Raw genomic sequence first — 72089 nt, 5'->3', positions numbered from 1 at the left:
GAGGGTCCATATCACTGGGGAGGGAGGCACAAATGTAATCCTTAACCAGCCTCTCAAAACATTTCATGACCACAGAGGTGAGTGCCACCGGTCTGTAGTCATTAAGACCTGTTGGGGAGGATTTATTTGGTACCGGTATTATAGTGGACACCTTGAAGCAGGCAGGGACCACGGACTCAGCCAGGGGTAGATAAATACATACATAAATATAGGCAATTCAATTAGATCTGAATATAGAAATATGAGAAAAATAAACAGTGTACACAAAGGTGCAGATGAAGGTCTATATTGGTTATATGTTACATTAAATATAGGCAATAAAGAATTTGAATCTGAATATATACTATGAGTACTAGTACACATAGTACACAAGGAGCAGTATTATAATTTTTTTGTATCTACTTTTTTCTCCCATTTTAAATTTTTCTCCCATCCCAATTTCATATCGTCCAATTCTACCCTCCCCTGTCTCGAACGCTGTTAGGCCATGCCTCCCACAAGCCGGCTGCAATGTGGACGAAGCTTTACATCACGTGTCCCCTCCGGTACTCGAGGAAGCAGCCGTCGCATCTTTTCACCTGCACAGCGCAATCTCTCAGCGTCGGGGGTCTGCGTGGGAGGGACACGCCACCCCCGTCGCTTCCTGATTCTGCTGTGCAGGCGCACCTACCGACCTGTAGGAGTCGCTGTCCACAACGTCCGATCCCCACCCATCAGCTTTCCCACCCCTAACACTGCCAATTGTGTTAGTATGAACGACCAGCCAAGCTGATAGCAATGCGGAGAGCTGGGCTCGAACCCAGCGTCTCCTGCATTGGTGGCGAGCGCCTTGCCCACTACACCACCTAGCCGCCCCGAGCAGTATTATAATTGATCCGTTAATGTCTCCCTCCCAGACTGAAGGGGGCAGTATTATAATTGATCTGTTATTAATGTCTCCCTCCCAGACTGAAGGAGCAGTATTATAATTGATCTGTTAATGTCTCCCTCCCAGACTGAAGGAGCAGTATTATAATTGATCCGTTAATGTCTCCCTCCCAGACTGAAGGAGCAGTATTATAATTGATCTGTTATTAATGTCTCCCTCCCAGACTGAAGGAGCAGTATTATAATTGATCCGTTAATGTCTCCCTCCCAGACTGAAGGAGCAGTATTATAATTGATCTGTTATTAATGTCTCCCTCCCAGACTGTAGGGGGCAGTATTATAATTGATCCGTTAATGTCTCCCTCCCAGACTGAAGGAGCAGTATTATAATTGATCCGTTAATGTCTCCCTCCCAGACTGAAGGAGCAGTATTATAATTGATCCGTTAATGTCTCCCTCCCAGACTGAAGGAGCAGTATTATAATTGATCTGTTATTAATGTCTCCCTCCCAGACTGAAGGGGGCAGTATTATAATTGATCTGTTATTAATGTCTCCCTCCCAGACTGAAGGAGCAGAAGAATCTCAACTCCTTCTTCGCCGTGATGTTCGGACTGAGCAACAGTGCGGTGCAGAGGCTGTACAAGACCTGGGAGGTGAGAGCTGCGGGAACATGAGGGTTTCACAGAGGGAGCCTAGCCCCTTTCGTGACTGTGATGCACGCCAACAAGGTTTGGCCGAGTGAATACACAGTCACTTGCTCCTCAATGGGAAACCAACCTAGATTTACCCTGAAGGACTGGTTCTAACCGAACCGTTCGTTATACAAGTATCACAGATACATTTCAAAGGTACTCTCAGTTGCACGAGGGTTTCGAACAGAGAAATGCTAGGATTTGAAAGCTCTGCGTTGCTAATGAACATTTTAAATAATCTTTATAAACTGGTCAACACTGCTCAAAACGGCGTTATTTCCGTATTTGGCTGCCTGGTGCGCCTGCGCTGTGATCACATGCGCATCAGGCACCCATTGCCGGAAATAAAGCTGTGTTGACCAGTTTCCTGTATGAGCCCCTGGGAGTGTGCTAGATAAAAAGTATAAAATAGAAAGTCAAAAGTATGTAAACAAAAAGTGTTCAGTAAATAATTAAATATACATACAATATACAATATAGAGTAAAAAAAACATTAACAGTTAGTTACAGTACAATTAGTGATGCACGATATATCGGCCGCCGATATAATATCGGCGATATGGCCGTTTTTTTACACATCGGTATCGGTCCGATATCAAGATAGGGCCAATATAAAAAATATATATATATATATTTTTTTTTATATATATATTTTTTTTATATATTTTTTTTTCTTTTTACATGTTTTGGCCTTAAATAGTTTCAAAATATCAGTCATTTCTGAAAATAAGTTACAAAAGTTAAAAAAGTATGCGTTTTGGAAAACAGCTCTTTATTTGATTATCATAAAAAAGTGTTTTCTATACAGAGATATCGACATCGGTAAATATCGGTATTGGCCAGAACACCAATATTAATATCGGTTATCGGTATCGGCCACAATTTTCACATCGGTGCATCACTAAGTACAATACAGTATACAGTACAATGCAGAAATTGGATGAGGTACAACTTAGGGTACGGTGCAATGAGGTATGAATTGTAGTGCAAATCAGTCTTTACCAATAAATATAAAGTGTGTTAAAGTGACTAAAGTGAGTAGAGTGGGTGTTACGGTGCGTGTTTATTTAAAGTGAGTGTGTGCGTGTGGATGTGTGTGCTGTGAGTGTAGTTGATGTTTTGTTGTCGCATAGTGGCACGTTGAGCATCCTGATGGCCTGTGGATAGAAGCTGTCGTCGTTACTGTGTATGATAGCATGTACAATAGTGCTGTATATACTGTATATATATACATTTATATTTACTGCATATATACAGTATACAAGTATATCTATATATACCTGCATATAAATCCTTCTATATATGTACTTATTCTACTTGTGCTGAATAATGACAATACATTTTTATCTAATCTTTACAGAGAATACCCAGCAAGACGAAAAGGATGTACTGCACGTACGAGAGGCTGATGGTAAGAGTGGCCGTCCAAATATCTAATCATTCACACTCTTTTATGTGATGATTAAATCGCTCCTTTGGAAGGGTGCAGGCGATCAACCGTTTTTCCGGACTTAAGGAAACAATTCCGACCTTAACTTTTATGTATTTATTTGAATTTAGCATCCACACACACACTTAACTCATTCAGTGCCAGTGTGTATCCCCATCCCTGCTGTCAATGGGCCACGCTTTAAAGGAAGAGTATGTGACATATGATCGTTGCGATCGATGTGAAATCATTGTGGGATCAAAGTAGGATTGATGTCATATAGTCCTTACCTTTGCTAGGAGGTATTTCAAAATGAATATTCCAATTGTCTGATCGCGATTTCCAGTATTGATGTCCATCGGGTCCCTGACATGAAATGGGACAAACTATGCATCAAGTGTGCTGGACGCGTTCTAAGTGGCTCGAATGAAGCCCGGGTACCATTTATCCACCCGGACCATATAAAATGTAACACACAGTGTAAAATAAGGTTTCAAAGGGTAGGCAATACTGCCACCTAGCAGGATTCGGCCGGCATTGCAATCTCGAGGTCTCAGAATGAGTCCCAATAATACACAGAGGTGCGTGAGACTGTATAGAATATTAAAATCGAATAAAAGAAAAAACGATAAACGATTGAAAACCCGACTTTTCTCTGGTTTTGGCGCTCAACGCATGGTGAGATAACCCGACTTTATTCGTGATTGGCGCTGAATGAGTTAAGCACTCTACAGGTCACACAGACAGTAGTCAGTAGTCAATAGTTGATTGATTGATTGATTGATTGATTGATTGATTGATTGAATACTTTATTTTGACACAATCGTAGTCAATCATAATTTTTTTGCTTCCTGATTCTGCTGTACAGGCGCACCAACCGACCTGTAGGAGTCGCTGTCCACAACGTCCGATCCCCACCCACCGGCTTTCCAACCCCCTAATACTGCCAATTGTATTAGTATGAACGACCAGCCAAGCCGGAAGCAACGGCGAGAGCTGGGCTCGAACCCAGCATCTCCTGCATTAGTGGCGAGCGCCTTGCCCACTGCGCCACTTAGCCGCCCTACTCAATCATATTATTTACCTGGAATACAAATAGAAATAAACTGCAATAATTAGCGACATGTAATCAGCATATACAAATGACAAACCTGAGGAATTAAATACATTTATTTATAAAAACATACCGTTAGCCAGTTGGATCGCCCACGGGGATGTTATCGTCACAGCTTTTTTCTGTGAGGTTTTCGACTTGGCTCTAACTCTGACGCACGCACGAATGGAAGTGATTCGCTCGCTGGTCTTATATTACAAACACTCAATATCCCTCGGAAAATTAAACAGTAAACATATAAATCATTCAGTTGCATAGGTTACAATTTCCACACGCAGATTAAGATGCCAAACCACTTAAATCTTAAACTTGATAGCTTAACACATCACGCCGACCCGGAAGTAGTTCAACTGTCTTACAGTCTTAGATACACGTTCCAGCTCTTGCCACGAATGCCCACTAGATGGAACCAGACGGTAAAATATAAAAAACGTCTCTGTAGGAATACCGTCGATCGATACCCTCTTCTGTTTCACGCCCATCAGTCCCAGGCCTCGCGTACCGTCATATGTATCATGTATGAAGTAGTGTGAGAGCTGACGACCGCTGCTTGTGTTCTGTGTCTGTTAGGATCCGTCACGCAACCACAGGGCCTACAGGCTGGCAGTGGCCAAGCTCAGCCCCCCGTACATCCCTCTCATGCCCCTGCTGCTCAAAGGTCAAAGGTTACCTTATTACACCAGCATGTAACGCATATCAGTATTATTTACATTACAACATTTAACACCCAACATTTATCTATTTACGGTATCTTCATTATTACGCAAACAAGTAAAACTTGTAGAAGGTCAAGGTCATAGCACATTTAAAATCAACCGAAGTTGTACCAAAGTGCTGTACAATATAAAAACAGAAATACTAAAAGAAATACAAAATACAGTATACACACATAAAGTCATAAAAACTAGTAGTCTGACCAGTAATGATTCACATGAACTCACTGACAACATCACTGACTTGTTCCTGTTTCCTGTGTGTGTGTGTGTGTGTGTGTGTGTGCGTGTGCGTGTGTGTGTGTGTGTGTGTGTGTGTGTGTGTGTGTGCGCGCGCGTGTGTCTCTGTGTGTGCGTGTGCATGTGTATATGTGTGTGTGCGTGTGTGCGTTTTCTGTAGACATGACTTTCATCCACGAGGGAAACAAGAGCTACTCAGATAAACTGGTGAACTTTGAGAAGATGGTGAGTCACCGAGACGTTGCTGTAATAACCTGTTTTGCTCTCGTTTGATGTGAGATGTTGAAATGTCCCCAGTTTTGACGACACATAACACATGTATTATTCTCGCATTGGCGTTTAGAGTGCAGCCGACCCAACGTTTCTTGTGTTTTAGAGCAGTGGTTCTCAAACTACGGGTCGCGACCCAAATTGGGGTCGTGGGTAGGTGACATTGGAAAGTAAGAATTATATATTTTTTTAAAGATTTTTATTTTTTTTTTAATGTTCTGGCAACATATTTTGGCTAAATATGCCTTGTTTTATAAATGTGTATTGATAACATAGTGCTGTAATTACATTTTCTAATAAATATGTATGATCAAGTTCAACAACGTGTGCTTTCGTTCTAAAATGGGGTCTCGGTATGAGAACCCCTGTGTTAGAGATATCCCCAATGTCACTGACCCTTAGCTGCCAGAGTTGTACCCTTCCTGTTTACTTGTTGTACAGAACTTGTTTCGTTGCTTTGGATAAAAGCGTTCAGCTAAATGACTAAATGTAAATTAAATGTAAATGTTTCAGTCAAATTCTTACAAAATGTTAAAAACATTCATCTTTGGCTTAAAGGAACACGGCAACATTTTGGGAAATTAGCTTATAGTCTTCTCCAGAGAGAGACGAGGAGATAGATGGCGGCACGTAACACCTCTCTCCCGAAGGCCAACCGGCGCACTGTCCGCTTCCATTCATTGTGCTAAGCTAAGGCTAACGTGCAGCCAGATGGCTTTCTACTGAACGCACAGAGAGGAAACTGGTATCTATCTTATTGTCTCTCTCTCCGGAGAAGACGGTAAGCTAATTTCCCCCAATTTTGGCGTGTTCCTTTTTAAAAATGCGTCCTTTTCGTCTCATTATTGCAGCGCATGATTGCCAGGACGGTCAAGATTGTGCGAGGATGCAGAAGCCAGCCTTACGGTAAGGTCAGCAGCCGAACCCTAGCCCAGAGCTAGCACCGCCCAGAGCTCCGACGCAGCCTTAAGGCCTCTACATGCTACAGCAACTTCAAAGCAACTTCAACACAACATCAGCACGATTTCAACGCGATTGTTTTAGAGGGTCTTGTAGACTGTGTTGCGAGGACGTTGCGTACATGTCCCCCAAATCTAATCTAAACAACCGTTGCGTTGATATTGCGTAGCAGTGATTGGTTGGTAGTGAATGGGGGCGGGGCTGTCATATAATAATATTGGTCCGAGGAATACCATCCGCCATTGTTGTAGCCAGCCAGCTAGCGTTGAACTTGATGCTATTCAATGCTCTTATCATACCCAACTAACGTTAATGCCATTCAGAATTTATTAACATAGCTACAACAACACACAGTAACGTTAATATAATTACATGCATCATTGTTTACAATGAACGGACGGAGGGCAGTTCGAAAGGACTGGACACGGACAAGTTGTTAAACAGCAATCAATTAATTTAATATAACAGGTAGTTCGAGCTGCATTTTCGTGCCTACAACCACAGCCACAGGGATATATCCAGCTTTGACGAGCTCTCTCTCCTCCTGCCGATTAAATTCAGCAGCTCTTCCTCGACCTCGAGTGCCTGTAGGCTGTAGCTGCCAGCTAACGTTAAAACTAACCTAAAGTTACACAAGCAGAATACATCACAAATACTTCCGGTCGGGGGATTTCAAAATAAAAGAGCGATGTCTAAAAGCACCGGAAATACGTTTATTTTGTACATTATCTAACGTTAACACGAACCTAAACTAACTTTAGTTAAACTAACTTTGCGCGTCGATTTTGCAGAAGCATAAATGCAGAATGTCTGCAACACCGTTGCTTTGTCGATGTTGTGTTGCAGTTGCTTTGAAGTTTCTGTAGCATGCAGAGGCCTTTAAGCCGCGAGACGCATGAATCACTTACATTCAGCCTGGCTGTTCTTACTCTCACCTGGTTGAGCGGGACTCTGTGGACTTTGTGTTGATTACATTTGCCGAATGTATTCAGGAGAGGTTAGAGATTGTAGATATATATTTAAAGTGCCTACATGACGTGTACTGTATAATCTTTAGGCTCCTTTGTAAAGAGAAAGAATGTCCTTGTTAATAAAGTGCAATCTGTAATCCAAATGTAAACAGTTAGCCCCCACCACAAAATCAAACCATGGAATTGGAAAGACTTTTTTCATTCTCAAAGTCTAAGTCAAAGTCAAATTTATTGTGATTTTCCTTCATGTGCAAAAAAATGAAATTTCGTTCCCCCTTCCCACGGTGTATATAAAAAGATCTAATATAAACATAAAGTAACATATAGGACACTATAAACATAAAGTAACAAAGGACACAATGTACACACAATATACAGGACTACAATATAAACAGTAGCTGAAATGAATGAGTGAATAAATAAAGAGGTAAAAGATAACTTAGTGCAAATGTTCTAGCAGCAGTGGTACATAGTAAATATAAATATGGCAGTACACTAAAATAATGTAAACTAAAATAAAAGAATGGCAGTGAGTTAGTAAAGTGTGTGTGTGTGTGTGTGTGTGTGTGTGTGTGTGTGTGTGTGTGTGTGTGTGTGTGTGTGTGTGTGTGTGTGTGTGTGTGTGTGTGTGTGTGTGTGTGTGTGTGTGTGTGTGTGTGTGTGTGTGTGTGTGTGTGTGTGTGTGTGTGTGTGTGTGTGTGTGTGTGTGTGTGTGTGTGTGTGTGTGTGTGTGTGTGTGTGTGTGTGTGTGTGTGTGTGTGTGTGTGTGTGTGTCAGTGGGGCGGTGTTCTTAGTCCAGAGACTGTGGGGGCAGAGTAAGAGAGAGGGGGGAGAGCTGTGTGTGTGTCAGTGGGCAGGGGGGCGGTGTTCTTAGTCCAGAGTCTGTGGTGGCAGAGAGCTGGGAGAGAGTTCAGCTTGGTGGATGAAGCTGTCTTTCAGTCAGCTGGTCCTGGCTCGGAGGCTCCTCAGGAGAGGGGTGGGTGATGTCGCCCGCGATGCGTAGCGCTTTGCGGGCCAGGCGTGTATTGTAAATGTCCGGGGGGGGGGGGGGGGGGCACCAACGATCCTCTCAGCTGTTCTGACCGTGCGCTGCAGGGTCTTGCGGCAGGATGCTGTGCTGCAGCCACTTTTACCATCGATGCATTTACTGATGTAAGCAGTGGCTGTCTCTGTGTATTCATGGATGTTGGTGTGATGATTGTAGGTGGCTGCCTGCTTTAAACATATCCCAGTCTGTGGTGTCAAAGCAGTCTTGAAGTGTTGAAGAGGCCTCCTCTGGCCACACCCCCCGTACTTACTTCTGAACTGGTCTGGTCACTCTGGTGACTTTAGCCCCCATGGCCTATATGCTGGCATTACATCATATTATTGACTGAGTGAGCCATTGATAGAAATACTATATGCCAAATAAAGAGTATTCGATGTATTTTGATTTGATGTATTTTTAAACATTTGAAACATTTAATTTACATTTGTAATGTTTGTAAATATTGGCTGAGAATGTATCAGTATTTTGAGTTATTAAAAGTGCTGCCGATAACGTCCACTAGATGTCGCACTAGAGCACCAGCAGGGGTGCATTCCAGTGGGGGAATGGGAAGTAGGGAGGGGATACATGCAACATGTAAACAACAACATTCATTTTGGATTGGACAAGAATGATAAATAATTTGTCTCCCTCTCTCCCTCGTCCGTCCGTCCCTCTCTCTCTCTCTCTCTCTAGTGCCATCATCCCCACAGAAAGGCCTGGACAGGATGTTTCTTGATGCACCTGCTGTCCGCTTATCTACATGTAGGTCACATGTTACATCCAAAACCCTTTTAGAGAGACGATGCAACTCACTTTTAATTATATTCCTATGTAACTGGCCTCAAAATGATGTTCTCTTTCTCCATCTCTCTCTCTCTCCTGTGTCTCTCTCTTTCTCCTGTGTCTTTCTCTCCTGTGTTTCTCTTTCTCCTGTGTCTCTCTCCGTCCTGTGTCTCTCTCTTTCTCCTGTGTCTCTCTCTCCTGTCTCTCTCCTGTGTCTCTCTCTCTTTCTCCTGTGTCTCTCTCTCTCTCTCCTGTCTCTCTCTCTCTCTCTCTCTCTCATGTGTGTCTCTCTTTATCCATCTCTCTCTTTCTGCTCTCATGTGTCTCTCTCGCTCTCTCCTGTCTCTCTCTCTCTCTCTCTCATGTGTCTCTCTTTATCCATCTCTCTCCATCTCTCTCCTCTCTCTCTCTCAGACTCGGAACAGTCTCTCCCCCTGCGCAGTCCAGGCAACATCCGCCATTACATCCAGAACATCCAGGTCATCGACAACCAGCGCAGACTAACGCAACTGTCGAGGACAATAGAACGCTGAAGGCCTCAAACCGCCCCCGTACTGTACAGACAGTGACTGCTCTCTAATGTACAGAGACTGTATGTAATTCAACTATAGAACGTCTCTGAATCAGAGCGTGGACATAATGGACGGAGGAACGCAGCTTCCACACTCGTCTACGTTAAGATGGGACTCTTTGAGGTAGTTTTTTTTCGGAATACGTCTGGAGTCGTCATTGGAAGTCTGGAGGATTCCTGGTCTGGATGTTCGGTCTCCGCAACACGGAGCCGATGGTTATGGACGGAGTAGCTCCTTTAAGAGCGATACATGTGAAGGCCGCCCACATCTCTCTCTCCCACAGACATGAATATTTATTGGACTAACGTTATGTTACTGTATCACCAAGATGTCTTCTGCCTTTGCCTTTGTCCGCGTACGGAGCCGCTCCTATCAACAGGCAGTGACCGTGTTTAACTACCAGTGAGGTTAAAGGAACACGGCGACATTTTGCCGGTTAGCCTAGGCATTGTCCAACTAACACCTCTCCCGAAGGCTAACCGGCACTGTCCGCTTCCATTCATTGTGCTAAGCTAGGCTAACGTGCAGCCAGATAGCTTTCTACTGAACGCACAGAGAGGAAACTGGTATCTATCTTCTTGTCTCTCTCTGGAGAAGACTGTAAGCTAATTTCCCAAAATATTGGCGTGTTCCTTTCAGGACAGCTTGCAGTGGGGACGATAGTGACCTCTAGTGGCTTCTGACTGTAAACAGCCCGTAGGACTGGGTTGAAATAAGTGGACCCAGGCCGCATTGGCATTTGCTACTAATTGGGAGCGTTTGTTTTAGCCTGCTTGGTGCACCAGAGGCACAGGGCTTACAGGACAGCTCGGATGGGGTTAGGCAAGTTGTCAATCACGGAAATGTAAACAGAAATAGATTTCTAACCAGTCTGAAGTTTTCTAGCGATTTCCTGTATTGTCCTATATGGCAGAAGTCCACCTCGGGGGCTAGTTTAAAATAAAAGCTAGGAATTACTTGCAAATGCTATTTGGCCCACAGGTCTGGAGATAAGCTTACAAAACTGTACACTTATAAGGAATATGCATATATTTGGCATTAATGTTTAATTGATGTGATGAATTGTATAGTACAGCACACTCTGGGGAGGGATTTGGTGGTTTCACAGAAGTGCCGTAGCCATTTTGTTTTTAGATTCACTGTATGCCATTTGACCCTATTCACACACAGTGTGAATATGGTCCATATAGGTAATTTAGTCCATTACAGGTTTGTCATGTTGTTCACATTAAAGTGGATGCAAGTCCGCAGAACCAGAACAATATAGAGGGCAAAACGATCAACTAAAACATGCATAATATTTCATACCTTGTGTAAGTATAATATATATTTTTTTCTAAATAAATTATTTTCCGACTTGTGTATCATAGTTCTAGGGTGTCTTGGCTGCATTATCTGGGGGGGGGGGGGGGGGGGGGGGGGGGGGGGGGCGACAGTGGCTCGGGCGATAGAACAGTCGTCTGGTAATTCGGAGGTTACGCGGTTTGATTCCCGCTCCTCCCGGGCAGCGTGTCGAAATGTCCTTGAGCAAGACACTTAACCCCTTAACTGCTCCACAGTGAGGTTAGCTCTTTGCATGGTCGCCTCCGCCGTCGGTGTGTGAATGAATGGGTGAAATGTGAGGAACAAATTGCAAAGTGCTTTGGATAAAAGCTGTTATATAAATGCAGCCATTTACCGTTATTATGCAGTAGACTAGAGAGAATCATCATAATTTATTTATTCGTACATAGAATTACCACAGTCCAACAGTACATATTCATATAATTCACCTAATCCCATGGCCGAAAGGAACAGGAAGAAGAAAAATTCTTATATATACCTGCCCCTACACACACACAACACACCGATAGACTTATTGTGTAAAACCAAACAGAATGTACATACCCATTTTGCAAAAATGGAAACATCAACACAACCAAATTAAATCAACATAAATAAACCCATTTTGTGTATCTATCAGTCAAACTACATATTTAGGTTCATTCATTTACACACACACACACACGTAGCTATACATTTATATAATGTATTATTCTGTATTATACTTCTATATACTATTTAATTTCTATTTTATTATAATATAACTAAATCATACTATTTATTCTACACCATATTGGTACAGAATGGTTTCGACTTGTATGGGGGGGGTGCTAAAGGTGAGCGATAAAGTGGCAGTCAGGAGAATGAGGCTGGCAGGTCACTGCCAGAGACACCATGAGCTGCCAACCAGCAACCTTGTGCTGTGGGAACCAACACACGGGCATCGATCACGAGGACGTCCCAGATTAACCTACGTGGACGTACTCAGGAGAGATGCGGGAACAGAATGCACCGGCGAGCTAGCCAGATGCATGGAGGATCGGGATGACTGGAAGCACCGATGGACGACCTAGATGATGAGTGACTGAATACGGTACTTATTTTGTTCACGATCAGTGAATGAGACTAAATGTTTCCCAGCCTCTGGCCTTCATCAGTCTGTCCGTGATGATGAACTCTGTCGACGCGTCGTCAACCAGACACACCGGAGGAGACGAGGAAACCTTTAGAGGCCACGTTCACACTGCAGGCGAAAGTGGCCCAAATCTGATTTATTTACCGATATGTGGCTCAGATCTGTTTTTTTCGAAGGCTGTCAAATGTAGCAGGGTGGATTATCCCTGCTTCGTGGGAACTGTGGTGCACGTCACTAGGTAGCGAGACACAGTAGCACTCTGGCCAGCTGCACCTCCGTCTTTGGGGTCCGGAGCGTCAACTGGAGCCTGGCAGTGGGAGTGTATGAGGCCCAGGATTTACAAACCTGGTCCGGTACTCTGGTCTTCCTCCCTCTCTCTTGGGCAGTCAGCAGTACTCCCCAACACACCCTGACCCTCCACAATTGTCTCCTTAGCCCCCCCACACCTAATTTCAAGTTTCAAGTTTCAAGTTTCTTTAATAGTTGTCATACAGAAGTACAGAATACTTTCATACAAAATGCTTCTTACTGTTACGCTCCAGAGACTGTGCTAGACAAGATAGTATCAAATAACATAGTATAGCATGTAATTTAGAAGTAGAAAATGAGGTCACAGTGTTCAGTATAGACATATGTACAATGTTCGATGCAGAATAGACGTAACTGAGTTACCATATAATATACAATACTATGCAGTGTACTAATGTACAGTACTATATAGTGCAAAGCAGAAATGGGATGAGGTACAATTTTGGTACAATTTACAGTAAGGTGGACGAGTTGTAGTGCAATCCTTCATCAATAAATATAAAGTGTGGGGAGTGGGTGCTACAGTGTGTTTGTTTAAAGTGGGTGTGTGCTATAAAGTGTGTGGAGTGGGTGCTACAGTGTGTTTGTTTAAAGTGAGTGTGTGCGTGTGGATGTGTGTGCTATGTGCGTTTGATGGTTGTTGTTGTGTAGTGTTCATTGTTCGTTTAGCAGCCTGATGGCCTGGGGATAGAAGCTTCTTCTGAGTCTTTCTGTGCTCGCCTTGAGACTCCGGTATCGCTTGCCTGACCGCAGCAGATCAAAGGAAAAAAGATTATAGACTTTACTAGACTTCACTCGGGTGTATTATTGATACTCATTGATACTATGTTTGTTTCTGACTCAAAGTGTGAGAGAGTTGGCCACATTTATTTAAAAAAAAAAGTATAACAACAATAATAATAATGTCAAGAGCCAAAGAAAATAAATCAGATCTGAGAAATAAATCAGAATTGAGCGCTAAAGCTTTCAGCGTGAACGCAGCCTCGACATCAAAAGACTTGGGGCGCAGAAATGTGTAAAAAGGGAAATCTTTTATTTAAAATAACAAGAGGTACAAACGATCAAAAAGGACAGTAAAACATCCCCCTGAAAAGAAAAGAAAATCAAGAACCCCCCCCCCCCTCCAAATATGGGGAGAAAGGAATTCACAACAAATCAAGATTCATCATTTCAATAAAAAAATACTCTCCTAGTCAGAAATATATGTACAACTTCTTTTAGAAAGTTCTGGGGAGGAGGGATACTGGGCCGGGACAAAGTGAAATACGGACGGACCCGGTGCCCACTCCCGATGGAACTCTGGAGGAAGTGGTACGAGAATCCTCTCTCATCATATAAATAATAGCTTGGCTTGTTGAGTCTATAACTTACCGGTAAACCATCACCGTATACAGGCACTCCTTTTTTAAATGATCGGTAATTACCAGGAGGCTTTTTGCACCTTTGGGATCGAGGCGCTTCCCGTGATAAAATGGTAAATCACCGTCCAAAAATAAGGGGGGCATTAGAAGCACGTGAGGAGGCAAAACTAATGGAACACATGTGGTTAATATCGTGGCGGTGTTTGGACAGGCGATTCCACTGCACTGCACATAAATTATCACACTATAGAACATGCACAAGCTCAGCTCAGATACATTCTGAGGGTCATCGGATTCTGTGCTTATAGTCTATCTAGGGTGTAAATCTGTGGTATATTAACACAACTAAATCAGAAAAACATCGTAACGTATAGAATGCGAGTGGTCGGTACATATGCAGTAGGGAAATCGTGAAGAGACCAGCAACACCGAGCTTCAGAAATCCTTTAGAGAAAAGATTCAGAAATCCAAGCCAGGAAGTGGGTATTAAAGGTTACCCTGAAGAGAAAAGCTTCAGACACGAAGTCGGTATTAAAGGTTACCCTGAAGAGAAAGGCTTCATACAGGAAGTCGGTGTTAAAGGTTACCCTGAAGAGAAAAGCTTCAGACAGGAAGTCGGTGTTAAAGGTTACCCTGAAGAGAAAAGCTTCAGACAGGAAGTCGGTGTTAATGGCTACCCTGAAGATAATGTACAGTTTCTACGTCAAATGTATATACTCCCTTTTCTTGACTCCTTCTGTATCACAAACAGTACTGTATTTGCAAATCTGGTATGTCATAAATGTATAGATGTAGCAGTACTGACTATCTGTATGTCATGTATGTCATATATGTCTATATGAATTGAAAATGGGGGACCCTGATGGAAACAAGACAAACGTCTTTCTCAGGTCTGCATCCCCTTAACAATTGTATGTATTGAGCCGTACTGTATTGTACCCATTCTGCAATCTGTTAAATAAAGTTTTCATTCATTCATTCATTCAAGAGAAAAGCTTCACACAGGAAGTCGGTGTTAAAGGTTACCCTGAAGAGAAAAGCTTCAGACAGGAAGTCGGTGTTAATGGCTACCCTGAAGAGAAAAGCTTCACACAGGAAGTCGGTGTTAAAGGTTACCCTGAAGAGAAAAGCTTCAGACAGGAAGTCGGTGTTAAAGGTTACGCTGAAGAGAAAAGCTTCAGACAGGAAGTCGGTGTTAATGGCTACCCTGAAGAGAAAAGCTTCACACAGGAAGTCGGTGTTAAAGGTTACCCTGAAGAGAAAAGCTTCAGACAGGAAGTCGGTGTTAAAGGTTACGCTGAAGAGAAAAGCTTCAGACAGGAAGTCGGTGTTAAAGGTTACCCTGAAGAGAAAAGCTTCAGACAGGAAGTCTGTGTTAAAGGTTACCCTGAAGAGAAAAGCTTCAGACAGGAAGTCGGTGTTAAAGGTTACCCTGAAGAGAAAAGCTTCAGACAGGAAGTCTGTGTTAAAGGTTACCCTGAAGAGAAAAGCTTCAGACAGGAAGTCGGTGTTAAAGGTTACCCTGAAGAGAAAAGCTTCAGACAGGAAGTCGGTGTTAATGGCTACCCTGAAGAGAAAAGCTTCAGACAGGAAGTGGCTATTAAAGGTTACCCTTAAGAGAAAAGCTTCAGACAGGAAGTCTGTGTTAAAGGTTACCCTGAAGAGAAAAGCTTCAGACAGGAAGTCGGTGTTAAAGGTTACCCTGAAGAGAAAAGCTTCAGACAGGAAGTCGGTGTTAATGGCTACCCTGAAGAGAAAAGCTTCAGACAGGAAGTGGCTATTAAAGGTTACCCTTAAGAGAAAAGCTTCAGACAGGAAGTCGGTGTTAAAGGTTACCCTGAAGAGAAAAGCTTCAGACAGGAAGTCGGTGTTAATGGCTACCCTGAAGAGAAAAGCTTCAGACAGGAAGTCGGTATTAAAGGCTACCCTGAAGAGAAAAGCTTCAGACAGGAAGTCGGTGTTAATGGCTACCCTGAAGAGAAAAGCTTCAGACAGGAAGTCAGTATTAAAGGCTACCCTGAAGAGAAAAGCTTCAGACAGGAAGTCGGTATTAATGGCTACCCTGAAGAGAAAAGCTTCAGACAGGAAGTCTGTATTAATGGCTACCCTGAAGAGAAAAGCTTCAGACAGGAAGTCGGTATTAAAGGCTACCCTGAAGAGAAAAGCTTCAGACAGGAAGTCGGTATTAAAGGCTACCCTGAAGAGAAAAGCTTCAGACAGGAAGTCGGTGTTAAAGGTTACCCTGAAGAGAAAAGCTTCAGACAGGAAGTCGGTGTTAAAGGTTACCCTGAAGAGAAAAGCTTCAGACAGGAAGTCGGTGTTAGTATGACTGTCCCAGCTTGGTGTCATCATTTCAAGTCTTATTCACCTTCTATTTTAGGCAACAAGGACACTGCTAGGCTGTTGGTTTTGTATTTCTATCTCTGATGAGATATGAATCTAGAAGAGGGATATACAGATATTCAGGGTCAGTCAATTTTGAATGAAAAAGGCAGAGCCCCAGCTGTCTTTGTTAGACGAATGAGCTTGCAAAGAGGAGGTATATCGCTGCATTCTTCATTTGGTATGTGAATGACCTAACCCTAATGATGTATTTTAATATTATACAACAGGTAACAGAAGTCTGTGTGCCACAAAGTCCACAAATAAAGATAACTGAACGTCGGGAGAATAAGGTGGATATCGGAACCCATTTTCACCTTTACGTCATTTTGATTCTCATCAAACCAATATTTAAATGGTGATTAAAAAAGATGTGTTAAACATCCAACTACCTTCCATTGTTTAGTACAGTTGAAGATGATCTACGTAGATGGATGAGTTTGCTTATCACTCTAATTGGGAGAGTTAATGGTGTGAAAATTAACATATTACGGGACAGTTATGGTACCCATCATTGTATCCTGTGGATGGTCCTCTCTGGCAGAGACGTCACTTGCATTGGCATCCTGTCTGTATAAGACCATTATTGGCGATCTCCCACCCTCCATCAACTCACTGCTGGATTGGAGCTCTGGACCTTATACTCTCTCTGGTGATTGGCTTATACACTTAGAGTTCCTAGAGTTTGCACTGAATTAGGAAAATCTGCTTTTAGCTTCTGTGCCCCAGAAACATGGAATATTTTGCAATGCAGTTACAATCTTTAATAGCAAACCATTTCACCAGTCTATAAGCAGTTTATAATTATTTTAAATGTTTTAATTGATTGACTTCCAGTTTCTATATTTGCTTTTTTTGTATTTATCATGTCGTATTTCTCCACGTCATTGTAAATGAGCTCGCTCTCAATGATCCTTAAAGATGAAAATGATTTAATGAACATATTACAGAGGTTACAATAGTTTCCAGTCCCATTTCACTACCTCAAACTTTCTTTAAAACCCTCAACAAGCATGTAAGACAATTTATATGGAATTTTAAAGTGCCCAGGGTATATTAATAACATGAGGTTAAATAAACTAAAACTCAAATTAAGATTTATTTCATTTCTATTTGAGAACCGATGGTGCCCCCTCCTGGATACAAATAGGATTACATGCCGTGAAAGAAAAGGTATCCAGTGATTTTGGTATGACTTCTGTGAGACCATGAGCAAGATCACAGGAGTCAAATCAAATGTACCTTTTGTCATTTAGCTAAACGCTTTAATCCAAAGTTTTGTACAAGTCATCAGGAAGGGCACAACTCTATCAGCTCAGTAACAATGTTCATCAAAGTGTTGAGTGCTACAGTGCAGGTTAGTAGTATAATAGGACAAATTAGCTAGGGTTAATAATATATATATTTTTTTCAGATATTGATGAAATTGGCCAGGGACCCCCATCTGATAAGACATTTGCTTTTATATACAATTTAGTCAAGAACTCCATGTACATTGTACATGTAAAGTGAACCACTACACTAAGCAACTCATTGCCATCCATACGTTAAGATGCGGATGCATAAAACATGCTCGCCTCTCATCAGGCCTGTGATTTTAAATAATGTACATTAGGCTAATGAGTTAATATACTCTACTACAGCAAAGACCTCGATGGTTTATCCTAATCTAATTCAATTAACCAGATATTCATCAAAAATAAAATGTGTCAACATGAAGTGAATGTGCATGTCTGCACCGGTGTCCCTTGTATTAATGTGATATACGTTTTCTGCATTTCATCACCTTAAAACAATGGCTTAAGTCATAATTTCAAGTTGAGAAAAACCGAATGAATGTATTAATCATTTCACAACTGGGTAGGAAGAGCATCTTTTCAATTAAGGATGTAGGCAATTTTACCAGAGGCCAGCATCATGAAGAAATGACTTCACACAAAAGACACAATGTGATGTAAACCATTATTTTAAGGTGGTGACTATTTGGAGAATAGTGTATCTGAATGAATAAATAAAACCGGTCACTTGTGTACTTTGCCATGTCTGCTATACGGCTATACTACTACGCCAATATGTCTATACTATCATGTACTCAAAAGTGTAGCACTCGTTACAAACAATACCACTTACCCTTAGCTGCCAGACTTGTACACAATTTCTAAGTCACTTTGGATAAACGGATAATTTGCTCAAGTTCAACCATTACAGCAGAGGAAATCAGGGCTTCACATCCAGCTTAGTTAGAGATGGACCAAGTGACCATGTAACAAGGACAGGGCTCACACACACGAGCCAGGGCGGCATTTGTTGAAAGTGTTGTTTACCAGGTTATTTGAAATACAACTTCCATGTGCTGTTCATGTCGAGACTGCTTGTATGACTTTGAAGACATCCATTAATGACTAAAATAATCCTATTTCAGTTACTTGGTCGAGCAATCCTGCTTCAAGGAATACCCAATAAGATCAGGCCAATACTGCTGGGATTAAATGCCTTGATTATGCAATGACACAGCGGCAACTGGGGCTTCCAACACGAGATGAAACCAACGTGGACAAAAGAGTACCATGATAATATACAGCTGGTCCTAATGTTACATCATTTTAATATACATGCATTCTCCCATGCATCAGGGCCAAACAAGAGGGACAACATTTGAGTTACGAATACTCAAAATCCATTCACATTGTACAGCTGATTATTATACAATTAAAGGCATATACATGGGATGTTTTTAGGTGAGTTTACATAAATTACGCTACTCAAAAATAATTTGTCATTTGTGTTTATTTTACAAAGTTTCCAACTCCACACTTAGAAGTTCCTGCAAAAAAGAAATAAAAAGCTTGTTAGTGATGAAAAAAACATCCAGTCTCAATTCTTGACAAAGTGAAAAAAATGCAATGGTATATTCATATTGACATTACTGAATAAATACTGTTCTCGAGGGAAGATTGGTTCAATTGGTACACTAATGATAATAATAAAACCTAAAACTAAACCTAGAAAGCTACCCAGACGTTTACAGTTCCACTATTCTGTTTACAACCATATGTACAGTTCAAAGTAGTATATTCTGGGATTATGATTGTTCTACAGTAAAGATCAAACTACACAACATCATTGCCTTTCATGATGGTCACCATAGCATCATGAAATCTGGCAGAAACCAACTGCAAGTTGTGCAAAAGTAGACTAATGTCTCAATCTCAAGTTAAATGCCAGTAGCCTAGTAACATTTAGTCAAGAGTTTACAAAAGTCCAACAAGACAGAAGCACTAAGTAGTTAAACACTTAAATCTACAAGAACAGCATTAACTTGTTCGAGTCTAAACAAAATCCAAATGACTCCACAACGTTTTAAAGAAACACCTCCATCTACTGTGTTGCTGAATGTTGCATTACAAGGTAGGTAAACACTGGGTAAGATTAGTCATCAAAAACACAAGAACCCACCAAATCAGTTTAGGGACTAGAAATTGGTTTGATAATGTAACCCTGAGGAAATAAAACTACCATATTAGATTAAAGTAAAAAAGAAAATATAAAAAAAAAAAACGTGCTTACTTTGAGACAAGGGAGTCAGTCTTTGCCAGCCTCAGGAGGGAGTCATCAGCCTCACCCTGTCAGCGGAAAAAATATAATATATTATAATTTAACCTTCAACCAAGGAGGCTATACATCATTCCACCAGGCACAACACTCCATCAGACCACCAGCTCCCACTCTATGACTTAACCTCGTAAATTCTAAAAAGGTGGCGATACATTGAGATACTTATAAAGATTGCCAATATTAATTTCAGATTGAATCTTAACTGGGGATTGACATAAGTTAAAATTGTTTTATTTTTCACATATAAAGGTAGTGGTACATGTATATTATAGTGAAATACTTGTGTGAAAGCCTCCCAAGATTGTGCTTCATACAGTAAAAAAACAAACGCTACAATATAGAAAACTAAAATGTACAAAAATAAGAATAGATCAAATATTATATAATACTAAATAGATATAATACCCATTTACGCTGGCTCCAAATAATTTACAATGGCCATGCAGGACAAACCAGAGACGGGAATGAAAACAAAAACACATGGGCACAGAAGACAACTGGACAGACAGTAGACTCACTCGTGTGGTCAAGATAACAGGCCATGGCTGGATCCCATTCAAGGTTTTTGTCCCCTTGCCCCCCTTGGGAATCCCCCCCCAATGTCCCTCCCAAATTCTGTTTATTGCAGCACACCCTACTCTGCCTCACCCAAAGTGACCCTCGAAATAACCAAGGCGTAAACATCACCAAAGGATCGTTTGATCTGAGGGGCGAGGGTTTGAATGAAAAGCAAATGGGATCCAGTCCACGTTATGTCATACATAAATGTAGTCCATTGCAGAGAGGGAAAGCAGAGAAACACAAAAACACATAGGGGAAAGGTTGGGAGCGAGTGGAGAGAACATGCAGGTGATACACAACAAAGACACTCTCAGGTCCGAGACAGGTACAGAGACAGAAAGGTTTAAAATTATGGATTTAAAATGTTCAAGAGTTGCCAAGCTCTTGATTTTTAATTTAACCCATGGTAAATAACAGCTCTTCCTGCGATTATAAAAGAGCAGTAGACTGGCACGTGTCCTTCTACACACACAAACAGGGTAGAGGTTCTATCAGCTCTACATGTGACAGCAGAGCAGACTGGTATTGTGGGGAACTCAGCCAGGCGTACTGTACTGCTTGCCCAAGACATTTAATTTGTAGTGCTTTGCAGCTATTTGGCCCTGGTCTGTTCCCAGCATAACAGTGTTTGTCATTTTAAACAGAAGCATCACTACTAGTACTACATACCATTCTACGGATAGCGCCGCAAATAGCGTAGGTCTTGAACTGGCCGTTGAAGCGACCAGTTACCTTGTCAACCTGCAAAAGAGAAAAATAGGATAAGCCAGGGATATGACATCAACACAAAAGCATAATTTAGGAAAAAGCAGGAAAACAGGAATCTACAATAGAAATGAATAATAAAACAGAAAAAAATATATCCTGGTCCTTCATACCAACAGCTATCCGAGTGTACCTCACAGTAAATCCCTGTACATTTGACTATAGGTATATACCTTCCTGGACATTTACATTTGACTGTATATTTTAGAATGTATATATTACACCGGTACATATTTTAGAATGTAAATCTGACTATTTTTATTCTTATTTTTGACTAACTGAATGTTCATTGTGAGCGATCTGTGGTGCTGAATTTCCATCGGATCAATAAAGTACCTCTATTCTATGCAAATCTGAAACAGGCAACAGGAATATAGCCATAATGAGAACCGCTTATTAGGACACTGTTCCGCTCGCTCACCTCTGCAATGTTGATCTGGATAGAGGCATGGTCCTTGGCACCAATGATTCTGTTGCTAGCAGAGCTACAAGACAACACACATAAATAAGGTTCTGGGTTATTGGCACAGATTCAATATCAATTCAATTAGACTTGATGGCGCTGCTGCCATTATTGCCAAACGATGTAATTGGTTAACAGAGTATCCATAGAAGTTCAGCAGACTTAGTACAAGGCTAACTAGACACCTCTGCAGGACAAGAGGTGCGCTCCAAATAAATATTCACACATCCACTGAAAGACATGCATTAAAAGATTGATCTTGGGGATTTTGAGAATAATTTATGTATTTAATACATTTGTTTTTCGGTCTACACTAGTGGCATAATGCATCCATGTTTGTGCCACTAGCCATCAGTCAGACAACCCATGTAACCATAAGTACTCCTGCCAGGACCCAGGATGTTTCTGAGCAGTACCTGGGCTGGGCTGCCATCACTTCTTTGAAACTCGATGTCTTGATTTCAATAGAACGTTAGCTGGCTGCAGGATGTAACATGACAGAGCCGTCTCTAGCCTAGTAGCCTGTACATCGCAGCCTGCAAATCAGTTTTTACAAGGTTCGACTGAGTGGAACGTTGTCGTTGATCAACTCTGTCCTCAGTACTGTATTTGCAAATCTGGTATGTCATAAATGTATAGATGTAGCAGTACCGTCTATCTGTATGTCATACCGGTATATGTCCTGATGAATTGAAAATGGGGGAGCCTGATGTAAACAAGACTAAAGTATTTCTCTGGTCTGCATCCCCTTAACAATTGTGTGTATTGAGCCGTACTGTATTGTACCCATTCTGCAATCTGTTAATAAAGTTTTCAATCAATCAATCAAAACTAACTAGATAAAACCAATGTATTAAGATTTACTCACCATTTGCGTGGGACGTACAGGTCCACGAAATCACCAGCGTCGTTCTGCATGGTTCACTATTGGATCGACAGCTGCCTATCTGAGGAAAATATAGATAAAAACACATGAACTAATTTGTGTTTGAATTGTACATTGGACAGCCAATGTATATACTCTCTTTTCTGGACTATTTTTGTATCACAAACAGTACTGTATTTGCAAATCTGGTATGTCATAAATGTAGCAGTACTGTCTTCTACCTGTATGCCATGTATGTTATGATGAATTGAAAATGGGGGACCCTGATGTAAACAAGACGAAAGTCTCTCACGTCTGCATCCCCTTAACAATTGTGTGTATTGAGCTGTACTGTATTGTACCCATTCTGCAATCTGTTAAATAAAGTTTTCAATCAATCAGCCATCCTCGTTCTGTTGCGGTTAGCCAGCTAGTAACGTGCAAACACAACGATAGCGTAGTAGGGTACCGGTTAAGAGCAGCTGTCTGGGGAAATGCCTCCCGTTATAACATAATCAAAGGGGGCTCGTCACTCTAATGTTAATTGAAGTTTAACTCGTAATAATCTCACATTTCTGAGTCGTTAGCCTCGCTTAGCCAGCGAGCTAACTAGCTTAGCACTGACGTGAGGAGAGACGCTGAGCATGTGGCTGTGCTACGGCCCCGACAGTCTGTGTACATTTAACATCTACGGACAAACTGGGCAATGAAGCTACGACGAGACAACGGCAACAGCAGTATAGGCGTCTTAACTCTTAAATTTCCACCAAAGTAACAGCGTTAATTGGTTGTACTTTGAATTTTTTTACAATTTAAGGAGAGAGCTTCGATCAAACTCACCGTATGTGATAAATGGCGACGGGAAAGGAAGTGAATTTGTCCCGGATGTCAAATAGACACTGCGGCGGGAGAGGCCAAGTAAAATGAATAGCGTCGCCTACTGGCCTACACGGTTACTGCATTGATTGAATTGAAATGAATTGATTGATTGATTGATTGATTGATTGATTGATTGAAAACTTTAATTAACAGATTGCAGAATGATGGGTACAGTAGGGTGTAGCTCCAGATTCTGGGCCCCATGAAAGAATGTATTTGTAGGCCCCCAGTGAATGCGAGTGCGCGCGAGCGAAATTTTTCTTTGGCCATTTTTTTATTGATGAAAACGCATAATATGGTTTTTACCTATACATTCGGATCAGCAGTTCAGCACCTGCACTGTTGGTGGGTGATCCTAGTGAAGGATGTCGCATTGCGTTCATCTTCAATGAATGGACCAATGCAATAGTCTACCAAAGCCCCCCCTCTCTCTCTATATATCTCACACACACACACACACACACACACACACACACACTTCAGAAACAAACATAGTATCAAAAAAAAAAAAAAAAAATTTGGGGCCCCCCTCAGTGCTGGGCCCTTGGAATCATCCTAAGCTACCCCCCCCCAGCTACGCCCCTGAGTACAACTCAATACACACAATTGTTACGGGGATGCAGAGAAAGACTTTCGTCTTATTTACATCAGGGTCCCCCATGCAACCAAGAGCACCACGTGAAAGGATCCCCTAACTTTCACAATGTTATTGCCCAACATTTTTTATCATCTGTAACGCTAGGCGGACCAGGGCCTGGGGGTATAATAGCAAACATTGATTGCAGACGGACTTGGATGAGAACAATATAACAGACAGACAAGCAACCACCCAACCCCTCCTAATGTACAGTTTCCTCCCCCTCGAATGTATATAGTTTCTGTTAGGATCTCTGTTAAAAAGTACTGTATATTTGTATATCTTGTATGTCATAAATGTAACAGTACTGTATATCTGTATGTCATGTATGTCATAAATGTCATTATGAATTGAAAATGGGGGACCCTGATGTAAACAAGACGAAAGTATTTCTCTGGTCTGCATCCCCTTAACAATTGTGTGTATTGAGCCGTAATGTATTGTACCCATTCTGCAATCTGTTAATAAAATGTTCAATCAATCAATCAATCAATCAACATAATATCCCCTATCATCTTTGTGGAAAAAGCGCTCAGGAAATAGAGATTACTGAGGAACAAAAAGAATGCCCACATCCAGATTATTACTTTGTCATTTTTAATGTGTAGGAGTAGCACAAGCCATTCCTTTGTTCTCTGCTGTATGAATGATTCAATATAATAAAGCCAATATTCTTGTAGTCTGCTACTTGCTGAGATTGGATCCCATTTATAATATAGACAGGTATATATCACAAGTGTGTAGTCCTGAGTAAGTGTGTGTGTCTTGGGGATATTGAGATGGTTACTTACAGCTACCTACTGTGTCTTGGCACTCAGAAACCCTTGTTTTGTCTTCGTCTAGTCAGTGTGTGAAGATGAGCCGATGGCCTGTCATTAATAATGCATTTTGGTGGCAGCTGGGGGAGGAGGGGTTGACTCAAGAGGGTTCACTGTGAGCCTCGGGGAGTTTGAGTCTGTGGGATTGTGTTTGAAGGATATGTATGTTACTGCTGTGTGAAACACATGAAACAACAGAGAACGTCTGGAATGTGGCTCCTCCTGTGTGGTGGAACAATGCATGCACGCACACGCGCACGCGCACACACACACACACATATATATTGAGCATCTCAACGATGTCTATTCTGTAATCCACAAAGCTTGTACTGGTACAGATAACAGGAGGACAATTTAACCTGGACTTTATTAGCTGTATTTCATCCATTCTATTGCTTGGGCTGTATGGAACATACTGAATATACATACAGTCATCTCAAACTACTAAATGTTGACATTGCAGGTGTTGGGCCACAGTGCTAGCTAGTCCTGGCTGACAGTCACAGTGCTAGCTAGTCCTGGCTGACAGTCACAGTGCTAGCCCTGGCTGACAGTCACAGTGCTAGCTAGCCCTGGCTGACAGTCACAGTGCTAGCTAGCCCTGGCTGACAGTCACAGTGCTAGCTAGCCCTGGCTGACAGTCACAGTGCTAGCTAGCCCTGGCTGACAGTCACAGTGCTAGCTAGCCCTGGCTGACAGTCACAGTGCTAGCCCTGGCTGACAGTCACAGTGCTAGCCCTGGGTGACAGTGCACTATAGAGGGCTACATCCCAGTGACTGCCATGATAGCTCCAAATTCCTGCTTCATGCCTTTTGGTCAGCGACCAGCTGGTCTTCAGAACGCTGGGTATTTCACCGTAATGATGTTATGGAGGGTGTTATTACATATCTGCAACCATGAGTTAGTTCCTGGAAGACGGGGAGCAACATGATACTCAATCCCCAGTCGGACCAAGCTCTCTATCAATGGCGCTGTGTGTGTGTGTTTTTCGAGGGGCTTTGGGACAATAGAAGCATTCTGCAGAATGATGGAGTGACATTCCGGAAGCTCTCAGGCCGTCTCTGATGTCATGGCTTTGGAATCTTGGAGTCCAGCCCAAAGGGGGGGGGGGGGGGGGGGGTCTTGAGACCATTGAATTACATAGCTAGACATGGGGACGGTCATGAGTAGTTCACAAGGCTGCCTTGTCACATGGACTGGTTGAAGAGACATCCACGCTCCAGTGACAGGAATGTAGTTGTACATTGATTGATTGATTGATTGAAAACTTTATTAACAGATTGCAGAATGGGTACAATACAGCTCAATACACACAATTGTTAAGGGGATGCAGACCAGAGAAAGACTTTTGTCTTGTTTACACCAGGGTCCCCCATTTTCAATTCATAATGACATTAATGACATACGCAACATACAGATATATATCTTGACATTTCTGACATACATGACATACAGTTCAAGTTTCAAGTTTCTTTAATAGTTGTCATACAGAAGTACAGAATACTTTTGTACAAAATGCTTCTTACTGTTGCGCTCCAGAGACTGTGCAAGACAAGATAAGTATGAAATAAAATAACATAGTAAAATTAGAAGTAAAAAAATGAGGTCACAGTGTTCAGTTTAGACATATGTACAATGTTCGATGCAGAATAGACGTAGTTACCATACAATATACATGATACAGGTATACAGTACTGTTACATTTGTGACATACAAGATATGCAAATATACAGTACTGTTAAACAGAGATCCTAACAGATAATATATACATATGAGGGGGAGGAAACTGTACATTAGCGGGGGGGGGGGGGGGGGTTGTACATTTATGGGGGCCAGTTTCGAATTGCAGCCTCCCGTAGGTGCTCTTTGAGAGTGGTTTTGAAGGTGGGTAGGGATTCAAATTTTTTTGCGAAAAGTGTTTAGATCCTTGTTTGTGCCGAACATCAGGAGGGCGACACAACACTCATATTCCTATACAAAGTACACTCTCTACTTTAACCCTTTCACTGCCACACTACCAAAGGGTTAACCCTTTCACTGCTACAATACAGGTTAACCCTTTCACTGCCACATGACAAATGGTTAACCCTATCACAACCACACTACATAAGGTTACCGTCTGTAGTGTGGTAGTGAAAGGGTTAACCTTATGTAGTGTGGTAGTGAAAGGGTTAAACACACCACAAATATATATAAAAATAAAATATTTTGTATAGTGTTTGGTCTTTATTATTTAACTTTTTAGTGCATGAAGCACAATCTCAGGAGGGTCATACAGAACCAAGCATTGTTTGTTTACCCATATACCCATAGTCTACCCATATAAATCTGTATGATAGCCATGTACAATAATAGTGTATATACCAAATATATTCCACACCTGTCACATGATATACAGTACCTGCAAATATTCCTGTTTACATACCTGTAAATACTATATTTATATCTGTATATAATATCCCTTACCTACTGTTATACAACGGCATGCAAATTTCTCGATTCTGATTGGCTGAAACAGTCATTTTACACGTCTTTATTGGCAACAATCCACGCTGCTGGCCCAGGACCCGCCCACAACCGACCCACATCACATCACTCCGCCGGATGAATGAATGAATGAATGAAAACTTTATTTAACAGATTGCAGAATGGGTACAATACAGTACGGCTCAATACATACAATTGTTAAGGGGATGCAGACCTGAGAAAGACGTTTGTCTTGTTTCCATCAGGGTCCCCCATTTTCAATTCATATAGACATATATGACATACATGACATACAGATAGTCAGTACTGCTACATCTATACATTTATGACATACCAGATTTGCAAATACAGTACTGTTTGTGATACAGAAGGAGTCAAGAAAAGGGAGTATATACATTTGACGTAGAAACTGTACATTGGAGGAGGTTGGGTGGGGGGGGTTGGGTACATTGGGATATTGACAACCATACTGGGTAATTTACATTGGAGGTGGTTGGGGGGGGGCGGGGGGCACACTGTATAAACAAGTAACACTGTACATTGAGGGGGGGGGGGAGGAGACACTGTACAAACAAACACAATTGTACATTGAACTATTGACAAAACCATACTAGGTAAATGACTGTACATTGGAGGGGGTTGGGTTAGGATATTTACAGGGGCCAGTGTTGAATTGCAGTCTCCCGTAGGTTTCCCTTGAGAGAGGTTTTGAAAGTGGGTAGTGATCCACATTCCTTTACAGCTTTGGGTAGGGCGTTCCACATTGATGTGGCATAATTGCGAAACGTGTTTAGTCCCTTATTTGAGCCGAATCTGGGTTTAACATGATTTGTGGAGCTCCCTCTGGTGTTGTGATCGTGGTATTCACTGACCTTTGGGAAGTATTTTGACATGTACATGGGTACCTTGGTCGTGTAGTGTATCTTGTAGACCAGGCCCATTGCAAGTTGTTGTACTCTGTCGTCTACTCTAAGCCATCCTAGGTTGTCAAAGTGGGCAGGGGTGAGGTGGGTTCTAGGAGTAAGGTCAAGCAGTAGTCTGACCAGTTTGTTTTGAGATGTTTGTAATTTTGTTTTTAGCGCCTTTGAGGTGCTTTGGTACCATGAGGTGCAAGCATAGTCGTAGTACCCCTGAATGAGTGCTCCTGCCAGAGTCTTCAGGGTGTTCTTGTTTACCAGAGAGGAGATCCGGTACAAGAATCGAGTTCGTTGGTTGACTTTTTTTATTACATTGGATGCCATTTTGTCACAGGAGAGATTAGCCTCTAGGATGGAACCCAGGTAGGTAATTTCATCTTTCCTTGTGACAATATTGTCACCCACTGTAACTGAGAAGCCGTCGGTCTTGCTGAGTTTGTTATTTGAACCGAAGAGAATGGATCACAAGAAGGTGGCCAATAATCTTTACAAATGGATATGTTGATGCGACTAAACGACTAAATATCAAGCGATTCTGTCACAGCGAATGTCTTAGTCGTTTAAACAATGTTGGATGATGTAATTGATGGGTCTTGAATCATTCTGTAACAAAAGAAAAATCGCGGATTGATTGATGGATTAATTTGCGATTTTTTTTTCAATTTATTTTTCCTTTCGACTGTCAGCGCTCGCTCTAGTCTCCACCCACCGCCACACCCCCCCCCCACACACCTACACACACACACGCACACGCACGCACACACACACACACTCTGCCTGCAACGCGGGGGATAGTCAGAGAGCTGGGTGCTGCGCTGTTCTAAGTGAGCATGGCCTATTGAGTTGATTGATTGATTGATTGCTAATTTTATTACTGTACGCTTGGTTTCCAACTGGTTAAGTTTAGGCCCTCTACAGTAGGTTTAAAAAAATAAATAAAAGAATAGGGCGAAGAAAACGTTTTTTTCCTATAGGGCAAAGAAGACTTTTTAATTTGTTTTACCTACTTTATATAGAAGCATCTAAGAATGAAGTTCTATGGAAAGTAGGTCTGCATTCCCTTAACAATTGTGTGTATTGAGCCGTACTGTATTGTACCCATTCTGCATCTGGTAATAAAATGTTCAATCAATCATTCCAATAATACACAGTTGGATGTGTTAGTTGGTTGGATGCACTTCAAGCTGCTTCCACATGAGGCAACTTCTCTCAATCATTCCAATAATACACAGTTGGATGTGTTAGTTTGGTTGGATGCACTTCAAGCTGCTTCCACATGGAGGCAACTTGTCTTTTTTGTAGTTGTGGGAACTACTTTTTCTGGCGGATGGTTTTTTCAATAAATCTTCGATTAATGTGTGTTTATTGTATAGAAATAAGGTTGGATGAATCTAGCAGTTGTATAAAAGCTTTACATCACTTGCAGTCGTGATTTGTGACCAATAAACCATGCCTAGGGGGGTCTAACGACCCTCGGCTGCGCCTCGGGCCTAACGACCACCCCTAGGCATGGTTTATTGGTCACAAACCACTCCTGCGCGTGATGTAATGCTTAATTACTAGTTATACCACTGGCCAGTATGTTGGCCAGAATCTAATCTAATCTTTAAAAAAAGGATGTTTCTAGTCACCCTGACCATCAGATCAAGGTCAGTCTGAAACGTCATGTTTTAAATTTAGATTAGATTAGATTCAAATGTATTGTCATCATACAGCACAAGTACAGTACAATGGAAATAAGTTTGGCATCCAACCAGAGTGCAAATGTAGCAGTAAAGTGCAACAGCAATATACAATGTACAGGTGATTAAAGGGTTCAGAGTCATACAGTATGGGTAACAGAGCCTAGGGTATAGAGACAATGGAGTCAGAGTTCAGAGGTTACTGTATATGGTATGGGGGGGGGGGGGGCTGTCAACGTGGTACAGAGTTCAGAGAAATGACAGCTGAGGGAAAGAAGCTGTTCCTGAGTCTGCTTGACTTGGAGTGGAGGTTCCTGTCTCCCGGAGGGGAGGGGGGAAAACAGTCCATGATTGGGGTGAGAGGTGTACTTGGCAATGCTGCATGCCTTCCTCAGACACCGTTTGTTGTGGATAGTCTCAATGGTAGTATAGTAATTTTCTCCCATCCCAATTTCGTATCATCCAATTCAACCCTCCCCTGTCACGAACACTGTTTCTTGCCTCCCACAAGCCGGCTGCAATGTGGACTAAGTCATACATAGCACAAGTCCCCTCCGGTACTTGAGGTAACAGCAGTCGCATCTTTTCACCTGCGCAGCTCGATCTCTCAGTGGCGAGGAGTAACGCGTGGGAGGCTCACGCTGCCCCCGACACTTCCTGATTCTACTGCGCAGGCGCACCAACCGACCTGTAGGAGTCGCTGTCCACAACGCCCGATCCCCACCCATCAGTTTCCCACCCCCTAATACGGCCAATGTGTATTAGTGCGGACGACCAGCTAAACTGAAAGCAATGTGGAGCGCTGGGCTCGAACAGGCAAGCCCAGCGTCTCTGCATTCGTGGCGAGCGCCTTCCCACTACGCCACGTAGCCGCCCCAATGGTAGTATAGTATTATGCTAATATGAGTGTTGTGCCTCTCTTCTCTCTCTTCTCAGTTTGGACTCATTGATGCTTCCAGATTCCTGCCCAGCAGAAATAGAGAAAGATCTTCATCACTTTCCAAGCCCACGCACGCGCAATAAAGGATTCCACAGACTCCCAGAGGCACCAGCAGCTTTTAGCTGAATGAAAAAATATATAAAAAAAAAATATATATATATATATATATATATATATATATATTTCCCAGCCTCTGGTCGGCAGATGGTTTTGCACATTGTGTACTTTTTGACGAGGCAGACGATGGTGGTCTTAGTTTTCCAATGCGACCCCGGGAACACTACAGGGTAAAAACATTTGATTGGTTATTGATGCAGGGAGCAATCAGATGTTTTTTTTTGATGCAGAGCTTGCTCTCTTTCTGCTGGGCAGGTCATCTCACTCTTGCTAATTTCCCAGAAGTTTCCCACTGCAGCTTTAAGACTAAGAAGACAAAAGAGAAAATCAAAGGACAAGTGTGGACGTGGAAAATGCTGTTTTATTGTTTGTATGAAACTCGATTCAGCAAATGGTTTACTAAAGAACGTAAGCAAAAAAAAAAAACACAATACAATTTCCAGCTGAAGAAGTGGAGACTGGGGCGGCGCCGGGCCCACGGGGTACAAGGATTCTGGCACACGCTGCTGGGAGGGGGATTACAGTGGAGGCAGCTGGATGCACACTATATATGTTCTTAAGATTCCTAGAAATAACTTAGTACGAAATCCTAGACGCATTTCTGAGATCACTATGGTCTGAAAGAACCATCAGAGAAAAACTATATTATGTTTTTTATTTTCCAGATCCTCCAAATGCGCGCAACGACCAGGAAGGGAATTGGCATAACGAGTAAATTGGGATGGGAGAAAAATACAGAAAAAAAGTGCGAACAAAAAAGAAAATTGATTAAAAAAAAAGAAGAATAATGGATGAGAGGAAATATGTGCTCATTGTCTGGCAAGTTCAAGTCAATGGCATTTAATTTTTTATTTTTTTTTATCTCAATTAGGACTTGGACTCCTGTCTGGTAGTTATGATTCAAAACAAACAGAACCCATCAACCCTTGGTAGTGTGATAGTAAAGGGTTAACCCTCTGTCGTGTGGCAGTGAAAGGGTTAACCTGCTGTCATGTGGCAGTGAAAGGGTTAACATTCTGTGTGTTGTCGCAGTGAAAGGGTTAACCGTTTGGTAGTGCGGCAGTGAAAGGGTTAAGAGGTTAACAGGAGATTGAAGGATGGTTGAGGCAATGATTTCTGATTTCCATCCCAGAGCCTAACAGGGCTGGCCAGAACTTCTGCTCATCATCACTTCTGATTCTTGTTTGCAATTTATCACCGTAAATGATTGTCAGTTCAGTATATTTCCAAGTAAACAAATAACCTTTTAACCCCTTCAGTCCTGCGTTGTAAGTTGGTCTTTTGAGTTGGCTCTGCTTCTGGCCCCTCCCCCTGTGGAAAAGGGTCCGGAATACTGGCACTGGGTTCCACTATTAGAAGGCATTTGGATGGGGATTTTCCCTTTGATGTTGCCTACCAAGATGCATTTCTTCACCAAGTGTGGACGACACACTGCATGGTCTCTTGAATTGATAAAACACTGAATGAATTAAAGGTAGAATCTGTAATGTTGTCAAACGGCTACCTCTAGGCAGAAGACTAATGAATGAATGAATGAACACTTTATTAACAGATTGCAGAATGGGTACAATACAGTACGGCTCAATACACACAATTGTTAAGGGGATGCAGACCAGAGAAAGACGTTTGTCTTGTTTACATCAGGGTCCCCCATTTTCAATTCATATTCACGACAACATGGTACCACGCTTTGCTTACAGCTTTTGTTTTGTGTGGAATGGATTTCAGTGGGGATAGGGGAAGGGGTCGCTACTGCTGGCCACGCTTCAGACCAAACGATAAAAGTAAACAAAGTGGGGCTCTTTTGCCTAGAGGTCGCTGTTTGACAGCAGGTCAAATTGTATCCAGGTAAAAAAAAAACATAAAATCTTTCACTTCAAATCTTGATTTTGGCATCGATTACAATGGCAGTGATTGAAGCTTTGAAGCATTCAGGTCAGATTCTAGTTATCGTCAGTCCTATTAACTTACAATGGGACAAAGACGATGATGGTTTTAGGACCCATGACATGAAAGGCTTCTCACGTCACAAGGTGAAGTGAAGTCTGTGCTTTAAGCAAAAGAGACATGGTTCAGCACCATGAAACCTTAAAGCACAAACGTAATCATTAATTTGCTCAAAATGGTACAATGAAAATTACTCACTTATGCCATAAACACACACAAATGATATTGGGAGTGTCAAAATACACACATACATCCTGGAAATGTATCATTTGGGGCAAGTGGCAATGTAAAAATTCTGTGGTCTTTCAGAAGGCAACTTAGAGTTAAACAAAAAAAAAAACAACAAAACATCCAGGCACCCTCTGCCAATTGATATATCTCAAACCCTGCCCCCTCTTCTTGATCATCCAATCGCAACTGTTGCTTCATACAAGAAAAAAGTGGGGTTTGAGATGGTTCAAACTCTTTCTATTCTTTCATTGCCCCGTCAGCAACATACTCTCTTTAAGGCTTGTAACAGCCAATCACGATGCCAGACAACTGTCATACTGTCACTGCAACAGCCAAATACAAAATGGCCACTCAGGCCAACAGCCAGTGGTTGAGCAACCCGTCATTGCCCGAGCAGACATGATATCACAGGCCACGACTTGGAACTAGGACTAGGGGCGACAGTGGCTCGGGACGTAGAGCAGTCGTCTGGTAATCTGGAGGTTCCCGGTTCGATTCCCGCTCCCGGGCAGCACGTCGAAGTGTCCTTGAGCTAGACACTCCTAACTGCTCCCGATGAGCAGGTTGGCACCTTGCATGGTCGCCTCCGCTGTCGTTGTGTGAATTAATGGGTAAAATGTGAGGAACAAATTGTAAAGCGCTTTGGATAAAAGCACTAGGACTAGGTTATATAAATGCAGTCCATTTACCATTTAGGAGATTTCCGACTTCCAAAACTAGGACAAAAGAGAGGATAAGTGTCTTCACCTCACAGTCTGAACCGTGGTCGTTGAATGAATCGACCCTTGACACACATGCTCGACATTTTTGGTTCAGCTCATCATGACATCACTGTCCTCATCACTGTCCTCTCCTTGGGTCAGAAACTTCACAGTTGTCCAGAACGCATCAGACTCAGACCTATCAGACGCTCCCGACACTTGTGAGATCTGGCGAACCCAGAGAGCACGTCCAAACAACTCTCTCTCTCTCTCTCTCTAAGAACATCAGTGACGACCAAAACCTCCCAGCGTAGTTCGGTTTGCCTACTATGGGTTTGACTTTTTAGGACAGTGGTCCATCAACTCAAATACAAGGGAGGCTGTAAAGCAACCACTACATCCGCTGGACCAAGAGTGATGCAGGTGGAACTAGGGATGGGTACCTTTCACATTTGAACCGATACCGGTACCTGTGAATCGATACCGGTACCCAACGGTACCTTTTTTCTGTACTTTAGTCTCAAGAAATTTAATTTACCTACTACCTCAGTCGTAAAAAAAAAAATCCAAACTTCAAATAACTACAATTTCGACAGTTTTCGGCTTGTCATTACTCCGACTGCTTTGTTGTTGAATCAAGTCAAATCCTAGGTAAGCATATATTGTGCGTGTGAACGTTGACATGAAAAGAAAAAAGTTAAAAAAACAAAAAAAAGTTAAAAAAAAAATTAATAAAAGATATTTTTTTTTATTTTTTTTCTTCGGTTTCTCACTTGATTCGATACTCGGTAGTACCGACGTGTTTCGGTTCGGTACCTCAAAAGTACCGAATTCGGTACCCATCCCTAGGTGGAACGATGCCGTTCCCTTTTCATCTCCGTCTGGTGACGTCGAGTGCACATCAGAGAAGCAGGGTGAGCAAGGTAACAGGATAGTTCACCCTTTCACAGTGGTGCAGTCGTAATATGGGAACTGCCCGGACGCCACGCCACGTGCGTGCGCACAGAACAGATGATTATTATGCAGAATAAATAGTAGGAAACATGTTTGTATAGGAAATGACTAGTTTTAGTTTAGTTTTTGTAAATATTGCCTTGAAATAGAGAAGCTGAAAAAGGTAGCAGGATGTAGCCTTCAATATATAAAAAATTATATTGTCAACAGATATGGTTGAAAAACAAACAATGTTTTAAATGTAATTGTAGTTACAATTTCTTTAATTGAATGAACTTAAACTAGAAAAGTAAATACAAACTAAATTAACAATGTAACTTAGTTTACAGAAGGACAGTTTCCTTCTGAAGCACAACTTAATGCCTCATCCTTGATCCTTCCAGTCGGGACCATTGTCACATAGTGAGAGGTTCCACAGCTCAAGCAAACCCCCACCAATTGGTACAGGCTTGTATTTTGGTTTGGCTCTTCTCGTTCTTTGTTATGCTATCGGTATCCTATTATTATGCAAAGTCTAGGTGATAGATAAGTGCCGGCCGCCAGGTAATTGGCGCACGGGCGCGACGAGTCCAGTGGAAATTGTGAAAGCATTTTTGTGTGCGCACGCGTGCACATCCGTGCGCGATTGCGCGTACTTCTGCTCAGCGAACTACTAGGACGGCGTGGTACCCCGTCCACCCACCACTGCATCCCTGCCCTTTCACTACCACACTACAAAGGGTTAACCCATTCACCTGCCACACTACAGAAGGTTAACCATTTCACTACCACACTAGTCTACTAGCCACACTAATAACCGTTTGTAGTGTGGTAGTGAAAGATGTGGTAGTGAAAGGTTAACCGTCTGTAGTGTGGTAGTGAAAGACGTGGTAGTGAAAGGTTAACCGTCTGTAGTGTGGTAGTGAAAGGCTAACCGTCTGTAGTGTGGTAGTGAAAGGGTTAACAGTCTGTAGTGTGGCAGTGAAAGGGTTAACCGTCTAGTGTGGTAATGAAAGGGTTAACCTTCTGTATTGGTAGTGAAAGGATTAACCTTCTGTAGTGTGGTAGTGAACGGTTAACCTTCTGTAGTGTAGTGGTGAAAGGGTTAATGTTAGGTTAGGTGTTTTGGATATAACAGTCACATACTGATAATTATTCAATATGGATAGAAATGTAGTTCATTTGCTGCAGATCACCACTTAACCCTCATTGTAAAAATAAACACAGGCATTTCATGGCACAAGTAAAAAAAAAACAGGTTAAATTGAAAAACCATAGAAGTAAAACATCCACATGTGCAAAAAAACATCACTAAACATTCTCTGCTTTTAAGGCATTTCACGGAAGACATGGGAGTCTGTTGAAACAGCCGAGCTTCCGCTGAAATACCTCCGATGTCCTTTATTTTCAATTAAAACTGTAACAATAGAAAGGTAACCTTACAATACTTTAAACCGCGGTACAAACATTCGCCATAAAAGAGAGTAGCACAAAGTATCACACCTACAAAGAAAATATGAAACGGTTTGAGTCTGTAAAAAAAAAGAAAAAAAAAATACATTTTAAGAGGAATAAGGCAACGCATAAATGTATAAAATAACAGAGACGAGCAGTTTCAAATAGCTTTGTCAGCCTTTTCTAACGTTCTTTTGGGCCTTGGCGTGTTTTGGTCTCTGGATTAACAGTAGCGACATCATCTTTTACTTGGTTCTGCAACATATATAATAGTGTTAACGTTTGCCACTAATTCCAGTGGTTCAACATGGCATTGAGAAAAAAAAAAAAAAAAGGGGGGGGTTCCTTGTTTTCAGTTTGCATTCCTAAAGAGGAAGACGCCTTTGGTGTGGGAGGTCAGTAACTCATTGATCCCATATCAATACCATAGGCTTGGAAAGAAATTGACAAAATCTAACATTATGGTTAGGCATTACAAGGGATTAAGGGTCACTGGTATAGACAGTGCATAAGTCTTCAAACAAGGACTCAAAAAAGACAATCAAGACATACAGCAACATCGCTGAGATCTGGAAACTCTAAAAACAGGATCAGTCTCCTGCATTACTTACTCGGCACGCTGAGCGAGAAGGCTGCCGGCACGTCGTCGTTGACCACTTCCGTCAAGGAAAGCCTCTTTCCCCTGGAATTAAGGATTGCACATTTAAGAAGGCCCGCGTCTTCAAAACAGACGAGACCTTAACGATAGAAATGTGAACACCTAGGCAAAGTGGGGATGCGCAAGTGGGAGCGACGGAATCGGTTTGAATTTGGAAAGTCAAGCCTTTTATTTTTAGCGCTGGAATGATCTTCAACACACCCGATACTCTTAACTAACCTACGGACAGTTTAAAACCACTCTGCTGCATTGTGTAACGGTTTTAACGGATTCATCTGCGTTTGTCTTATTCATTTAGACTTCGTCTGTACACTCTACGATATCGTGAATGAGAGGGCAACCTCAATGGTTCTTCGGGTTTTAAATAAAGGTTTGAGTGAATGAATCGGTTAGTGGGGTAAAATGAAAACGAAGTCGGATGAGATGACCCATGAAGGCTTGAAGTGAACATCGAATACATATCTTAAAATCCTTCCTCTAGTTTCTCCACAAAATAAAAACACTTGTTGCAAAAATGATAACTTAAGAAGAGAGAACTGAACCTTGAAGAAAATGTACAAAAGCGAATGCATACGAGTATCGGTACCAGTAGACTTAAACTCCACGAACAAAACAGAAAATAACAGAAATAAGTAAAGACAGAAAAATAAAAAAATAAAATACAAAAAGATTACTGTAATCTTACAAGACGGACAGCTTTTCATTTTTCTGGGGCCAAGTTGGCCAAACCAAGATGGTGGCATTAGTAGTATCCTTGGAACGTGGAACACTAGCAGGCAAACACATGGCCCAAGAAAAGACTCGACTGCTGCCTAACAGTACGTTCAAATACAACGCAAAATTTAGATGCCGCACGAATGCATATAAAGTCAACGGAAAAAGACGCAAACAGATGACGCTTCGCTCTAGGCCGCGGCAAACTCTTCTCACCATGACTATGACACGAGACGGCTATGAATGCTCCATTGCTCTGTAACCTATAGATATCGAATAAGTCACATTTACAAATAGTCTCATTTTTGGAAATTGTCAACAATGCTACCGTCGAGAGACCAAACGCATAGTAGTAGCACATTTCTTCACGCCAGTTATTTGTTTGTTGCTAGTGTCCCCCAACTGTCAAAGTTCCTCTTCACGTTGCATCTTCTGAACACACCCGTTATTCCCAAACCAAACCTTGGGACCCTGCAGCCCTGTTCGGTCTAAGGGCTCCACTTGTGCCATTTGCAACTTCTGGGTCCGAATACAACAATATGGTTACTATGGCTACTGGAGTGACACAAAAGGGCCTCAGGTAGTACGCTATGGCATCAGGTAAAGCAGTAGACGAGGGTTGGTTTGGGATAAGCCCTGACTGACTCACTGACTGAAAAGACAGGCAGCAGAATCTTCAGAGGAGGTTCGACACACTTGGGAGACTGGTTTCAGAAACCAGACATGCACTGTATATGACACCATCTGGTTTTGGGAAGAGGGAGGGTTGAGCTCAGGGTTCCTTGGGAGAGTGGCAGAGATGAGCTGGAGGATGAGGAGGGTCGAGCTCAGGGTTCTTGGGAGAGGAGCAGAGATGAGCTGGAGGATGAGGAGGGTTGAGCTCAGGGTTCCTTGGGAGAGGAGCAGAGATGAGCTGGAGGATGAGGAGGGTCGAGCTCAGGGTTCCTTGGGAGAGTAGCAGAAATGAGCTGGAGGATGAGGAGGGTCGAGCTCAGGGTTCCTGGGAGAGTAGCAGAGATGAGCTGGAGGATGAGGAGGGTTTTGCGACGGCTGATCAGGGGTGAGTTGGGTTGAGTGGTGGGCACAAGGTAGGCTTGAAGAGATGGTGGTGTACAGTAGGAAGAGGTTTGGTAGGTAGGGTTGGGTTGGGTTAAGGTAAGGGATGGACACATTTGGGATCGATTTAGGATCACAGTTCTCGCTTACAAAAAGCATGGTTGTCTTAGCTTGAGGAGGTATCTTGATATAATGGCAGGGGGGGGGGGGGGGGGGGGGGGGGGGGGCAGAATGGGGTGACTAGGGCATCCAGTCTGCTGGAGGTGTTAAAACTCCTCCTGGTCCGGATCCTCAGCGTCTGGTATGACGAAGCCCTCCTGAAAAGACGCAGAGAGAGAGAGAGAGGACACAAGTCAATCACTGTCAATCAACACACTACAGGCCAGGAATGAGTAAATATGCAAACTACGGTGAGAGAGAGAGGGAGAGAGAGAAGAGTGATAGAGAAGAGTGAGAGGGAGTGAGAGAGATAGGGAGAGTGAGAGAGAGAAGAGAGAGTGAGATAGAGTGAGGGAGAGAGAGCGAGAGAGAAGGAATCATTTGTGTGCGAGTAGCACAGTTTATAAAAAAAAGTAGGGTACGCCCCGCCCACGCACAGTCAAACAGAGTACAAGCCCCGAAGCCCCGCCTCAAACAGAGTACAAGCCCCGAAGCCCCGCCTCAAACAGAGTACAAGCCCTGAAGCCCCGCCCAGACGTCTCTACAATTCGTAGCCGCATTTCTGCAGACCCCTCTCTGATTGGTTGAGCTCCATTTCTGCAGACCCCTCTCTGATTGGTTGAGCGAAGCCCCTCTCTGATTGGAAATGTACTACCAGATTCGCGTATAACGTTATTTCGCGTGACTTCGCGGTTTATTCATAACGCACATTTCACAACACAGCCAGCTGTCAGAAACTGTACATTGTAATGTTGTTATTTCGCGGCCTGCCCATTTGATGTTCCCAAATCATATTCAGAAAGTATCACAGAGACTTCTATTGACCAAGGAATTAGTTATTATTAGTAAGACACAACATTTCCATAGCAATTGACCACCAGACTCTCTCTTAAGGCATTAACTGGGTTAATTAATATAAATGTTATATTGTAACTGTCTAGGCTGCAATTAAAACTTTGAATCTGAGAGAGCTCTGGTCAGCGAAGCCGGCGAGCGATTATTATTGGTTTTTAATGACAAACCAATTACATAATCCTATCCAACATATGTGTAAAGGCACACACAACATATTCCAGTTAACGCTATATTTTTTTAATGATTAGTTATGGTAATCAATACTTCCATGCGTATAAATTGCGTTCGCGACCTCCATGTTTTGGAGCTATTCATCAGAAAACTCGGATCCGGGATTCGGCTCCCATCCGTCGGGCAACAACTGTGGGTTTTCAGCCTCTCTCTCTGGAGCTTAACGGAGTTTCGACTCCTGGCTAGAGGAGCTTGTCGCGGCTCATGCGCATGCGCGCGCTCGGCCAATCAGAGAGGGGTCTGCAGAAATGGCCTCAACCAATCAGAGAGGGGTCTGCAGAAATGCGGCTACGAATTGTAGAGACGCGGGAGGGAGTGGCCCTGGCATCTGTGTTAATGACCTGCTAGGACAGGGGAGGGGGATGTTTTGATGATGTGGCTAATTCTGTAGGGGTTAACCTGTAGGTCATATCATTAACCACTACTCCACTACTAGAGAGCTGCCCCATGCCAAATCATATAATAATAATAATAATAATAATAATAATAATAATAATAATAATAATAATAATAATAATAATAATAATAATAATAATAATAATAATAATAATAATAATAATAATAATAATAAGCTACATGTTTTATGTCTAATTAAAAGAATATGCAACGTGAAAAAACTTAGACCTTAACCAGTCTTGCTCAAAAGCTCACGGTACATAATCAGCTGGCTGCCCTGGACCCACAGAGCAGTGGCTGAGCACCATCCTGGACCCACAGAGCAGTGGCTGAGCACCAGCCTGGACCCACAGAGCAGTGGCTGAGCACCAGCCTGGACCCACAGAGCAGTGGCTGAGCACCAGCCTGGACCCACAGAGCAGTGGCTGAGCACCAGCCTGGACCCACAGAGCAGTGGCTGAGCACCAGCCTGGAGACTAAACAGCATCACGGCAGGAAACTATAAAAGGAGGAAGGGTAAGGGCGGCTGGGTGGCGTAGCGGAGATTGCGCTCGTCACCAATGCAAGAGACTCCGGTATCGAATCCCAGTCTCAGCATTGCCTTCGGCTTGGGCCGGCCGTCGTACTGGCTTATTTGGCAGAGTCAGCGGGTGGAAGTCGATGGGTGGGGATTGGACGTTGTGGACAGCGACCCCTACAGGTCGGTTGGGAGACGCCTGCACAGCAGAAACAGGAAGTGGCGAGGGTAGTGTGAGCCTCCCATGCGTTACACCTCGCCAATGAGAGTCCGCGCTGGCAGGTGAAAAGACGCGACAGGCTGCCTCCTTGTGTGCCGGAGGGAACACGTGATGCAAGGCTTCTATACTCTCTACAACCGGCCAGTGGGGGGCATAGTCGAGCAACGTTCAAGACAGGGGAGGGGAGAATTGGATACACGAAATTGGGATGGGAGAAAAAATAGAAAATAAGGAGAAAAAGTGAAAAGAAAATAAATAAATTAAAAAAATAAGGAAGGGTCATTATGTCACTGTGTAGCGCGTGAACACACACTGGTGCCAAGTGTGGAAACGTTCCAGTTGGGCTGACATTCTCCTCGTTTAAAACAGGTTATTACCTTGGATGTCAGAATCTGCAATTTGTTGCATTGTTAATGATATATTGATTGATGACGTATATTTCCTAAAATAGCTTGTATATTTTGCTTCTCCATGCATCTCCCATAGGCTTCAAAAGAACTGGCACCAAGCGGAGCATAGAACGATGGTGTTCTGACATAATGCCAGTTAGGGTGCCTTATGTATACTGCACCTGTGTAAATAGTATACTTACTCATAGTATATATTCAGATTCTAAGTGTTAATTGCCCACATTTATTGTAACGTATAATATAACGGATAGCGTAGAGGCACATTGCAAGATAGTGCCAGACTCTGACCGTAGGTCTGCCCCGTGCCACTTTAGAAGATTAGGGTGAAAATCTTATGCCACAGCTGGGTGTCCAAGAACCCTCACACTTTGAGAAGCTTTGTGTACATCAGCCCCAGTTAGCTTGCGACAGTGGCTCAGGAGGTAGAGCGGTCATCTGGTAATTGGAAGGTTCCCTGGTTCGAGTCCGGCTCCTCCCGGTAGCTTGTCAAAGTTTCAATGAGCAAGACACGTCTTAACCCCTAACCGTCGGTGCATGAATGTGTGAGTGAATGGGTGAATGTGAGGCTGCTAAATAAATGCAGTCCATTTAGTTGCTACATGCCATTCCACTGTTGCAACAGGGCATCAGCTATTGCTAGCAGCAAAATACCTAGTGTTGTGTTGAATCTAGTATTGAACTAAAGTCACTTTTTTCCCTACAACTATATATTTGTTTACAAACTGTTTCACATTCATTCATATACTTTTTTTTAATTTATTTTTTACCATTTTGATGACTCATGGGGAACCAAAAATCACCACAAATAAATACTAAAAAAAAAAAATTGACATGAACTCACGTCTGTGGCGTATAGGATGTCTATGATCTTCTGCAGTGTGGTGTCTCCCTCCCCCTCCTTCTCCTGACAGATCAGCTCAATGTTCCTCAGCTTCCCAAAATAAAAGTCCCTCTCCTTCTCCATATCCTGGATTGTCGTCTTCAAGATCTGCACCTTTTATGGAAGAGAGGAGGGAGTAGATATTAAGAGGTTATCAATTGAATAAAAACATGCCTTTCTTTCTATACAAGTATACGGCCCATCAAAATAAAAGTCCCTCTCCATGTCCTGGATCATGGACTTCAGGATATCCATCCCAGGGAGGAGAACATATCTCCACCAGAACAAGTCTCTCCTATGGAGTATTAGTAAGTAACCCTGATGGAGTTCCATATCAAATAAAAACCAAACGGGCCCAGTATGTGCATTCTTATCCACTACTCCTGTGAAAAAATAAAAGAAATAAATAAAACAAAAAGTCTTATAAAAAGCAGTTTGCTAAGCGGTCCATTTACGTCGACTTATTTCCCATGTGAAGCGCGCTTGAGTGCAAACAAGAGCCAGATGAAAGGCTTACATGCTTGTGAGCAGCAGTAAACCAACCAGCACAACATAAACTTTATACAACTGCAGTGGCTAAATCCATGCATGAAGACATTTGTTAAATTCATCTCCGAGTCACAAGTCAATATAAATATCGACCTAGCAAAGGCATTTTGGTGTATATAGGTGCAGTATTTACTGAGATAAAAAAACGGTGTATGCAAATGAGCAGACATGGCCGCCCCGCTCAGCGACGCACCACTAATCGCCTCTGCGAATTCATACATTTGTACTTTTAAAATTTGTATATGTTCACCCCATTGGGCACCAAAAACGAGTATACTCGTGTTTCATCGCCAACAAGTAAGTACGTTTCTCGTTTTTAGATCCTTTGATATTTTTCCTTTGATCCCCATTCTAAACACTCGCTCGGAGCTGCCTGTGTTAAAATGGCAGTGGCGACCGAATCCCGCCAGGTGGCAGTGTCGCCTACCGTTTGAACTGGGGATATCAGTTGTCTTCCAGTACCGAGCTACCTCCGGCTGCTTCCCCCTCAAAGTGGATCAGGACATAGCAATCGGTCGGAGATTTGATGCCTCAAACCTATCGTTTCCCGTATGATAGCCATGCCCAATATACACGAGTAATTGCGATTGCGATGGGATAACTGGGATTTATTCATTTTGGAGTACCTTCTGACTGAGGTAAGGTCTATTTTAGGTAACGTGCTGGTATTTCTTTTTACCTAAAACATGCTTTTGGTATCGATCACAGTATCGTATTTTACCGGACCTAAAACATGCTTTTGGTAACGATCGCAGTTTCGAGGTAAAACAACCCCCCCCCCCCCCTTGATGATTTTGTGAAGACACATATATGGTATATACCTATATACCTTTGATTTGGAAATATTTGGAGTTTCAGGTGAGCAACCCGAACGATTTGGGCATAATGCATATAATGATATAATGTCACGATATCTCGCGATCTAGGAAAAAAATACTGGATTATTTTGGAAAGGAGCGATGTTTAGCATGGAATAGCGCACAAACTAAAGTACCGGTATGTAGAAATGAACTGGTTAGTCGGTGTTGGACTATAAACAATGCCGGTCAAATGAGCCATACTATTGTCTCCATAGCTATAATACAGAACATACGATGGGTCCGCAAACATCGCTAAAATGCTGGCGCCATTGAGTAGAGATGGGAAAACAGCGTGGCGGTCAATGAGTTAAAGTATTGGACAGTTCTCTTTAGAAGAAGAAGTCTTTAATTGTCATGCAGATTAAACACACACGCAAGATGGGCGACCAACAGGAACACAGACACATGCAATGAGTCGCTGATGAAATGTCCCTCTGCACTTGCCCCATCCCATCCTCATTTAATTCAGCTCAGTGTAGAGAAATGCACCGATACTAACAACCGTCGTACTGATAAAAATCCTAGGGGAAACACTGAAATGGAAGGCATTTTGAACGGTGGGGTCGTGATGTCAAAGAGTGCAAGTAGTGTATGACTCAATGAACAAATAAAACCAGCGTTTGCATCCAATTATGTCTCCGACAGACATCTGGTCTTTTTCCGCTTCTTTATTTGTTATCGTCATAAAAAACACAAAATAAATAGTTTGAAAGAAAACAGTGAATCAGTACATGAAGTACAAACCTCATTGCAGAGTTCAGCCCTGTCATCGTCTGCTCCCATCGGCCTCCTCGTTGATGCCATCTTAGGCGCTACCTTGGCAACCGCCGCCCTCTGAGGTGCTGAGGAAGGAAGGGAGAAGAAGAGGTGGAAGTAAGTAAGGTGGAAGTACCATTAGTCACCTAGCATTAGCTGCAAGTACCATTACAGTCACCTAGCGTTAGCTGCAAGTACCATTAGTCACCTAGCATTAGCTGCAAGTACCATTACAGTCACCTAGCATTAGCTGCAAGTACCATTACAGTCACCTAGCATTAGCTGCAAGTACCATTACAGTCACCTAGCGTTAGCTGCAAGTACCATTACAGTCACCTAGCATTAGCTGCAAGTACCATTACAGTCACCTAGCGTTAGCTGCAAGTACCATTACAGTCACCTAGCGTTAGCTGCAAGTACCATTACAGTCACCTAGCATTAGCTGCAAGTACCATTACAGTCACCTAGCGTTAGCTGCAAGTACCATTACAGTCACCTAGCGTTAGCTGCAAGTACCATTACAGTCACCTAGCGTTAGCTGCAAGTACCATTACAGTCACCTAGCGTTAGCTGCAAGTACCATTACAGTCACCTAGCGTTAGCTGCAAGTACCATTACAGTCACCTAGCGTTAGCTGCAAGTACCATTACAGTCACCTAGCGTTAGCTGCAAGTACCATTACAGTCACCTAGCGTTAGCTGCAAGTACCATTACAGTCACCTAGCGTTAGCTGCAAGTACCATTACAGTCACCTAGCGTTAGCTGAAAGTACCATTACAGTCACCTAGCGTTAGCTGCAAGTACCATTACAGTCACCTAGCGTTAGCTGCAAGTACCATTACAGTCACCGAGCGTTAGCTGCAAGTACCATTACAGTCACCGAGCGTTAGCTGCAAGTACCGAGTATAAGGGTTCTCCTTATTAGATTGCAGTGGCAAAAAAGGTTCAAACTTATCAAAGACGAGTACTCAATTACTGAAAATATAGAAGGAACATTTGTCTGGATGACATGGAGCTTGATCACGGAGAGCAGGACGTCTTCCAACAGAAACAGCCCCTTTGGCCAAAAGATGCAAAAAGGACGACAGAATCTTTTAGGAAAGTCTGAGGACAATAATGAGAACCAGGACCATGCCTGAGCAGTGGTTAGCCCGGTTTGGTTCAGTGGCAGGAACTTGATGTCAAACTCAAGACTCTTGTTTTAACATCAAGTCTGTTGGCAGGCTGTCTAGAGACGATGCACCATACCTGCCAACCCTCCCGTTTTTCCCGGGATTCTCCCGTATTTCAACCTTCTCTCCCGCCGTCCTCCCGTTAAAATATTTTCCCGTATTTTTCCAGTTTTTATTTATTTATACAAAATGGCTGCAATTCCCCTCCGTGACGACAGGTGGCAGCAGTGTAGATTAGAACGTTAGCACAGGAACATACAGGTTTTGACCAGCAGATGGCAGCAACGAGGCAGCTCAGCAGAGAGCAGCCGTGAACAAACATCCTAACAGAAAATATATACATACGAGGGGGAGGAGACTACATTGGGAGGGGCCGGGGCCGGGGGGAGGGGCGAAATCTCCAGTTTTTTTCAAATCCCAATGTTGACAGCTATGCGATGCACAGAGGGGGCGTTTACATTTCGGGACATTTGGAAAGGAGACCGGTTGCATGCTTCGTGCGCAGGGATGTACCAGAACACCCAGAAACTGGAGGATTAAAAAACAAAATACTAAAAAAAAGGAAATACTAAACCCTGACTAGCCTTGTGTGGCTCTATAGTGGGAACCAGGATAATGACTAAACCCTGGCTAGTCTAGTGTGGCTCTATAGTGGGAACCAGGATAATGACTAAACCCTGGCTAGCCTTGTGTGGCACTAAACCCTGGCTAGCCTTGTGTGGCTCTATAGGATAATGACTAAACCCTGGCTAAGGCTGGAGTTACACCTAGGCTGTTTTTCGTTTCGTTTTTCAGGCGAGTTTCGCAGCAGAGTTTCGCAGCCGAGTTAGACATTCGTTTTGCACCTTGAGCGCTTTCGTTTCGTCAGAACAAGGCTTGGTCAGACCGCAAGGGATCTCGTCTAGAATTCAGCACGGAGCATGCACGGGAGGTGGTTACTCTGCCTCGTCCCGCTGTCGTCCACACTCAGTCCACACTCAGCTGTGAGAGAATTGTTGAATAGATACACAAATGTTCTAGAATGTTTGATTATGACATCATACTGTGACATCACAAATGTTTTCGGGCATTCATAACATTATTTCGCGCGATTGTACATTGTTTTTTTTTTTATTATTGATCTTTTTCCCCCTTCATTTTTCCTCAGATTTTCTCCCATCCCAATGTTAGTCGTATGCCAATTCCCAATCCCTTCCTGGTCGCTGCGCACTTACCCCCCACAGTCAGATCATCTGGGAGAGTGGAGGCTACCACGTGCTTCCTCCGACACACGTCCAGCCAATCACCGCTTCTTTTCACCTGGCAGCGCGGATTCTCATTGAGAGGGCGTAGCGTGTGGAAGGATCACACTATCCCACTCAGGTCCCATCCGCGCTTAGCAGGCGCCCCGACCGAACTGTAGGAGTCGCTGTTTACAACGACCCGGACCCACCCCGCCAGCTTCTCCCACCCTCTAATACAGCCAATTGTATTAGTGTGAACGGCCAGCCAAGCTGGTGACAACCCCGGAGCTGTGAGCTGGATTCGAACAGGCGAATCCAGCTCACAGCTCCGGGGTTGGTGACGAACGCAATCTCCGCTCGGCCACCTAACCGCCCGCGATTGTACATTGTAACATTAACACAGCCCAGCTGTCAACTGTAGGCTACTTTGTAACTTTCGGGCGTTTTATTCATAACAAACATTGACACGATTCCGCCAACACATATGTAATATTTAATAGGTTTTGCTCACAGAGAGATAGATAAATAAATAAACATAATCACGGTTATCTACCAACAACTGCATGTACTGTAGAAATGTATGTTTCAGTGCAGATAAAGGTACTGTACAAAATAACCTCTAAAACACTGCTAGAAGGGGAGCTCCAGTAGCTCACCATGTACCTCGACGCGAAAGCGTCAGGGAATACCGTGCTGCATCACGGATCTGGTTGACTCCGAGTTCGATTCCCGGACCCGCCGTCATTTGCCGAATGTCTTCCCCTGTTCTCCCTCCCGTTTCACCCTGCATCTGTCGGTCATGCTTGACCAGAAAAAGCGATAAACGCTAAAAAATGAAGTAAAAAAAAAAAAAAAAAAAACACTGCTAGAATACACAAGCAGTTAGGGTGCGCTGTGTTAATGTTACAATGTACAGTCGCTCGCGAAATAACGTTATGGCATTGCTCGAGGCAGGAGAGATGAGGCGCGCGGGGCATGGGGGTCTCTGCTGCTCGGTGCTGCTCGAGACAGACAGACAGACAGCCCAGACTGGAGAGATACTCTGCTGCTCGGCCGCTGCTCGGTGCTGCTCGGTGCTGCTCCCCCGGGCTCGAGACAGACAGACCGACAGGAGGGATATACACGGTGCTGCGCGCGGGCTGTAGGTTACACTGCAGTCTTACAGTCTACTGCGCATGGGCGTTGAGCAAAAACGGCTCCGCGCAGATTACACACATGTTGTCGGCGAGTTTTTGGCGCTACTCCAAAACGGAAACACAATTTAGCGTTTTCAGTAGGGCCACAGCGTATCCGGCAAAAACGGCATTTCTATGTAAAAGGGACAGCAAACGTATTCAAACGTATTCAAAAAACGACCACAAAAACACTAGTCTAACCATGGCCTAAGTGGCTAGCCATGTGTGACTCTGTAGTGGGAACCAGGATAACGACTAAGTAGCGGCTAGCCCAGTTTGGCTCAGTAGTGATATAGAGACTGATTAACCATCAGACCGACCTTGGTTGAGGATCTTCTTGGGTGGTTTGTTGAGGGCCGACACTGGCGCGGCGGGCATGGAGTCCTGGCCCTGGCGCGCCTCCAGAGGGTCGTACTCTCGACTACCGTCGTAGTTGGCGTCAAAGAACTTCTTGAACCACTGGACGAACTCAAAGTTATCCTGGAACTTCCCCTTCACCAACTTATCCACCGGTATGATCTGAGTGGGAAGAGGAGAGCGAACAGCGAATCAACTCCAGTATAATATATATTCACATTTATTTCTGTAGAAAAAGAGCATTTCCAAGTAGGGAGCAGGGGAGGGGCCACAGGAGAGGCTCCTGGTAGGACGACGTCTGAGGCCAACGTCGGTGCATGTGGGTAAATGTACTTCTAGGCGCCAGAACAGGTCCAGTGTCATTCTTGCCTTGCTATGAGCAAGTATCTCAGACCCTTGGGTTTTCAGGATGTTAAAAGGAACATTTTCAGATATACCGCAGGCAGGGATATGGCAGTGATGAATCAGCCATCATATATATATATCTATATTGTGGGAAAGGATAGCAATTAGCAATCAGAGGTATTAACCCCCGACCAAAGCAACAACGAGAAAGGACTCATAATGTTATGTCAAAACCGCTGATGGTCTTTAAACAGCAACAGGGTCGGATTTGTGATCCACATCTGATCGGCTTTGCCATGCTCCTTTGCCAGAAGTCAAAAGATCTTATGACGACTAAACAGGATTTTCTGCTCCTGTGCGAGGCCAGCCTTTGAGGAGTTCTCCCACTGCTGCACGAGGCCGTTAAAGGGGCTGCGCCGCCTAATCCCCTCTCAGCGACACGGCTACTGAGAAACACAGGTTCTCATAGGTTTACACAAGTCAAAAGCAGTTTGCTGGACCTTATAAAACACATGTGCTGGAGAATCTGCTATACTTTCTTCTTCTCATTTGTTTTACTATATTGTATTATATATGTATCAGAACTAACATTAAGTTACAGTTTTGACGACACGTGAATCCAACTTAAAACAATTAAAACATTGTATTAATTAACACATCTTTTTGTTTTGACAACTTTCTGGACAACTACATCCGAGCTGTTATTGAGCTAACAAATTTGAAGACGGTCAAAGAGTGTGTCCCCTTCCACGTCGCTCTCTGACATTGACAAACACCTACACACACACGCCAGAGCGCAGCTGATGAGCAGCTGGGACTTTTAGCATTTACTGACTAACAGTGTAGCGACTGTATAGGATGCAAATCAGTGAGGCCAAACGGGATAAACAAGCACACACACACACACTGAGAGGATTTGTTTTGAGCATCATTGGGAAAAAATTGCATTCAATATTGTTTTCAATGCCAGTTCTAGGACTATTTTTTTCCTTTTACATGCCATATACTGTGTTGTTTAATGAGCACGTTTCATTATGCAAGAAAATAATTTGGGAACATTTGTGCATCATGCAGTTTGTTTTATTTAAATCCCTAGACATATTTAAATCCCTAGACATTCCTAAAATAATAAGAATGGCATATAAAAGCACACAAATGACACATGACGAGAACAAGCAGTTAGGTTAGTTATGGAGGAAGTTAGGTTAGTATGGAGACAGTTATGTTAGTATGGAGGTTTGTTTGTTTGTTTTACTTAGTAAAAATCAGAACACATTCAATTAATTTTGTTCCTGTAAATTCTCTCTTTTTATGTATTTAAAAAAAAATTAATACCCATCCCTAGACAGGATCTGTAAGAAAAGGGGGGAGGGTGACGAATGGCAACTCACCCGCTGACACAGTTAGTGTGCAACGGCAGACGAGGACACAGCTGACGGCATTAGAGCATACCGTAGACATGTACATCGATGAATAGTCAGGGACACACCCACTCAGAAAGAGACTCTTGAACAAATAATACTGACAGCTACCTGTCAGCCTGTGACCCCCGGGGCTAATCCTGTGCTATTCTATCACCGTCTCTGCTATTGATTTGCACACACATTTACATTTCGTCATTTAGCTGAACGCTTTTATCCAAACCGACTTACAAGTTCTGTACAACAGGTCAGCAGGAAGGGTACAACTCTTTCAGCTAAGTAACAACGTTTGTCAAACAGTGTTGAACTTGGGTGCTACGGTCTTGAGTGCATAGTAGTAAAGATATATTAGCATAGTAGGTAGTAATATAGGCAAGGAATATTATTTAATGGCAAAGTGCATGAAACTAAAAGACAGTACGGAGGTTAGTTTATTTTATTTTTTTCAGATATTGATTGAAGTGTGTTTTTAGTCGACGTGGAAAATTAGTCTAGTTGGTCCTGAACATTGTGGAGCAAGGACAGAGAATAGCCTGCTTCTCTTTGGTGACCCTCCCGGAGCTTGGATAGGAGTGGGTCTGAGATGGCCAGAAGATGCAGAGCGGAGGGGTCTTGAGGGTGTGTAGTTAGAGACCATTGACCGGAGGTAAGCGAGGTAGCCAGGCCTACTTTGCAAAATATTAGTTAGTGGCAGTTAGGTTAGTATGGAGGCAGTTAGGTTAGTATTGAGGTAGTTAGTTTAGTATGGAGGAAGTTAGGTTAGTATGGATGCTCATATGGAGGCGGTTAGGTTAGTATGGAGGCAGTTAGGTTAGTAGTATGGATGTTAGTGTGGAGGCAGTTAGGTTAGTATGGAGGGAGGGAAGAAAGGAAGCTAGAATTTGCTGTTGGCATTTAGCAGTAGGGAGCAAGGGCAGAATTTGTTTTGCGTGTATTATCATAATTATGGAGCAGTAGTATCATGTCTTTGTAGCAGTGATGGTTGGGTGTGTGTTTCATTCAGTTCTGGTTCTCAGAGTTCCAATGCAGGTGGCAGGACTAAAGCTGGTCTTTTACGGATACTTAATTGGCACGTCGCAGGAGTTTGCTTTGCATGTACCAGCGAGACACTGTGGGGTGACACTAGTAGGATGTGCCGTTTACACAAAAACAACTTACTTTGTCAACACTCATCTTTTTGAAGGCGGCCTGCAGCAGCTTGAAGTTGTGAATGAATTCGTGCTCCAGCTTGGCACCGAATTTGACTTTCTTCAGAGGCATGGAGTTGGGGAAGAGCATGTCCATGAAGTGGCAGTAGGCCGAACCTGTACCAGGACGGACAGAGATGGTACAAACTAGTGTTGTCAAAAATATCAAAAAATCGATACATATCGATTCTGAATATTTAAAACGGTTTCAATACTCATTTCCGGAAATATCGATATTTAATTATTCATAAAAAATCAAAATAAATTGCATCGTTCATTTCAATACCTGTAATAGTACAGTAGTCCACACACACATGTGCATTCAGTTAAGTCGGAATATGACTGTAATACAAACAGTTCAGTTTGTCAGGTACATGCAACACAGATTACAGTGTTTACATCTGTCTGCTTGAGAAAATACCATGTTGTGCAATAAAAATGATTGAAGTGAGATGAACAGTTATTTTTAAATGTGTGATCTAAAGATAAACAAAGGGTTTTAAAAGTGTTATATTTATCTTCTCGTATAGTACCAGAGAGAAGCTGAGGAGAATCAACCAGCAACAAAAGAAAAATGTATAAAATAAAAATATAATAATTTTTTTTTTTTTTACATTTTAAGATTGAACCTTTCCCCCGTGGTATCGAAAATGGTATCGAATATCGATACTTTTCAAGGTATCGTATCGAAGTTCGAAATTCCAGTATCGTGACAACACTAGTACAAACCACATCATTAGATAGAAATATCATTCATATCAAAAACATCCCATTCTCTCATTTTCTAGGCAACATCTTTACGGGGGTAGATAAGACGGAAAGTAGAAATGCAGCTAATTTACCACATTTTAGCCCATTTCTGCTCTATTTCACAAAGATGGAGCAGAAACGGCAGAGATGAAATCGGCCACAAATTGCAATTGGTGCATCTCTAGTCCAGAAGGGTCACTCTAGTCTAGCGGATGAAACAGGCCTACAAATGCATATGGATTCAAGACAAAATTATGTTCAAAAACAACAACACACCTGAACAAAACCGTACATTTACATTTAGTCATTTAGCTGACGCTTTTATCCAAAGCGACTTACAAGTTTCGTACGACAAGTCAGCAAGAAGGGTACAACTCTAGCCGGCACATTGGGGCTGATGCCCGATTCATCGGGTCTGTCCACAAGGGATTAGGACAGCTGTCCAGTCATCTACTGCTCTGGCCTTGCGTTGCCTCTTTTTCTTCGGAAAAGCCAAAGAAAATGACGGCACTAGACGTCAACATGTTGACAACCAATCTATGCATTTTTGTTGCGAAATGAACAAGGATTCAATCAATAAACACAGATCCTTTTTTTTCTTTCCTTTCTCAGTGGATATATCCGAGCAAGCTTTACAGAATTATTCAAATGTTCGCCTTGATGGAGATCTCCATGGGAACAGGCATTTTAAATCGGGGACTAGCTTTATTCCAAGTCTACAAAACTGAATTTGTTAATAACAAACTAGGTCAGGTTCATCTAATATAACATTACATTAGTCTTTACTAGTATCAACAGATTTACACAAGTATGAACACTGTACAGCATCAAGTGAAACGTGATCTCTCTCTTCCCATGTGTTGGCCTGCTAGCTTGGGCCAGCCTGCTACATCATGACAATGCAATTTACTCCCCGTGTCTGATGTCATCTCTCCCTCTCCAGATTCAGCAGCCTGATGTGGTCTCCATTACAGGGCCAAACGGGGCCAGCGTGCGTTTTCTCCGTTACTATGTCACTGCATTTCCCCAGATCAACATGTTTGTCAATATTTTACATCCTGCTGTCGAAAGGAGGACGAGATTTCTAAGTGGGACTAAAGCAAATGGTGTTTTCAATACCATGATGTTACTACATGGCATATAGCCTAGCTAACCTCTAGTATACTGGACTCAATACACATCCTCATGCAACAATACTGTAGTGTATTATATAGTTTTATGTATAGCAGCCTGCAGCCTACAGTCTATGTCACCGCCTCTGTGGGGGACAGTGGCTTAGGAGGTAGAGCAGTTGTCTGGTAATCGGAAGGTTCCCGGTTCGATTCCTCCCGGGAAGTGTCCTTGAGCAAGACACTTAACCCCTAACTGGTCCCCCTAACTGCTTCCGATGAGCAGGTTGGCACCTTGCATGGTTGCCTCCGCTGTCGGTGTGTGAATGTGTGAGTGAATGGGTGAATGTGAGATAACATCATTTGGATAAAAGTGCTCTATAAATGCACCATTTATTATTTCTTTGGATTTTATGTGAATTCCTCCAGTCCTTGCGTCTGTCCTGTGTTGTCAATGTGTCTCTGCACAAATACTACAAAGACATTTTCAATTACTGTACATAAATTCTATGTGGCACATAATTGATTCTGAATGAAAGGGTGCTTTCAAATGAATGTTAAGAACATTTCGAGTTGGCCATGGCGAGCTCCACTAGGCAGAGTTTGAGGAAAGCAACACTGCAAATGGTCAAAAAAATTTGGCAACCATGCAAGGTGTCAACCTGCTCATCAGGAACAATTAAGGGTTAAGTGTCTTGCTCAAGGACACTTCGACGCGCTGGCCGGAAGGAGCCGTAATCGAACCAGGAACCTTCCAATTACCAGACGACCACTCTACGTCCCGTGCCACTGTCACCCCCAACAAGACAACATAGCCCTACTAAAGATGTCCCGAACCCATCTGAAAGATCATTATCGGAGCTGATCAACATGGCATATTTTAATTGATCTGGATTGGCCACATTAAGCTTAATCAAATTCAGAATCGGATCCTTTTTTGTTAAATAATTAATGAAAACCATTAAGGGAAAGCTGTGATGTAGGCTTTTTTCTTCTTAATGCAGAGCTAGTCAATTGTCAAGCATATCCTACATTGGATTGTTTTTTATTAACTTTAATGTCTCTGATGGAGGTACAACAAACACATTGTTAATTTTTAAGGCCCTTATTGGTGAGCTACCTCCTTATACTACATCATTATTGGAATGGAATTTTGGAACCCGTTCTAGTGACCTGGTCCCTAAGGTCCCTCGAGTTCTCTGAACAGGGTAAATCTGCATTTTGCTATGATGCCCCTCTCTAGCTCATGGAATGAACTCCAACAGTCCTTAAAGCTTGATATTCTCCCCTCTGTTGCAGAGTTTAAAACCTTGATCTCCAACCTTTGTCAATCAAGTTGCACATGTTTAATTGATTTGTTATCTTTACTTTTGCCTCGCCTTGTTGTCTTATTGCTATGATTTAATATACTGTGTGATTTAGCTATTTTTTGCTTATGTAGTATGTACACTTGACGTGACTGTAAATGAGGGAAACCTCAGTTGCCTTTCGAGTTTAAATAAAGGTTTGAAATGAAAATGTAGTTGAAATGTGCATCTGTATTATCTAGAAAAATACAAACATCAGTATGCAGATGAAACATTAAATGACTGGATTGCAACATCCATATAGCCTATGTTTAATTTAGTCTAGCCTTAGGCAAACATTTACTGTATGTGTCAGCACTACGGATTGGAAATTGCAACGCTGTGTATATTATTCAGAGCATCAAAATAAGATCAGCAATTCTACGCTGATATTTTCAAAAACAGGTAAATGGCTCTCTGTTGTCTCCTGGCCTTTCCCTGATGGTCTTCAGTTTAAAAGAATATCACCCAAGAATCGATAATAATGTCATTTTGATGCAGTGAGTTGTGAAATCCAGACTTTTGGAGCTGTGAATATCCACCTAGTGTTGCCATTTCCAAATAAGGCACACCTACATTTACATTTAGCTGATGCTTTTATCCAAAGCAAAGTTCTGAACAACAAGTCAGCAGGAAGGGTACAACTCTGGCAGGTAAGGGTAAGTAACATTGTTCAAACAGTGTCGAACTTGAGTGGCATATTAGCATAATATGTCATATAGGCAAGGTAGATTCCTTAGTAGCAGTAACAGTACAATGATTAGCTTTTTTCCCGCCTTTTCATTTCAGATATTGATTAAAGAAGTGTGTTTTTAGTCGACACTGGTGGGGAAGTTCGTTCCACCATTGTGGGGCGAGGGCCGAGAATAGCCGGCTTCTCTTTGATGACCGCCCCAGGAGCTCATGTAGGAGTGGGTCTGAGGCGGCCAGAAGATGCAGAGCGGAGGGGTCATGAGGGTGTGTAGTTAGAGACCATTGACCGGAGGTAGGCAGGAGCTGTTCCCTTCACTGCATGGTATGCCAGGTCAAGGACCTTGAAGCAGATTCATGTGACGATGGGAAGCCTGTCTGTTGTTTTGTGGCTTTGCCTTCCTTTAAAAGAGACAAGTGCTACTTTTTCTCTGTCATCCTCTCTACAGCATATGAGACACACCTACTTAGGTAGTATAATGAGTAACAGCTGTGTGTTAAATTGGACCTGTATTGCTTCTGACAGCGTGAAATAAACATCACAAACGAGCATTCGGACTGGACCTTTACATTATTACCAAGTATCATCTGCAAAAATTACAAATTTAAGTTGATCAGAAACATCAATGATATCATTAATATACAATATAAATAATTTAGGGTCCTAGAATGGATCCTTGCGGTACCCCACATGTTATCACTTTGCACTAGGATGATCTGGTCTCCCCCATCTGCACACATCGTTTCCTATTTTCTATGTAACTTTTTAAGTTTTATCCAACTGCAGTCATACACGCGCACACCTACCTGAGCAGAGCAGTTCTACCTTGGTGAGGTTGAGCTGTAGCGACACGTTGATCCAGGACAGCATGTCGTGGCGACTCAAGTTGTCGCTGGTCACCGAGGTGGAGTAAACGTTCACAGCCATCTTCTGTTGATTGGAGGGGAAACATTGGTGAAATTCATAGAAATAGTTGAGATTTCTTCTCAACACACTGGCAGGTAAAGTAAGCCTGGTCTATAATTCGGTATTATTGTTCATATTAAATATAATTGTTCATAAGATTCAAATTGAGAAATGCATGATATTGTAGTAAGCACAATGTCGTCTAAATCAATTATAACAAGCACATTAGGGCTAAACGTTTTGAGGGCGGGAAGAAAATCACAATGCAATTTTTTTTTTTTTTTTTTTTTTAACAGATATTGCTATATGATTCACAATATTACAGGGAATGATACTTTTTGCTTCATTGTTTTCTTTTAATTGAAAAAAGTATTAAAATGCTCATGAGGTCATTTTGAAGGAGTCTATACCAAACAAAGGTTTTCTTATGTTTGTAGAATAGGAATTTATTTGCCACACATTTTACCGTTACAAAATATTGCAATTTGGAAGTTGCAGTTGCACTATGCCATACTGCGATTTAGATAAAATGTTGATTGCTTGTGCAGCCCTAAAGCATATTGACTAAAGATTTTCACAAAATGAAAACTGAAATATTTGAGGGAATATACATTTGAAAATCAGCTTTTTGGTTCAATATCACACTTCACATAACCATACTACAGTACACATTCATTGCAATAGAATATCAATTTGATTATTTAACATAATATTTCACAAACATGAGGCAGAGAATAGGAATATGCATCAAAATATGGTTATGTAGTAGTTATAATCAGTCATCACACACAATACAATCTGCACAATCATTCCAGACTGTCAACGGTCTTTGATTCTGGCAGTGACTGAAAAGGTACAGGCTGAAGCATAACACCGGTTCCTGACAGGCAGCGAGCGAGCGAACTAGAGACGAAATCGCGCGCGACACTGTCCTGATATGACGCGGCGCTTGTCCGAGTGTGTCTGTGTGTGTGTATTTACCTGGAAGCACAGGGGCAAAGCAGCCTGCGATTCTCGACCAATAAAAAGTGTTTAGGGGCGGGACTCGGCCGCGTAATCGCTCAACTAGAGACACAGTGAGCGAATTTTTTAACAGTACATTTACAAACGTCTCTCAAATCATATTTTCTTTCATGAATTGAAAAGAACCATGGATAATATTTTATCCAGGCTACAGTTTGAGTCAGTTAGTCTAGTGAAGTCTATGACATAAACAAGAAGTGATATAGGCATAACGGGAAGGAAAAGTAGAAGCCAATATTTTAATAGGAAATTATCGGCTATGCAGAGGCAAGTAAGCGTCACTACAATCCTTGGGGGAGGCGTCATGGACTAAATTACACCTGTTCTTCAATACAGAGTGACCTTCATAATAAATCTAGAACTGCAACCACACCCAAAAACCCATAGACAGCTAAAACAGTACGTAGTGATGACAGTAAATGACAAACTCACTCTGAATTAGAACCAGACACATCTAAACAGCAGTTGCTACGTGAATAATTGAATCAATATAAGTTTTTGTTGAAGCCAGAAATGTCCCTTGAGAGTGACTAAAGCGTTAGCCCATCGTGTGGACTATATTACTACACGTAAATACTGTGTAATGACAGACTTCACATGATGGGCTACTCTGCCTATAGTTATAGCAGGAATCCCACCAGCCACTGTCTCTCATCTTTCGGTCTAATATTGCCCCTAGGGTGGTGTGTGGCTCACTATTCCCCAACAGTTGTAAATAACAGTTGTCTCATTACAGGCTGCCCTCGTCACGACCTCAGCCTTTATCTCTGTATGGTACTTTACGAGATATCGATCAAGCCAACCAACATTACAACAGGCCTCTCATCGGGGTAGCTCGTTGGCTAACGTTATAATTATCAGCACAGCAAAACAGCCCTCTTCCTAGGGTACACAGTAGACTAGACGTTACCTTCTATTCGTCAGATGTGTTGATTAGACAGCTACCTAACAACCAGCAACCTAACAACCAATTATAACATTATTTCATGTGTTAACGTCATATGATCTGGCAGTTGTTTTTTTAAAGACCACTGTTTTATTAACCGGCCAGCAAGGTAGCTAGCCTGTTATAAATGACCCTAGTTGATATTTGGTGCTCTGGGGGGGAAAAAACACTAGGTTCGTATCAGCTGCTATCTTTCATTGGGTTTTGATTGAATTGATTGAACATTGTATTAACAGATTGCAGAATGGGTACAATACAGTACGGCTCAATACACACAATTGTTAAGGGGATGCAGACCAGAGAAAGACTTTCGTCTTGTTTACATCAGGGTCCCCCATTTCGACAGTTATAAGTCTCCCCGCCTTGATTACCAAGCGGTTGTCGTTTAGCTTTAGCATAGATATCGGCCATTCAAGTGAAAGGCGCGCTGAATTTTATCTCCCAAGGTTCATCAATGTGGAACGCCCTACCCAAAGCTGTAAAGGAATGTGAATCACTACCCACTTTCAAAAGGAGCACCTAGGGAGACTGCAATTCGAAACTGGCCCCTGTAAATGTCCTAACCCAACCCCCTACAATGTACAGTAAATGACCACGTATGGTTGTCAATATTCCAATGTACAGTTTTGCTTGTACAGTGTCCCCCACCCACCCCTCCTACCCAACCCCCCCCCCCACCCACCCTCCTCCAATGTAGTTTCTACGTCAAATGTATATACTCCCTTTTATACTCTTTTTGTATCACAAACAGTACTGTATTTGCAAATCTGGTATGTCATAAATGTATAGATGTAGCAGTACTGTCTATCTGTATGTCATATATGTTATGATGAATTGAAAATGGGGGACCCTGGTGTAAACAAGACGAAAGTCTTTCTCTGGTCTGCATCCCCTTAACAATTGTATGTATTGAGCTGTACTGTACCCATTCTGCAATCTGTTAATATAGTTTTCAATCAATCAATTCACCGAATAGCCAACGAATTCAACTTTCCACCGAAGACCCCGCCCATGTCGGGCCTCATTCGGCTACCAACACGTTCAGATCGTTACTGTATAATATACAGCACTGCACTTCCGCGTTTCATGGAGCTCGCGAGGGGAAGGAAGGGGGAAGTTACTGTATATAACAGCACTGCACTTCCGCGTTACATGGAGCTCGTGAGGGGAAGGACGGGGGAAGAGGGCGCGAGGGGATACACTGAGTGTTGATGAGATCCTTGACGTTAGGTGGATGTAGCTACGGCTAGCCTGACAACCAATCTAACGTTAACTAACGTAAAGCGCTCAAATGAATGGATGTTGATCAGAGCCTTGACGTAAGGCTCTCTAATCAATATTCATTCATTTTAGCGCTTTACAATTGTGCTTTCTGCTCACCAACGGCCGGTAACGTTAATTGGCCAGAACGGTACCAACAACCAGCCTACGAGCCGAGCTACCCAACGTTAGCCTTTTCCCATGCCGGCGAAATTCTATTGGTCTTATGAACAAAAAACAACGTGACGTTACCTTGATTCAAATTGCTGTCAGTCACCGCTCTTGGGAGTCGATACTTTAATATTTCAAGTTTGAAATGCGTCTCTTACTGAAGACAAAGATGTAGCCGCAGATTATTCCTATCGCCTCCTCCTCTTCTTCTCGGCACTTGGTTGCAGTTGTCAACTCACTACCGGCGCGCGGCAGACGACTCCTTTCAGATGCTAACGACGTCATCACGTACAGTCTTACGTATGATAGGGAATGGAAGGGAGTAGGGTATATCTGCAGAGCCGCAAGCCCAACGTCTGTGCGTGGGCGGGGCCACGAAGCCCCGCCCAGACGTTGGGCTTGCGGCTCTGCAGATATCCCCTATTGGAGTGGAAGGGGGAACCGCCCCCTGATAAATCAAAGCACCCCAGAATAGACACATTTGATATGATTTTGTCCCAGGAACCTCCCAGCACCGGAGACGTTTTTGCTGTGAGATATCAATACAATACCCAGTTACATTTAGAAGTCATTCATTAAGCCAATGTTTCTTAACCTTTTTGATTGCGTTTGATTGAATTGATTGATTGAAAACTTTATTAACAGATTGCAGAATGGGTACAATACAATACAGCTCAGGGATGCAGACCAGAGAAAGACTTTCGTCTTGTTTACATCAGAGTCCCCCATTTTCAATTAATCAGGGTGACCCCTAAAAACCGGAATTCAAATTCAGATAATTTTATGGTCAGTTTTACACATTTTATAATTGCACATACATTCAGAACAACGTGATATGGGTGTTTTTTCCCGGCTCCTCAACCATAGATTTGTAAACATAATACACATATGAAAAAGAAAGAAAAAAAGCACCTAGACTAAAGATTAGGCTATAAACATTAAGATTATTTGTTTGTCTTGTATTGCCTTCCTAGTAAATTATAAAATTATAGTGAATATGAATGAACCCTGATGTAAACAAGACGAAAGTCTTTCTCTGGTATACATCCCCTTAACAATTGTGTGTATTGAGTTGTACTGTATTGTACCCATTCTGCAATCTGTTAATAAAATGTTCAATCAATCAATCGCCTAAACTCATGCACAATAGAGAGCATCCTGACTGGCAATATCACCTCCTGGTTTGGGAACAGCACCGCACAAGACCGTAGCAGACTACAGAGAGTGGCCCGTTTAGCCGAGCGGCGAGCGCACAATTGGAGGTGGGATTCCCACTCTCCAGAACATTTACAACAAGCGGTGCATGGGTAAGGCTAAGAGAATTATCAAAGACTCCAGCCACCCAAACAACTGCCTCTTTGAACTGCTGTGGTCAGGCAAGCGATACCGGAGTCTCATGGCCAGCACAGAAAGACTCAGAAGGAGCTTCTATCCCCAGGCCATCAGGATGCTCAACGAACAATAACACTATGTAACAACCATCAAATGCACTCACAGCACACACATCCATACGCACACACTCACTTTAAACAAACAACTCACTGCAGCACCCACTTTACAACACCTAAACACACTTTATATTTATTGGTAAAGAATTTGCACTACAACCCATACCTCATTACACCTTACTGTAAACTGTACCTAAATTGTACCTCATCCCATTTCTGCTTTGCACTATATAGTATATTGGTATATTGTATGGTAACTCAGTTACTTCTACTCTGCATTGAACATTGTACATATGTACATACTGAACACTTGTGTCCACGTACGTGACTTCTATTTTCTTTACTTGCTATACTTATTTTATTTTATACTCGTCTATTTTGTCTAGCAGTCTCTGGAGCGTAACAGAAAGAAGCATTTTGTATAAAAGTATTCTGTACTTCTGTATGACAACTAATAAAGAAACTTGAAAACTTGAAACTTGAAACTACTCCTCATTTTGCTGGGGACAACCAGAGCCGTATAATTACGCTCTGGGGACAACCAGCAGGTCCTCCAAGGTTTCCCAAGGGGCCTGGACTCCACGTTGGAAACCATTAAACCGAAGCCACGTAATAGGAATGGATTACAATAGCCAAAGAAAAGCAGTCAATGAAAAGGAAACACGTAACCGCTTTAATTGTGCTTATTTGGAAACAAACATATCAGTAAAAATCAAGTCACCTCCTAAAATACTTGAGTAAAAATTAATCGCCCTTCCCACCATCATGCAGTTAAAATACAAACCATGCAATTACACACATTACTATTTCTAAACATTCAGCATGTCATAATGTCAAAAGTGTTTAGGTAAAACATTGCCAGTATAAAATAATTTCAATTCTATACACAATGCCTAGGGGTGGTGGTCGTCAGACTCATTTGAACATGGTAATATTCAATAATATTGAAACAAACATCTGTCAACAGATTAGACTACAAACGCTGCTGTTCGGAGAGAAACTTTCCTATGTCCATCACTATTCATCGCAATAAAAGTGACAATGTACGCCCGTCCACACACGCCCAAGGCCAGATAGGCTACTACAGACAGAACCGCACTATAAAACACTAACTACAAACATGATTTGGCAATTCTAATTTCAAACATGATTCATTGGACAGGGGTTCAGACAGAAGAAAGGTTACAGTACAATGATTTCCCTAGTTCCCTGAGAAAAATATTAAAAACAAAAGCCACGAGGGCAGAGATGACGAGGGGAGGAACGTCTGAATCCCATCGTTCCCAAAACTGGACCCATCCCCTCTGCCCTAGTGGATTTCCACATATTTATTTAAAAATTTGAAAACAAAATGCATCAGCTACATTTGTGAGGGCTCAGTCTGCAAAATCCAGACGCCTTCCCACAGCGGGAGGGAAGAGGAAGACGGTGAAAGAGGGTTCCGAAGGAAGGAGTGTAAGGAAGGAAGGAAGTGGGATGGCATTGTGAATGTTAGGCATTGTCAGAAGGAAAGGAAGGAGTATGAGTGAAGAGGACAGGCAGTGAAGGGAGAGGGTTGAGGGCAGGCAGTGAAGGGAGGGGGTTGAGGGCAGGCAGTGAAGGGTAGAGGTTTGAGGACAGACAGTAAAGGAGAGAGGTTTGAGGACAGGCAGTGAAGGAGAGAGGTTTGAGGACAGACAGTAAAGGAGAGAGGGTTGAGGGCAGGCAGTGAAGGGGAGAGGTTTGAGGACAACAGTAAAGGGGAGAGGGTTGAGGACAGACAGTGAAGGAGAGAGGGTTGAGGACAGGCAGTGAAGGAGAGAGGGTTGAGGACAGACAGTAAAGGAGAGAGGTTGAGGGCAGGCAGTGAAGGGGAGAGGTTTGAGGACAACAGTAAAGGGGAGAGGGTTGAGGACAGGCAGTGAAGGGGCGAGGTTTGAGGACAGGCAGTGAAGGAGAGAGGGTTGAGGACAGGCAGTGAAGGAGAGAGGGTTGAGGACAGACAGTAAAGGAGAGAGGGTTGAGGGCAGGCAGTGAAGGGGAGAGGGTTGAGGGCAGGCAGTGAAGGGTAGAGGTTTGAGGACAGACCGTAAAGGGGGGAGGTTTGAGGACAGGCAGTGAAGGGGGGAAAGGGTTGAGGGCAGGCAGTGAAATGTAGAGGACAGAGTGAGGCAGCAAATACAAATACATTCAGCTGTGGAAGAAGTACACAGTTCCTTTACTAAATTAAAAGTAAAAATACCCAGATAAAATAGTTAAAAGTAAAAATCCTCCATTCAGAATTCTACTTGTGTATAAATAATTAATATTGATATTCAACCCTTGAACCATTGACGGTTATAGTTACGTTAGTACTATATGTGGTCCAGTTATGCTGCTCCGATTACGTCCTCTTGGCATTTTTGCCATGCTTCCTATGCAAAATCATTCAAAGTAACTAGTAACTGATGCGTTCAGATTCATATGGTGGAGTAAAAAGTTCAATATTTCCTTTGAAATGCAGCGGAGTAAAAAGTTAATTTCAGAGTAAAAATACACTGTTACTTTCTACCACTGGTTGTCAGTAACTGAGGACATCTTCTCAACCCTCCAAAAACAACAAAAGCCAACAAACACCAACCGAAGAGATTAAAGCTAGAGTGTGCACTTTCTATCTAACTACACAGTACAGCTAAAGAGATTAAAATTAGAGTGTGTGCGCTTTTTATCTATCTACAGTAGGGCTGTCAACGAATATCCTATATTCAAATTAATCATTGAATTGTAAAAAGAAAACATACATTCGACTGTAAAACTAGATTTTCGAAATGTGTGAATTGTATTTTATATAAAAAATATTGTTTTTAAAAAAAGCCCCAGCTGTGTACCTCTCGACTTCCCCCGCGTGGGTCTGAACGCGCTGCATGACGGACAGGAGAGATGTGACGTCACGTTAATTTAGCGGGTTGAAAGCGAAGTGTAGTGTATTCCTTGATCTGAAGAACGTGGCATAGCGTGATGATGATGGCAGAGAGTTCAGATCCCAACTCGGCCCGCGGAGAGAGTGATCTGCACTCTGAGCTCAATCTGAAAAGCCCCGTTTGGAAATACTTCAGATTTTGGTCAGTAGACGCCGGCAAACTTGTGGAACCTCGAGAGACACAAGTTGTATGCAAGTTATGTACGCTACAGATATGGCATACCATTCCACCACTAGCAACCTGAGGACACACGGAAATATACACCCCAAATGAGCCTGATGTACGGAACTCCAGCCAAACAGCCACGTACTGACAGCTATTTTTACAACTCCCGCCACAATCTCGCTAACTGCAGAGTGGTTGGAAAACTTTTAAGTAATGAATTGTATACTTGGAGGAGAGAGTGATGAGAATCAGTAACCTCATTGCAGAATAAATCACAACCTCTAGGTGGTAGTATACACACAAGAACAGTAAATCCTCCCCTCAAACACTGGAGAAGAAGATGGGACTCTAATGGCTTTGTTCCGCGAGGAACAGGATATTTGCACGCTCTATGGATCTCCATTCCGCCAAAACAAAGCTTGCAGATCTCGGCCACTGCCACTGCGAGTCAATCCTCAGTCGGAGGAGGAGGAGGAGGAGGAAGGGGATATGTGGGCGGAGGAGGAGACGGCAGACGACATCATGGGCGGCAGCTCTTCACAGGCAAAATAGTCCTTTAAAGGTGCAAAGAGATGGCGGATGACAGGAACGCTCCACGACTTCCCCAACACCTTCTGCCTCTGCTGCCGGCCCATGTTCCTCACGTCGGTGTAATGCTTAGGAAAGCCAAAGATCCTGGGGAAGAGGAAGACAGTGGAAAACGACAGATAAAGGTTGATATATTGTGTGTGTGTGTTAGGGGTGTGACTTCTAAATGTTAAAGGGGAACTATCTTATAAATGGCCTTTTTCAGTGTTTAGCATTGTTTCCTAGCTATGTGAACTTATATTAATATGATCTATGTCTCAAAATTCTCATATTGGCGCATTCTTCCAATTCTCCTCTCACAATATTCACCCTCACTGAACTGAGTCATTTGAAAATGTGCGCGATATGTGATGTCAGAAAGACACCGCTGCATGTTAATGGAGACGTGCAGAATGAGCTGCACACAGTTCTGCTGACCACTCCACACAGTCAGCTCAGCGTTTCCGTTAGAACATATTCGTGCCGGTCTGGGTGACCTGCAATATTTCTATCCCCGGACATATTCGAGAAATTCCGGTCAGCCTGGTTTTCCTTTTTACCGGCTGAATGCCACCATCTGCGCCAATGTTAACGTTAATATCGCCTAATCTATGTTTTAAATTATGGCTATGTGTCTAATCTGCCCATCGCATTATCAAAGACTATTTTCCAGTCAGTGCTGTCAAGGCTGTTTATCGCGTCGTTTCCGTTTCAGAGCAGTTAGAAAAGCCCCCGTTTTCAGATAAAAAACAGCTCATTCTGGAGCATTCTATGAAAATCGTCTTTTAGTGGAATATTCCACAACGTTGATATTCGTCTGCCTTTTTATGAATCGTTTTCAAATAAACGCTAGATGATCAATATTATACGTGCACGCAAGCACATTACGGCCGCGCGCGGATAATCGCCCCGTTGATTTCCTCTCGGACTCAGTGAAACCGAAAGAAGACATTTCACAAAACAGCTTATAACTTCATCAAACTTACTCTGATTATCCTAACACTGATAACATAGAGTCCTTACCTGACATCAGATGGTATCCAACTGGTATATTCCAATTCCTGATCACCATTCGAAAAAATCGATACGTGTATGGATCCAACGCGATACTGTAGAACTCCATGATCAGCGGGGATCTGAGGTTCCAGAATGAACTGTGTCACTGGTAACCCTGGCTGGATCAGTGAACTGGAAAATGTGGATATAATGTCGCACCTCAGCCAGGAGAATTAATCTTTCCACTCGGGCCTGAACGCTCGACATTTCTGTTTCTGTTTTCTTTCACCACGGCATCAGCGGTCTCTGTGACTTCAAGTTCAGAAGACTCATCTTCGTTGTCATTATTATTAGACCTGCTTGTGCTTGGTTTCATGAAATATTTGTTATTAAGCTTAGCTTGTTTGGCCATCTCTCTCTCTCGCTCGTACCCGTTTGTCGTTATGGTGGCCAGACAGGCTCAAAAAAAGAAAGAAAAAAAGATTCACATCCGAGCGGCGCCATCCGCGCTTTATCAGCGTGAAGCAACATGTAATGATTGTTTCGTTCATCGCATAGGCTATTTAATTTGAGCCTATTTTAATACAATTCAAATAATAAAATTGTGCTTAGAGAAATTATTTTCACCGGACATTATGACCGGAGATATTTAAATATTCGGACTTCAACATATTTTGCCAGTCAAATACCGGTAATTACCGGCTAACGGAAACGCTGAGTCAGCTCAAAACGGCTCGAGATCTTGAGGTAGAAAAATGCTGTTTTTGAGGACTTGATTAGAAATACAAAACAATGAATAAAAAAAATATATATATTACAGAGGTGTTCCATAGACTCACAGGAATTGTGTAAAAGTGCCCAAATAGTGAAAGAAATAGTAAAATAGTTCCCCTTTAAAGGAACATGCTAACATTTGGGGAAATTAGCTTACAGTCTTCTCCAGAGAGAGACAAGAAGATAGATACCAGTTTCCTCTTTCCTTCCTGTGCGTTCAGTAGAAAGCTATCTGGCTGCATGTTAGCCTAGCTTAGCACAATGAATGGAAGCGGATATCACCGGTTAGCCTAGGTATTGTCCAACTAACACCTCTCCCGCAGGCTAACCGGTCATGTCCGCTTCCATTCATTGTGCTAAGCTATGACATTCTTTGACACATTTGCCCCAATATATCAACAATATGAAGGAAGGGTGCGCTGCACTTGCGCAACACAAGACAAAACGAGACCAATGCGGCATATGGCAGAAAAATCGTTTTTTAACTCGATTATCTTGTCTTTGTGACAGTGGGAAGCCAAATTCTTAATTTGATTTGAAACTCGATTAATCGCCCCCAGCCCTAATTAACATGCATGGCAACCGGCTGAAGCAAATTTGTTCTATAAAAACGATCAGTCGGTTAGACTCCAAATGATAGAAAATGGTCCAGAGAGACAGAGAGAGAGAGAATGGAGGTATCCACACACCTCTCTAGTTCAGTGGCCCAGAGGATGTCGTCTCTGCCGTTCTCCAGGACAGGCAGCTTGGAGACGTCCTTGCCCTGCTTCAGAGAGTTGGCGTTCGTGGTGATGGTCCTCACCTTGGTGAACTGAAGAACAGACACACACACACACACAATGAATACACACAGTGAATACACAGTTCTGATGAATCTTCAGAAATATACAACCATAATATTGTTGACGTTCTACATTGGGGGTTCTGGGTGGGTTTTGTAGTCTTTTAGTGTCATGAAACTTACAATACAGAAAACCATGTACACTTTCAATTCAAATACAAACTTGTATATACATCGTTTAAGAATCATTCAAATGTGCAATGCAGGGTTTTCAGCGCACAACAGCGATACGGTCGCTCAGGTAGATAGACATCCACTTAGTGTAACAACAATTGGATGATGAAATTAAACAGTGCAAAAAAATTTCATATAGTTCAAAATGAATGACATTTTTGGAGATGTTGAAATTATTCACATGTAATTTCATTTGATGCAGTTTCTTCTAGTTCTGATCTAGTCAGGATATACCTTTGCTTTCTAAAAAAATACTGGATGGACAGTTAGGACAGCCTATTTATTGTAAAATAACCATTATTTATTAACTGTAATTATTATATATTAACTTGATCAATGGACAAGTGATTTTGTTTGCAGACCATTCTGTTGGAAGAAAATTGTGCTATATTGCAATAAGGGGGTTGGGATCTATTCCTTTTTGGGCCAAAAGACTGTTTTGTTTATTATTATTATAATTTCTTTCTTTTCACAACAAATTATATGAGCATTTATTTATTATTATTATTATCTTTTCTTTTACATTGTTATTTATTTATATTTATTGTTTTGCATGCTCAGTGTATATTATACCGTACTGTTAATTGAGTGCCTAAGACAAAGAATGATATGACTCTGTTCTAAGTGTTCATAGGAGCAATGTTCTTTATTATCTAAAGACGGTAAGTGTTGTGTTCATTCATAGTGAAAGACAGTAGAGGTTGAGTACGACTTTACAACTACAAATATGGGAAGTCCAAAGAATTTCAAAATGGAGTTAATGGTTCTTCAGTGCAAGGATTAAATTATCTAAGGAAAGTAAGACAACTTAAAGAGCCCACATGATATTTTCATCTAACATGGTCTAATATGCAAATGCTATTTACAAACATTTGCATGTTTTTATGGTCGAAAAGCACCTAGTTACAGCTGTACAAGCTGTATGCAGGGCTGTACAGTGCGAGATATATATCGCACCTGCTACAGCAACATTGGTCTGTGCGATAAATGGATTTACTTCAGTAGCACTGGTGCGATAGGCATTCGGTTCATATCGATACTCTTATTTTGAAAATGCTGTGGCAAGTCTCATTTCCGCCCAAGCGCAGCTCCAGCCATAATATCTATGGCTCCGGCAGCTAGCAACGTTCGGTTCATATCGATACTCTTATTTTGAAAATCCTGTGGAGAGTCGTATCCGCTCGGCTCTACAGCACAGCGCGCAGTAGCGTCTGGAACACAGACATCGAAACAGAGTAAGGCTAGTGTGCCTATTTTGCGACCCAAAACAAATCCCTGCCGTTTTATTCCGCAACGGGTCAAATGCATCTAACATGCTTTGCAATCCTCACCATTCCTTTATGACCACGTTGTGTTAAAGATCTAAATTAACGTTACGTTAGCGTAAGCTAACAACAAGCTGTTCAGAGCCATATAGAGAGAACAGCAAACGGGCAGTGTGAGGACTGGGAAGGAGGGGAGGGCAGGCATTCTCCCTTCTTTGTGTGTGTGCGTTTGGAAAGATCAGATGAAGTCAGAGTATATTATATTGATAGTAAATGTACTGAGGGTGGACAGATAATGTTGATATTTAAACATAAAAAATGAAATACATAATAAATGTATTCATGAGCATCATGCAACATAAAACAATTGCAGGAACGGTTTGGGAGAGGAAGGGGTTTTAGGTTGTGTGTTGTGAGTTCCAAAAAAATATACTTAAAGTTTAAAGCTCAATATATCAAAACGTGGCACTTTACAGTGAACAGGAGGTATATTTGTATTAAAAACAATAGATTGTTTTTCCTTTAAAAGTCTGGAAGAGGTCAAAAATAAAAATGTCAAATGATATTTCCGTTTCGTGGCAGATATCGGCAAATATCGTATCGTTGTCCAAAGAATCGATATCGTATCGTGATGAAACTGGCGATTCCCACCCTATAGTAGAGTCCATACACCCAACACCAAATCCCATAATTCCTTACACGTAACGTGTCTGGCTGTGTGACGTCAACTTGTCAGCATGAAAATGACAACCAAACATGGCACTGCAATTAAATAAACACAAATACAATAGGCACATTTGTGACTGTTACAGATATAACACGTTTTATACTTGTGCTACAAGATTTTGGCCTGTGCTACAAAACTATCAACCTCTGTAGCACTATGTGCAAAAAAAGTTAACGTACAGCCCTGCTGTATGTGCTGCTCTATGTGCAGCTTTAAAGAGGCTGTTTTGGTAACTGGTAAATGGTGCATTTATATATCTCTTTTATCCAAAGCACTTCACAAATTTGTTCCTCACAATCACCCACACACCGACGGCAAACATGCAAGGTGCCAACCTGCTCATCAGGAGCAATTCGGGGGTTGAGTGTCTTGCTCAAGGGACACTTCAACACGCTGCCCGGGAGAAGTGGGAATTTAACCGAGAAGCTTCCGATCACCAGATGACCGCTCTACCTCCTGAGCCACTGTCGTTTTGGCTCGTTGTCTCTTTAAATGCAAACGAGCTAAATGAAAATGCCCAAGAGCGCACACACGGAGGCATCTACTGTAGCTCACGAAATTCAGATAAAACTGTCAAAACTAGGCGATCCAGCAATTTGCATATCCCTTTTACTAAAATGTTGTCAGAAACATATTTTAGTGAACCGTATAGGTGCGAAAAAGAGAACGTTTATGAGCGAGCCGCCATCTTGAAAAACAGAGACAGGGAAGTTGGGACCAGAGCGTATCATTGTAATACTATTGTGTATTACTATATAAACACACTAAAAGAAAGGGAAAGAGCCAAAAAGCATAATAGGACCCCTTCAAAGGAAGAAAGATATAACTCATCTCAAGGAGAGACCGACGACACCTGATGAAGAGAAAGACGTACTGTACCTTAGCAATTCTGCCCACTTCCAGACAGTCCTGTAGATTCACCATGTCATTCTTAGAAGCTGTGATTGGCCTGCAAGGAAAAGAATACATTTAACAACATTTAACACACTTTATAGGTGCTGTGTTGTGTGTAGTGTGTGGTACTGTGTTGTGTGTAGTGTGTGGCACTGTGTTGTGTGCAGTGTGTGGTACTGTGTTGTGTGCAGTGTGTGGTACTGTGTTGTGTGCAGTGTGTGGTACTGTGTTGTGTGCATCGAGTGTTGCATTGCTGCTTCAATAAATGCTGTACATTGTAAAGAAAAGAGAGACAGGATCGATAGCGCAGCCAAGGACATGTGTTCAAGCCTCAGACCTACAACACTGCAAGCACTTGGTATGAAACTCCACCAGACAGACAACTCATTCATTACAGTGTATCTCATGTCCTTGGCAGCAACGCTGTAGATTGATTCTCTGTTTGTAAACATGCTGTGCTTGAGCCAATCAGAAATCTCCCCTGAAACACATGACTGAGTCGCTCCTTGAGCTGCTGCACAAGTATAATGGGGCTCTATAGAGAAATCATGGCAATCCCTTGACAAAAAGAGTAATTTAAAATGAAGATGGCAAGATGTCATTTTGATAAATCTGTGAGGCTGGGAGTGTTAGAAAGCTTGCACATGGATGATTGTTTGATGAAATCTTTTATTGGGATCTTTTTTGGCTCAACTGGACTATTCATCCAAGTGTCCTTGAACATAAACACAACACTTTAATAAATGTAAATTGGAAAATGGATTGCATTTATATAGCGCTTTTATCCAAAGCGCCTTCCAATTTATGCCTCACATTCACCAATTCACATTCACACAGACGGCAGAGGCAACCATGCAAGGTGCCAACCTGCTCATCGAGAGCAGTTAGGGGTTAAGTGTCTTGCTGAAGGACACTTCGACACACTCCCGGGAGGAGTGGGAATTGAACCGGGAACCTTTCCGATTACCAGACGACTGCTCAACCTCCTGAGCCACTGTCGTAATAGATACAAACATCATCCACATTCTATTAAACAATATTTGTACAGGTAGAAACTACACTTAAACCCCCTAAATAGCCTAATACATCATGCAGCACACAGAATAACAACATTAAAACAACATTTAATACCTATCTCAAACCCAATCGCAAAATGACTGTCAGAGGAAAGCAACGGCTGTTGCTTTGTGTTTGAGATTTCAAGTCAATTTCATCCATTACTTTCCAATAGGACAGGGGTCAGCAACCTTTACTATCAAAAGAGCCATTTCTTCCGCCTCCCACAAAATAAAATTCATCTGGAGCCGCAAAACCAATTTACCCTTAACACTTTCTGCGCCAAACCCGAGAAAAGTCGGGTTTCGCCGCCATGCGTTGAGTGCCATACCAGAGAATTCTCGGGTTTTGATCCTTTGATCTTTTTCCTTTGATCCCCGTTCTATACACTCAGCCGGAGCTCCCTAGGTCTCCCTGGCTCATCTGCCTACATTGGAATTGCAATGACGATCGAATCTCACCAGGTGGCAGTATCGCCTACCTTTGAACTGGGAACTGGGGATATCACTTGTCTTGTGATCCACTCCGACTGTTACCACCTAGGAGTGGATCACAACATAGCAATCGGTGGAAGATTTGGTGCCTCAGAGCTATTATTTCCTGTATGGTAGACATTAGGGGTGTAACGGTACACAGAAGCCACGGTTCGGTACGCACCTCGATATTGGGGTCACGGTTCGGTACGAGTTCGGTACAACAGAAAAAAAATATTTATAATAATTATTATTATTAA

General features: G+C 42.4%; 3 protein-coding genes across 5 annotated transcripts in view; 1 reads left to right on the top strand and 2 right to left on the bottom strand.

The window, feature by feature from the left end:
* Positions 1 to 11005, top strand: part of rapgef3 (Rap guanine nucleotide exchange factor (GEF) 3) — a gene marked incomplete at its 5' end in the record, with an annotated part of 62466 nt that extends 51461 nt beyond the window's left edge. Inside the window, 7 exons of the mRNA XM_084333353.1 lie at positions 1432 to 1522; positions 2922 to 2972; positions 4675 to 4762; positions 5218 to 5282; positions 6179 to 6233; positions 8982 to 9050; positions 9486 to 11005. Of these exons, the coding sequence (XP_084189479.1) occupies positions 1432 to 1522; positions 2922 to 2972; positions 4675 to 4762; positions 5218 to 5282; positions 6179 to 6233; positions 8982 to 9050; positions 9486 to 9604 (538 nt within the window). The 3' untranslated portion in view covers positions 9605 to 11005. The remainder of the gene's footprint in view (positions 1 to 1431; positions 1523 to 2921; positions 2973 to 4674; positions 4763 to 5217; positions 5283 to 6178; positions 6234 to 8981; positions 9051 to 9485) is intronic.
* A 7917-nt stretch (positions 11006 to 18922) lies between these two features.
* rps21 (ribosomal protein S21) lies at positions 18923 to 23308 on the bottom strand (the record flags this gene model as incomplete). 3 transcript variants are annotated; one of them, XM_084332892.1, is made up of 6 exons in its annotated part: positions 23263 to 23308; positions 22426 to 22504; positions 21516 to 21579; positions 20999 to 21070; positions 19721 to 19776; positions 18923 to 18977 (listed from the first exon to the last, which is right to left on the bottom strand). In XM_084332892.1, the coding sequence occupies exons 2-6, from the start codon at positions 22473 to 22475 to the stop codon at positions 18968 to 18970; spliced, it is 252 nt and encodes an 83-aa protein (XP_084189018.1). In that variant the 5' UTR covers positions 22476 to 22504; positions 23263 to 23308. The 3 variants fall into 3 exon arrangements, with proteins under 3 accessions (XP_084189018.1, XP_084189019.1, XP_084189020.1); XM_084332893.1 differs by having other exon boundaries at positions 22426 to 22500; positions 23263 to 23307; XM_084332894.1 differs by lacking the exon at positions 18923 to 18977 and having other exon boundaries at positions 19717 to 19776.
* A 15515-nt stretch (positions 23309 to 38823) lies between these two features.
* LOC311244317 (microtubule-associated protein RP/EB family member 1-like) lies at positions 38824 to 59725 on the bottom strand. The gene is made up of 7 exons (XM_084333772.1): positions 59592 to 59725; positions 56011 to 56134; positions 51280 to 51425; positions 48319 to 48517; positions 44417 to 44514; positions 42225 to 42377; positions 38824 to 38912 (listed from the first exon to the last, which is right to left on the bottom strand). Exons 2-7 carry the CDS (start codon positions 56129 to 56131, stop codon positions 38862 to 38864), a joined length of 768 nt encoding a protein of 255 aa, XP_084189898.1. The 5' UTR covers positions 56132 to 56134; positions 59592 to 59725; the 3' UTR covers positions 38824 to 38861.
* Positions 59726 to 72089: the final 12364 nt, after the last annotated feature.

The sequence above is a fragment of the Notolepis coatsorum genome (genome assembly GCF_963971535.1).
Source record: "Notolepis coatsorum genome assembly, chromosome: 17".
In the NCBI taxonomy this organism is placed as follows: domain Eukaryota; kingdom Metazoa; phylum Chordata; class Actinopteri; order Aulopiformes; family Paralepididae; genus Notolepis; species Notolepis coatsorum.
This window is presented reverse-complemented; position numbering and strand designations above follow the sequence as displayed.

Coding starts and splice junctions, on each gene's coding strand:
- LOC311244317 (XM_084333772.1), bottom strand. CDS start 56,131: ATGGCTGTGAACGTTTACTCCACCTCGGTGACCAGCGACAACTTGAGT. Junction 51,426..56,010: donor GGTAGAACTGCTCTGCTCAG/GTAGGTGTGCGC, acceptor GTCCTGGTACAG/GTTCGGCCTACTGCCACTTC. Junction 44,515..48,318: donor CAAGAAGATCCTCAACCAAG/GTCGGTCTGATG, acceptor TTCCTTCCTCAG/CACCTCAGAGGGCGGCGGTT.